The sequence below is a fragment of the Peromyscus maniculatus genome, chromosome 6, assembly GCF_049852395.1.
Source record: "Peromyscus maniculatus bairdii isolate BWxNUB_F1_BW_parent chromosome 6, HU_Pman_BW_mat_3.1, whole genome shotgun sequence".
NCBI classification, from domain to species: Eukaryota; Metazoa; Chordata; class Mammalia; order Rodentia; family Cricetidae; genus Peromyscus; species Peromyscus maniculatus.
This window is the reverse complement of record NC_134857.1, coordinates 40,753,175-40,825,263: the sequence shown is the minus strand read 5'-3', so window position 1 is coordinate 40,825,263 and position 72,089 is coordinate 40,753,175. Positions and strand designations below refer to the sequence as shown.

The 72,089-nt window shown below is 40.9% G+C and overlaps 1 long non-coding RNA gene across 2 annotated transcripts; it reads right to left on the bottom strand.

Annotated features, from left to right (window-relative positions):
- Positions 1 to 56,862: 56,862 nt before the first annotated feature.
- Positions 56,863 to 69,992, bottom strand: LOC121830148 (uncharacterized). Of its 2 annotated transcripts, none has more exons than XR_013052068.1 (3): positions 69,822 to 69,992; positions 57,453 to 57,554; positions 56,863 to 57,331 (listed from the first exon to the last, which is right to left on the bottom strand). It is a non-coding gene; the product is annotated as an uncharacterized LOC121830148 (long non-coding RNA). The 2 variants fall into 2 exon arrangements; XR_013052069.1 differs by lacking the exon at positions 69,822 to 69,992 and adding an exon at positions 58,480 to 58,826.
- Between the last annotated feature and the right edge of the window lie 2,097 nt (positions 69,993 to 72,089).

Here is a 72,089-nt window from a genome sequence, read left to right as displayed (position 1 = left end):
GGGGGGGGGGAGAAGAAATGGAATGGATAGGTATAAGATACCATGGTAGATTATTGTATATACTAGTAAACAAATTTAGTAAAATAGCAGCCTTAGATAACTTGCACTGTTATGGATTCTTTTTTTTTTTTTTCTGGTTTTTCGAGACAGGGTTTCTCTGTGTAGCTTTGTGCCTTTCGTGGGACTCACTTGGTAGTCCAGGCTGGCCTCGAACTCACAGAGATCCACCTGGCTCTGCCTCCCGAGTGCTGGGATTAAAGGCGTGCGCCACCACTGCCCGGCACTGTTATGGATTCTTATATGTTGATACAAATGTAAACTATTTTTATATTCCTGTTCAAGATAATTTGTATATTGTTACAAATACAGAACTATATTTGTTATAATGTACATATATTTCTACTCTTATTTGAAATATTTGTATATTGATACAAATGTAAATTTATATCTGTCATACTTTATGTATGTTCTACTTCTGTTTAGGATATTTGGTATATTGATATATATTTAAGATCATTGTCATATTGCATATCGCACTATATATTCCTACCTCTGTTTTAAATGTTGTGTATTGTCACAATTTTGAAGTCATTGTTCTTTACCATACATTTGCTTATAGACTGTTTACCTTGTCTACATAAAGCCTTAGTTCTTAGGTTATTTTGGTAGATAAGACTTACAGATTTATAGTCACCTATGCTTGTCATCTCCATACTTATGTTAGTTAGGTTATCCAGATTTACAGATACATAGGTCAGATGGACAGGTAATCTTCAAACACTTCATAGACCTAGAGAATATGGCATTTAAATAACTTAAAATTCTGTTGACGTGAGTCACAATTGCTCCTGGCAGCACCAATTTGGTCTAGAGAGAATGTTGGGTTTCTAAGACATTTCCAGTTGGAAGTTTGTCTTCTTGGCACAAAATGGCCTACTGGACAAGGAACTGCCCTTGCCTCGACTGCTGACAGTATGAATGCAATGCTGTCCTTTCTGGACAAGTGGGACATGAGGAAAGCGACCACTGTACTCTGCCAAGACAGGGTAAGATGGTCTTTCAGAATTCCTACTTCTGAAAATGGTCTGTCAGATACTCTAGGCCTGTAGCCAATTTGAATGCACCAACAATGCTGAAAAACATTAGGTGACTGTCCAGGCTGCCAGCTGTCTCGGTCTACTCTTGCAAGATTCCGAACGTTGCTTGCATCCATCTTCCATTTCTCAGGTACCATTATATTCCTTCTCAGGTCTTTGATGGGATTAAAGACTAACAGTTCTGCCGGGCAGTGGTGGCACATGCCTTTAATCCCAGCACTCGGGAGGCAGAGGCTCCCGAGTTAAAACCTTTTTATTTAGACAAAAAGGGGGAGATGTAGTGGGTAGCCATTTCAGCTTTGATCTGGAAGTTCCAACCCCCATTGAGGCTTCGGCAACTGTCACACCTACAAGGCAGGGCCAAGAGAGGACCCTGGAGACCCAAGATCTGGATAGGCCAGCTCTCTCTCTGTTCCTGGACCTAGAACAGTGGAGGTGGACCGAGCAGAGCTCCAGAGAACACCACTGGACTATGATACACCTTCCCCAGACCCTGTGACCTACCTATCCCTTCATTTGTAAGTTACCCACTAAATAAATCTTCCTTTTAACTACGTGGAGTGTCCTTAATAATTTCACCAATGGTCTACAGAGCAAGTTCTAGGACAGCCTGGGTTACCCTGTCTCAAAAAACTCAATATGTGTGTATGTGTGTGTGTGTGTGTGTGTGTGTGTGTGTGTGTGTGTATGTGTGTATGTGTGTGTGTCCTAGGAATATCAGAAGTAATATACACATATACAAATATATACATTATATATATTTATATATCTGGACATTAACCCTCTGTCAGATATATAACTGGCAAAGATTCTTTCCCATTCTGTGGGTTTCTTCTTCATTTGGTTGATTGTTTCTTTAGCTGTGCAGAAGCATTTCAGTTTTAAGAAGTTTCATTTGTCGGTTGTTGGCTTTAATTCTTGATCAAATCTAGAGTCCTTTCCTAACCGTTATCATCTAGAGTAAAGCCTATGTCAGTGTTTCAAATTTCATGTTTTAGATCATTGATCTATTTGGAGTTGGCTTTGTGAAAGGTGCCAGAAAGGGTCTGGTTTCATTCTTTTGCATGAGGACATCCAGTTTTTTCAGCATCAGTTGTTGAAGATGCTTTATTTTATCCAGTGTATATTTCCGGCATCTTTGTCAAATATTAAATGGCTAGAGTTACATGTACTATGTCTGGATCCTTGATTTAGTTCAATTGATTTTATATGTCTGTTTTTTTTTAAATCAAATATCATGTTGTTTTTATTACTATGGTTCTCTAATATATCTTAAAATCTGAAATGGTAATCCATCTGGCATTGTTCTTTTTTTATTAGAATTGTTTTGACTGAGCATTTTTTTTTCTGTTTCTATGAAGAATGAGATGGGGGTTTTGAGTGGGATTGTATTGAATCTGTGAATAACTTTTGGTAGCATGGTCATTTTCACAATATTGATTCTATCCATCCATGAGCTTCAGATGTCTTTCCATTTTCTAGTCTTTATCTCTTTCTTAGAAGCTTAAAGTTTTAATTGTGAAGGTCCTTCACTTCCTTGATTAGGTTTATTCCTAGACATTTTATTTTCTTTGAGTCTATTGTGAATGCAAGTGTGTCCATGATCTCTTTTTCTGGATGTTTGATGCTGATACTGGTGTATAGGAAGGTTATTGATTTGTGCAAGTTGATTCTGTATTCTGAATTTGTTTGTCATATCTAGAAGCTTTCTGGTAGAATTTTTGGAGTCTCTACCACATAATGTCATCTGCAGGTAGGGGTAGTTTGACTTCTTCAGTCTCTGTTTGTATCCCTTGAATTTGCTTCTCTTGCCTTATTACTTCAGCTAGTAGTTTGAGTACAATGTTGAAAAAGAGTGGGGGTAGCAGACATCCCTGTCTCATTCTGGACTTCAGTGGGAGTGCATCAAATTATTCTCAATTTAGGATGATATTGGCTTTGGGTTCCTTATAGATAGCTTTTATTTTGTCGGGGTATGTTTCCTCTAGTTCTACATTCTCTAGGACTTCTCTCATGAAGGCATTTTGGACTTTGTCAACGGCCTTTTCTGTATCTATTGAGATGATCAAATGATTTTTGTCTAAGTCCGTTTATGTGGTTCATTATGTTTGTTGTGTATGTTAACCATCCCTGCATTTCAGGGATAAATCCAACTTGGTCCTGTTGTATAATCTTTTTGATGTGTATCTGTGTTCTGTTTGCAAGTATTTTACTGAGAATTTTTGAATCTATTTTCATCAGAATATTGACCTGTAGTTTTCTTCTTGTGTTGTGTCTTTACCTGGCGTTGGTATTGGAGTGAGACTGGCTTCATTTAATTGGATGGCTTATAGTTCAGAGGTTTAGTCCATTATCATTGTGGTGGGACATGGTAGTGTGCAGGCAGACATGGTGCTGGAGAAGGAGCTGAGAGTTTTAACATCTTGCAGGCAATAGGAAGTGAACTGAGACACTGGGTATAACTTGAGCATATATGAGACCTCAAAGTCCACCCCTGCAGTGACAGACTCACTCCAACAAAGTTACACTTACTCCAACAAAGCCGTACCTCCAAATAGTGCCATTCCCTTTGGGGGCCATTTTCTTTCAAATCACCACATATATTTATAAGTTTTAAATTACCATATTTTTATTTTTAACTTTTATTTCTGTGTATGTGTGTGCATCTGTGTATATGCCATATATACACAGGTGTACAAGAAGAACAGAAGAGGGTGTTGGGTCTCCTGGGGCTAGAGTTACAGGCTATTGGTGAGCCACCTGATATGAATTACCATTTTTAAGAATTAAGATATTTTCATGGCCCCACAAAGAAACCATGGAAACATTATTTTTCATTCTTAATACCTGATACCACTGAACCACTTATTTAGGAGTGGATTTGACTGTTGTGGACATTTCCTTAATATGGGCCCACAATTTGTAACCTTTTGTATCTGGCTTCTCAGTGTAATGTTTCAAGATGCATTTCCCTTCTTGAATGTGCCAGTATTTCATTTCATTTTTTTGAAGCCAAATAATATTCTTTCTTTATGAGTAAAATAAATTTTACTCACCTGTTTACTAGTTGACGAACTTATGAATTGTTTCTATGTTTGGGCTCTTAGGAATGCCATTATGAACCACCATTTAAAAATTGTATGAAAACATGTTTTCATTTGTCTTGGCTGTATACTGCTAGGAAGGACTACTGGCTTGTATGGTAGCTGTATTTCAGCCTTTTAAGAAAATTCCACATTTTGCTCCTCAATTCTGAAGTGTTTTTTAAAGACAAGGTAGCCTTTATTGGCCTCATATTTGTAATGTAGCTGAGAATGACCTTGAATTCTCAGTCCTTCTTCCTCTAACCACAAATTGGAAAAGCAAATTTTAAAATTAATTTGTGCTTTAATTGCTTTGAAGGAATGCTTAAATCCATGTTGATTCATGGAGATTGTTGAAAATTGATGTAATTATTATAATTCCACCTCTGGGCACAGAGTTACTTTTAGTGGCTAAAAACTCAGCTACATCCAATGTTATTGAAATTCTGCAAATAGAGGCATCTAGACTCTGGTCCCAATTTCCATATATATGTGAGTGTGGTGTTTGTGCCTGCACACAGACAAACTTAAAATTACCCAGAATATTAACAAATAGCATTCCTCACATTGCATGTTAGTGTTATTAGCAGGGTAGCTGGTCAATCTATGAAACTCTCCAAATATCTTGCTAATGATGGGTTTATCCTCTGACAGCAGCATTTGAGGAGCACAGAAATATGGGCACATTCAGACAGCAAGCTAGTGACAGGCTCAGTGCAGAACAGAGCACTTCTTTGTCCACAGAGTTCTGGGCACCAGGATGAACACATATGCTCTGTGTGCTTCATATTTTATGTGACTCAGTATAAATGTACACATTCATAACCTCATGAGTGCATATCTGTAAGTAAGAGGTTCCAACAGTTCTTTGGCATATTTAATAATTCCTCTACTATTCTTGGATAGGAAGTACTAAATTTCTGAGGCTTTACCAAGTATCACATTTTTCTGAAACACTGTAGAGATTATTTCAGTATAAATACTAGGGAAATGTTTTAACTTCCATTTTGTATAACCTTTATCACTTTTTTCTTTGACAACTTCATACCTGTACTAATACATCCTGATTACTCTCACTCCCACTCCCTTATCTTATCCTCATCCTGGCCACCTCGTCTCTTCTTGTTTTCCACATTCATGACTTTTTGTTTTGCTTTGTAGACTTGCTGGGTTTAACCAAGGCCAACTTGTTGAGCAGGAGTTTGGAACTATTTATTGGAGCCTGGTGACCTCATCAGTGGGCACACAACTAACTGACGATAAAGACTGCTTCATCCCCAGAATCCATCAGTAGCCAATAGTTCAGTAGGGAAGGCGAGGCCCCCTGTGAGCCCTCCTGCATGCATGAGTGGCTTCTGATAGACCCAGTCCTGTGCATTCCCAGGGCAGGTAGCTTAGCTGCATGTGAGATCATGGTGCAATGGCTGTCATGCCCACAAGACAGAATGTCTCAGCCCTTTTCCCTGTCTTCTGACTCTTACATTCTTTCTACCTCTCTTCTGCAATGGTCCCTGGGCCTTAGGAGGAGTCGTACAAAGGTCTTGTTTAGGGCTGAACACTGAACTGTCACTTACACGCTATGTTCATCACTATTCACTGCAAAAAGAAACTTTCTGGATGAAGACTGACAGTAGAATTTGTTTATGGGAACAAGCATACATATTTACAAGACACTTCAGTGCTCCATCAATTTAGCTAAACAGGAGTAGTTAAGTTTTCCTCTAGAGCCTAAAACTCCCTCAGTCATGTGTTTTTGACTTGGTTTACCTTACCAGCCATGAATTCCCTCTTGTGAAGCAGGTCTCAAATCCAATCAGAGAGCAGTTGGTTACTCCCCTAATAGTTGTGTCGCTATTATACCCTTGAGCACACATTGCCTGGCATGTTGGTATTGTAGGATGCAGAGTTCACCACTGATGGCTTTTTCCCTCCTGTGCCTATATAGCGCCTTCCAGCACTATGAAAATGAACTTGTTTGATCTTGATTTCACTATAACTTGCTACATGGTGTATGATGTACTGAGCAACAATGTCTTATCAACTAGTCTGGTGGGCATCCAAGAGGAATAGCCAGAGATTGCATTGTTTTGTGGTCTCTGGAGACTCCCTGACTGACAACTCTTAAGGAGGTATCCCACATCTGGTCCTTGAAATTTTGCTTAGTAATAACAATTTTTTTTTAGGAGCAGCTGTTTAGCCATGCAATATACATTCCTTACAACTATATTTTTAACTTACATTTTTCAATTGGCTTACAAAGTAGTAGGTTTCTGCATGGCTTTTTTATAGATCCTTCATTTTGGTTTATCTTCCCCTCCTGTTCCTTCATCGCTCCCATCCCTTCAACCTTCTTTCTGTGTAAGCCTTTCTACCCTCAATGCTCTCATATTATCTGCATTCTGCTATCCTCCCTGGAGGAATTACCTCTACCCTCCCCAATGGCCTCTGATAAGTTTACAGAAACTCCAAGTTGAGCACACAGAATTAGAGATTTCGAGCCAAGATCCACTCATGAAGGAGAACATATGATGTTTGTCACTCAGTATAACTTTTTACAGTTCCATCCAATTTCCTGCATATTTCATAATTTCATTTTTTTTGTAGCTATGTAACGTTCTATTGTATATTTGATGTTTTAGTTGTGACCTTAACCTTTAATGGCTGGACCATCTCTCCAGCCCTCCATTGTATATTTGTACCACATTTTCATTGTCCCTTTATCAGTTGATAAACATCTGGTTTGTTTCCATGTCTTAGTCATTGTTCTACTGCTGTGAAGAGACACTATGACCACAGCAACTCTTATAAAGGAAAGCATTTAATTGGGTCTCAGTCCATTGCAGCATGTCAGGAAGCATGGCAGGATGTAGGCCGGCACTGTGCTAAAGAAGCTGAGTTTTACATCCAGAATTACAGGAAGGAGAGAAAGGCACTGGGCCAGGCTTGGGCTTCTAAAACCCCAAAGCCCACCCTCAATAACATACTTCCTCTATAAGCCACACCTTCTCCAACAAGGACACACCTCCTAATCCTAAGTAGTGTCACTCTCTGACGAATAAGCATTCAAATATGTGAGCATATGGGAGCCATTATTATTCAAACAACCACTTTCCAGTTCCCAGCAGTTGAGAACAGAGCAGCAAGAAATGTGGATCAGTGCCTATTTCTGTAATGGGATACTGAGTGCCTTGGGAATATGTCCAGGAGTAGAATAGTTGGATCAGCTGATCGTTAGATTTCTAGCTTTTTGATGATTCTTCACACTGATTTCCGTACTGGCTATACCAGCTTACCCTGTAAACCAACAGTAGTGAGGATTCCTTTTCCTTCATATCCTTACCAGCATTTACTATGGTTGGCATTGTGGCCCACCCCTTGGGGCCCTGCCCTGCATCCTGACTTAAAGTCCCCTTTAAAAAGAAAACTCTTCCTCCCTTCTCCCCTTCTTTCTCACTATTCCCACTAGGTATGCACCTCTCTCTGTCTCTGTCTCTCTCTCTCCCTCTTTCCCCGTCTCTCTCTTTCCCTTCCCCCTCTTCCCCCCACCAAATAAAACTCTTCACTGAGTGTGCTGTCTGCATGGAGTCTGTCTCTCACCCCTGTCGGGCACCTTGGCTCCACCCATCCAGGCCTTCCGCGTGCTGTATCATAGCAACTATTATTTGATTTCTTGATAATAGCCATTCTGACTGAGGGGAGGTGAAATCTCAAAGTAGTTTTAATTTGTACTTCCCTGATGGCTAAGGATATTGAACACTTAAGAAAATGCTTATGAACCTTTTACATTTATTCTTTTCAGAATTCTCTTTTCAGATCTATAGGCCACTTTTATTTTTTTTAATTCTTGTTTTTAAAAAAATTCTTTGTGTATTCTTGATATTGATCATCTGTTGGACACACAGCTGACAAAGATTCTCCTCCATCCTGTAGGCTACCTCTTTCCTCCACTGATACTTTCCTTTGTTGCCAGAAGCTCTTTACTTTCAGGGGGTCCCACCTGTCAGTTATGGGTCTTGTTTCCTGAATGATCCCAGTCGAGTTCAGGAAGTGCTTACCCACTCCTGTATCTTAAGGTGCACTCCCCACTTCTTCTCCAGCAGTGTCAGAGCTCCAGGTCTTCCACTGATCCATTTAGAGTTGAGTTTCATATGGTGTAAGAGCAAGGCTCTAGCTTCCTGCTTCTGCATGGACACATCCAGTTTTCCCAGCACTGTGTGCTGACATGCTGTTCTTCCTCTGGTGTTTATTCATAACTTTTTTTTTTTTTTTTATCAAAATTCAACCATTCACATCATCTTGCATCTGGGTTCTCTGTTCTAGTCCATTGGTCTACATGTTTGGCTTTGTGATAATATCATGCTGTTTTTATTACTATGGCTCTATAGTATAACTTGAAATTAGGTGTAGTGTACTTGTAGGAATCTTCTTTTTGCTCAGGATTTTTGTGGCTATCTGGAGTATTTTGTGCTTATATATGAATTTTAAGATTTTTTTTCTATTTCTGTGTAAAATGGTATGGGAATTTGGCATTGCATTGAATCTATGTTTTGCTTTAGATAGAATGGTCATTTTCACAATATTAATTCTACTAATCTATCAGCATATGCCTTTCCATTTTCTAGTGCCTTCCTCAGTTTCTTTCTTCAGAATTTTAGTGTTTTAATTGTAGAGGTCTCTCACCCCTTTCATTAGGTTTACTCCACATTATAATTTTGAGGCTATTATGAATGGGATTGTTCCCCCAAATCTTTCTTGGTATGTTTGTTATTGGCATATGGGGAGGCTATATGATTTTTATGTTAATTTTGTAACCTGTTGAAATTGTTATCTATTTTGATGGAGTCTTTAGAGTCTCTCATGTATAGAACCAAATCATCAGCGAGTAGAGACACTTTGCCTTTTATTTTTGTTCTTGTGTTCCTTTTATATTGTCTCATTGCTCTAGCAAAGGCTTTGAGCAGTATCTTGAGTATGAGTGGGGGCAGTGACAGTCCTGATTTCATTGGGATTTTGGAAAAGGTTCTATGAGCTTCTGAGAAGAATGTGTATTCTTTTGTGTTAGTGGAGTATTCTGCAGATATCTATTAGGTCCATTTGATTTATGATGTTATTTAGTTCCAGAGTTTCTCTGCTTAGTTTCTTTCCAGATGGCCTGCTTATTGGTGAGAGTCAGGTATTGAAATCACCTTCTACCACTGTGTTGTAGTTAACATGTGGTTTTAAATTTAATAGTATTTCTTTTATGTAATTGTGTACTCCTGTATTTGGTACATACATACATGTTTAGGGTTATGTGAGCTCTTGGTGAATTTTTTTTCATTAATGAGCATAAAGTGCCCCTCCTTATCTCTTCTGAGTAGTTTTGGTTTAAAGCCTATTTGGTCAACTATCAGGATAACCATGCCTGCTTGTTCTTAGTTCCATTTGGTTGGAATAACTTTTTCCATCTTTTTACCCCAAGGTAATGTTTATTGTTGATGGTGAGGTGTGTTTTTTGGAAGCAGTAACAAAAAAAAAAAAAAAAAAAAGATTCTAACTCAATCTGTTGTTCTGTATTTCTTTATTGAGTTGAAACTGTTAATATTTTGAATTAGTATTGAATGATGTGTGCTAATTTCTGTCATTTTGTCTTTTGAGTTGTTTCTCTAGACCTCTTCTGGTTAAATGTTCAGGAATTTATTTACTTATTCCCCATGCCTTCTTAGATGTGGTTAACTTTCTCTTCAGACCTAGGTACTCATTCCCATGTCTTCTGTAGAGCTGTCTTGGTGATCATAAATTCCTTAAATCTGTTTTTATCCTGGGATATCCCCTGTGGACATTGATTACTTGTAGAACATCAATTGAAGCCATTTGAGTTTCAAAGTTTCCATTGAAAAGTCTTGTGTTGGAGACTGGAGAGATAGTTCTGTTATTAAAAGCACTTGCTGCTCTCGCAGAGGATTGGGGTTCAGTTCCCAGCATCTACACAGTACCTCACAATCATCTGTAACTCAAGTTCCAGGTGATCAGATACTGTCTCTGACCTCCCACATACATGTTGTACTGAGAACATACAAATAAAAATAAAATGAATGTTAAAAAAGGGAAAAGTCTGGCATTAGTCAGCTGGACCTGGTTTTACACATGACTTGGCTTTCTTACAGCTTTCAATATCTGCTCTTTGCTCTGTACATTTAATGTTTTGAATATTATATGATGTGAGGAGTTTCTTTTGTGGTTCTATTTGGTGTCCTGTGTGCTCCCTGTACCTTGATAAGCGTCTCTTTTCTTATCTACAGTTTTATTGAAAATATTTTTTCTGTCCTTTTGACCTGGGCTTCTTTTCCTTCTTCTTTACCTATGATTCATAAGTTTGCTCTTTTTAAAGCATCTTGGCATTCCTGAATGTTCTGTTCATTGGATTTTAGATAGTCAGTGTTTTCCTTGACTGAGTGACGCAGTTCCACTACTTTCTCTTCAAGACCTGACGCTTGCTCTTCACTTGACCCATCTATCAGTGAGGCTTTCTGCCGAGCTCTGATTTGATTTTCTGAATGTTTCATTTTGAGATTTATTTCATTTTAGCTTGTCTTCAGTGATTCTATCTCTTTATTAAAATTTATTTTAATATCTTGAATTATTTTCATTATTATACTATACAATATTACATATTATATTCAACTCTGTGTTTTGAGATCCTTACTCTGACATCTATTCATATCCTCGTTCCTTGAATGTATTTATTATTGTTATTTTGAAATCATTGTCTTATCTGTCATCTAAGTTGCTTTTCTTGGGAACAGTACTATGGAAGTACTAATTTTTGGAGGAGACATGTTGGCCTCATTATATTCATGTTGTTTGGACTTTTGCAACAGGACATAGGCATCTGAATTTAGGTTATTGGTAGTGTTTCTTCGTATGGATTTTGGTATCTCCTTTGTTTTCTGTTGCTACCCTCATGCTGGGTTGTAAAGCAGTTGAATGTGGTGTAGGGTTTGGTCTTGGGGCAGCTCAATGCTATTATTTGAATTCAGAAATGTTCTCGGCTCAGCTAGGTCTAGATGGAGCTTCTGAGCACAGGAGAAGGTCTTATGTGGGATTAGAAGATGCTCACAGCCAAGCCAGCAGAAGTTTAGGGGAGGTATGTAGAACTTGCTCTCAGGCAATGGGTATGCATTTATAGAGCTGAGCAGAGTGGTGGTCAGTGGAGTGGCAGAGTGAGTCTGGGGTCTCTACCTGGAGAGGAGAGGTGGGGGTCTGGGGGTCTGGTTCTCAAGTAGGTGGCCGGGGTGGGTGTACTAAGTGGTGGGAGTCTGAAGTCCTGATACCTTGTTTCCTAAGTGGTCCTTTCTGGTGTAAAGCGTCCACTGGGCATTTTCCTAGATGTCTGAAGCTTCTCACTTCCAGCTTGATTTCAGTTTTGGTTTTCTTAGTATTTTTATGCCTTTATTGAATTCAGTTTTCAAATTCTGAGTTGTTGTCATTCTACTTAGCCATTTGTCTTTTTTCTTTTCTCAGACTTCAAGTAGAAGTCTATTCCTGTCTTCTTTGAGTTCTTTCAGGTGTATACAAAATGCATGTTCATGAAGGAAGTACATAAAATACAGATAAATAAAAAGAGAAGTATAAAAATATATCATGCCAGATTGTACCACCTTGAGATAACAGGAACCATAGTTAATCTGTTATATACTTGTTCAGGCTTTTTATTATGCTAATTTTTCATAAATAGATTATCATACTGATGTCTAAAAACAACTTTAAAAGTTGTTGTACTGTGACTAGCACCCCATTTCCAGAATATTATTTAATGGCTGTAAGACAAGAAAGTGTAGTCACATAGGACCAAACCCCCATATTAAATTGAATAGTAAGTAGTTCAGGGACTGGGTCCAAAACTACATCATTGGGCATTAAAAGCTAAACAAAGGGCATCTGATTGGGATGATTACATATCCACATAAGTGTGTGTGCACACATGTGTGTGTACTGTGTATATGTGTGTGTGTGTGTGTGTGTGTGTGTGCTTTTGTGTGTGTGTGTGTGTGTGTGTGTGTGTGTGTGTGTGTATGATTTCACAGTGTAGCACTAAGCAGCAGAAGGGGTTAACTGTAGATTAAGACAAGAATGAAATGTCAGCATGGGTGATTGGATATCCCCACACTGTCAATGAGGATTCTAAATTCAAGTACAGGTGATTTTTGAAGCTGTATTTTTTAACACGAACAGGTAAAGTATATTTTATTTATAAGAGCTTGCTTTCTTGTAGAATTTATTTTCTTTTTACCTGTTTTTGTTCTTTTGAAACAGGCTCTCAGGAAGCCTAGGCAGGCCTCCAATCTGCTATACAACCAAGACCTCCCTTGAATTCTTGATCCCAGTGCCTCTGTCTCCCAAGAACTGAGACTATAGACAACATGCTACTATGCCCAGATTTTTTTTTTAATTTAATACATGGTGAGTGTGTTGTTTTTTATTTACATGCTGGTGGATTCCCAAAATACTAAGAAATGGTCTGGATATACATAGTAAATGTCCTTTAAGCTCCTGCAATGTATATTTTGTTTAGCATAATAATCACTTTTCTATGTGGATAAAAGGAGTAATTTAGAGGAGTGGTCATCTATTGACTGGTTAAGATTCATGCGGTGCTTGTTGAAGCTTTCTTACATACTACATGCGACTGGGTATTGTTGGGAGAGAGAGAAACACAGGTTAGTGCTTTGTAGAACCTACATCGCTGTGGAACCTCAGAGGTGTGAAATGATTCTCCACGGAGTAAGGAGTGCACCAAGCCAGTGTGAGTACGTCACAGAGGAGTGGAAAGAGCAAGGAGTGGACACGCGGTTGGTAAGGTCTCTGGATCCATTCCTTTACCTGGCTATCTGCAGCTTCACAGAAACTGCAAAGAACTCTACAGACCGTCTTCTTCTAGACAAATTGTAGAAGGCTTGCATGCAGTTTAACATTTCTAGGTTTTTCTTAACGAATTTACTCTTTGTGTCCCTTTGCCCTAAGGCACTGGTCTCAGGGAACTCCCACAGAAGCATACACAAACCACATCCAGCCACACAACCCTCCAAAAAGAAGAAAACAAAACTCCACATACACACATCTAACCAATCGGAAAGACATCTAACAGGGTCATGAATGGAAGGACTGTGGTGAACTGGTGAAGACAAATATGGCATTTGCAGGCGTGTAGTCGAATGTCCTGAGACAGTAAATAGCTAAAAGCATTAAAGTAAAACGTTGAGGTAAGAAATCTGAAGGAGGTGATGTTGAAGAGGAAGGTGAGGCCATCACCTGGAAGCCTTGAGGCCTGTGTCTCACGGAGTTTTACTTTGTAAGGAAGGGAAGCTGCTAAAGGGTTTGAAGCTAGGAGATGAGGATTGTGTTTGATACAGATGACTTCAGAAAGGGGTGGAGGACAGTGTGAAGGAGAGTGGTCCAGAGGAAAGGGAGCTACTGCTGAAGAGGCTGAAAGGTTGAAAGGCAAGTTCTGGATTCAGTCGCTGGAGTTGAAGGCTGCCCGCTTACACAAGCTCCTTGCTTTCTCTGATGACCTGGTTTCCTCATCTGTAGAATGTAAACAGCAATGGTGGAGATGAAAGGAAACAATACACATGCGTTGCATGTCATACAGAAAGTGCTCCACGCCTGCTAGCTATTATTATAAAAACAATAGTTATATTGTAGCTGCTTAAAAGAAAGGTAACAGTGGTCTGAACTAAGGCACATGCAGAATAAATTGTGAGGAGGGAACAAAGATGAGAAGTCGTGGATGAGATTTCACTTTTGGGTGATTAGAGTCGGGAACAAGGGAGAGGTTTTTAGCTAAAGTAATTGAGTAGATGGTGTTGGTTCCGCAAGAGTCTGGACATACACGAGCAAGAATGAGCTAACCGACAGAAGATAATGCATCCTGTTTCAGACATGATGAACTTTAGGCACGGTGAGTCACAAACGCAGAGATGTTCAGAAGGCAGATCAGTCTGTAGGGCTGAGGCTCAACAAAGAGAGGTGAAGGTCACATAAGCCAAATGTCAGAGGGAGAGACTGACTAGAAATGGCTGCCTTGATATAGGAAAGTTATTTTATCGATTTGGCCCCTGATGCACGACTTCTGTTAGAACATGGGACGGGGGCATTTTCATAGATAGCTACTTGTAGTCTCACACAGAAGCTTCCTGATCTACCTGTCTTTGCTTGGAGACCCTTCATTTTGGATTTCATACTTGTGTTCCTCCTCAAAGTTCAAATGCTGAAGACCAGCCTCCTAAGAGGAAGCCTTTGGAGGGCAAACTAGCTTTAAGTGAGGACTTGCGGTAGGGCCCTCCTCTGATGGGATGAATTCCTTAGAAGAAATGCCACTCTCTCCGGGTATACCTGCCAAGGAAAGGAGGTGTGAGGGATGTCCAGGGAGAAGGTGGCCCTCAGCGAGTAGGAAGAGAACCTTCACCAGAAGTCCACCCCGTAGAATCTTGGCTTTGGCTTTCTAGATGTCAGAACTATGAGAAAATAGATTTCTGCTTCTCCAAACTACTCATTTTGTGGCATTTCATAATGGTAGCCCCTGCCAGCCAATATGCCTGTAGAAAGGGTTCTTTGTATTTCTCCTTGCCTACTCTCTATGACGCAGGCACCTCGAGGCCAGGCCTGTCCTTGTCCACAGATTTCCCCATATTAGATATTCCACAAACATTTGATGTCTTGAAGCCAGTGCAGAAATACTAAAGGTAATGGAACAATGAGGAAGGTCACACGTCATGAACTCAGAACAGGATACTGGGAAATTCTGGGACATTCCTGCTTGAGCTTGGATAGACACAAACAGGCTGGTTTTGGCGTGAAATTTTGAAATGAACAGATAGGAAAGGGCAGAGGTTCCCAAAGAATAGTAGAAAGGGTAAAATGCCAAACAAGGCCCTATATAAAACAACTCATCCATGAAGTATATTGTACTATGCAGCCATTATGTGTGGCTTTGTCTAAAGCAAATGAAGTAAAGGTTAAAACCAACAGTGATACATGTTCCTAGTAGTTTGAGACAGTGTTAATAAACACGCACAAGCATACATACACACACTCCACCTCTAGTCCCTCTCCCCAAAGGGAGATAATCCAGAACTGTAGTCGAAAGATATCTTGTGTCCTGGCCTGTCGGCAGCAGTCGGAACAAATCTCTCCTGCTCGCATCCCCCAAGTAAACACACAGAGGCTTATATTAATTATAACTGCTTGGCCATGGCTCAAGCTTTTTGCTAGCTAGCTCTTATATCTTAAATTAGCCCATAACTATCAATCTATGTAGTGCCACATGTTCCGTGGCTTTAAAAATATGAAGGAACTCAGTATTTGCTTGTAATTATGTTGAAATAATATTCAAATATATTATACTAAATCAAGTATATTATGAAACAGTCTATTTCTTTTAAAATTTGTCAACTTAAAAATTTAAATATATATTATATTATATTATATTGTATTATATTATATGATAGTCTTGTTAGACACAGTTTAAGACTTTGCACCATCAAACAGGAGATGTACTTCTTAGTCTTAGAAGGAGGCAGTGTGCAGGAATCCATCCCTTCTCATGTGAATCATGCTTGACTGTGTGCAAATGCAGTTTTATTGTTTGCATAATAACCCTGTGCACATTCAAAGAGTCTTTCACTAGCAGGCATCAAACATTAATTCTCATGTAATAGCAGAGGAAGACTAGTGTTCTTAGTTCTATTGCATAGATGAGAACGTCAAGGCATGGGGAGATCACAATTGTGTGTGTAATGTGCTATAGGATAGGGTAGTACAGCTCAGGATAGAAACTGAGTCACTGTAATTAGTCACATATCTAAACAGCAAATATGTGTTGTGTGTGTGTGTCTCCTTCAAGGCAAGAATCATGCATTTTCCAAATAGTAAAATATTCATATATTATATAATATATAAATATGTGTGAGTTTTTTGTTTGTATTTTGAGACAGGATCTCACTATTTAGCCCTGGCTATCCTGGAACTCACTATGTAGAACAGGCTGGCCTCAGATTCACAGAGATCCACCTGCCTGTGCCTCCTGAGTGGTGTGGGCCACCATGCCTGGCTTTAATATGTATTAATAAGTAATATTGAGGAGACTGTTACGAAAGAATAATTACAATTGCTATTGTCATAACTTTTGGTATGAACTCTTATGTAAATTACAAAGATGATAAATTTTATTTCCTAATTAAAGGTTTGAAAAGGAGTTATCTATTTTGTTTTATGTGTATGAATGTGTTTGTCTGCATGCTTATATGTACACTAGGTGCATGTCTGGCTCCTACAGAGATCAGAAGAGGACACTGGATTTTCTGGGTGGTTATGAGTCACTATGTGGGTGCTGAGAATGGAACCCAGTTCCCCTGTAGGAGCAACAAATGTGCTAAACCTCTGAGTCTCCCTCCATTCCCCAAAATGACAAATTTTAATTGTGTACAATTTTTCATATACCTTATGAGAAGAGAATCATAATTTAATTTGGAATAGATAAACTCAACACTTTTTTGAGGACTTCATTTGTTTTTTTATCTTTGCTTATTGTTTTAAAGAGAGAACATTTTGAGTAAGGATGTAAGGACATTGTGAGCAGGGAAGTATGGGTCTGGAATTCAGTTCTCGACATTGTGAGTAGGCATGTATAGGTCTGGAATTCAGTTCTGGACATTGTAAGCAGGGATATATAGGTCTGGAATTCAGTTCTGGACATTGTAAGCAGGGATATATAGGTCTGGAATTCAGTTCTGGACATTGTAAGCAGGGATATATAGGTCTGGAATTCAGTTCTGGACATTGTGAGCAGGGATGTATAGGTTTGGAATTCAGTTCTGGACATTGTGAGCAGGGATGTGTAGGTCTGGAATTCAGTTCTGGACATTGTAAGCAGGGATATATAGGTATTGAATTCAGTTCTGGACATTGTAAGCAGGGATGTATAGGTCTGGAATTCAGTTCTGGACATTGTGAGCAGGGATGTATGGGTCTGGACTCCACTTCTGGCCTGGCAGAGGAAGAACACAGCTTTGGAACTCTATGGTGGCCCTACCAACAGTTTTGAGTCATTTTCTTCTGTGATAGAGGTCTCCTTTCTAAAGTATAAATATCAAATCATTTGGTGAGTGAGCTGTCTTAGAAAAACACATTTTTGTCCAACTTAAATAGGAAGAGAAGCCAACAGAAAGGCTTTCTGGGCAAAACCTCCAAGAATCAGTTTTTCTTCCTCCCCCACCTCTCGTCTTCATTTTATTTTTTCTTGTACCAAGAGAGGTACTTGCCATATATTCTGCAACAGCCTTGCAATTACAGTCTCACTGAGATTATCAGTGTTATTCTAAAATCCTGGGCTAGTTACATGCCTGAGTTCAAAAGTCGAAGTAGGGAAGGCATACAAATTATAGATTAATTTATGCATGATATGCATCATCTTGTGTTATATACTCAAAAATACTGAGTGTGAATCCAGGAGTCAAAGTTTCTATAGCTCTCCAGTTGTGTCTCTTACAAAAGAAATTTGAATAAAATGTAACATTTTCTGAGACTGTTTCAAGGATGTTCTTTTTCATTGCTGTATTTACATGTGTGTAAAGGGGAATGCATTCACGTTTATGTCCAGTCAATCTGGACCCATTCTCAACATGTTCTTGTGGGAGGACATATGACCAGAGTGCTGAAATGCTCTGACTTTCACACTTGTCTTGGAAAAGGTGGCGTACCAGGGCTCTGTTGTCTTCACGATGAAGCCTCATCTGTGCCTTGGCCCTAGATAGATCCCTTCGGTTATTTTGGTTTTTGCTTGAACTGGAAAGTGGCTTAGAGAAATCCATGCATCCTTCCTTGCTGTTCCTAGGCAGAATGTAAGGCTGGACTTGTGGAAGCATCTTGGGTACTCCAGGCTCAGCATGGAGAGCAAGTGGGTGGGTAGAAGAAACTGGAGGGACAGGCAGGAATAAGTCACTGACTTAGAATGATGTTGCTGCTTTATCGAAAGTCCTCTGTGTCTCATAGTTCCCAGGTTCCTGAAAATGATAGACTCTACTTTGGGGGTATAGTGAAGGGAAGACAAGGGTGAGGTAGGGGAGATGATTGTTACATCAAAAAACAAAAACAAGCAAAAAAGCAAAAAAACAAAACAAACAAAATAAAAACAAACAAACCCATTCCCTTCAGTGGCACTTGTTACCATTTCTTGCCACCTAATTTGCCCAGATGTGTCCACGTTTTGATTGTTGCAGTCACTTGACATTTTACCACCAGAACTGTGTGCTGCCCATTCTTGCACACCTCTGTCGGCAGAGAAATCAGAATGGCTTTAAAGAGCAATAATCATCTAACTTGGCAGCATAGTGGATGGTTTTGTTGGTCTTGTTGAGCTGTCTCTTTTATACAGACAAATCTGCTTGCTCTGAATTTGGGACAGTGAAAACATGGAGAGCCAAGTTTCTCTCCATACCTGGAAGAACAATGAGGCAGTCATATGATGGATTGATGTCAGGCCTAGAGAAAGGTCTACAAGAGCAGACTGTTTTCATTATATCAGCCACTGTGCTGTATCTACCCTGGCTAAACCTACAGGGAGGTGAATGCTTGACTGGAAATTGAGCAGACAGTGGGAACAATCATTTCCACCTTACACATTTATTTGGTAATGACTTATGCAAACTATAAATTTTTTCCAACATAATGTTTTTATTGATTTTTTGATTATTATTTATTTATTATATATTATTATTTATATATATTGATTAAATTATTTATTTCATACAATGCACCCCAATCACACTCATTTCTCATTCCTCCCAGGTCTACCCTTCCAACCTTGTGCCCTACCCCCTAAAGAAAAAGAGTACACCAAGTCCAATTTGTATTGCCCATATATTCATTGGCGCATGGTCAAACTCCCAGCGGCAAGCCCCTTAAAGAGAACTGAAAACTCCCCTGATCCCCGACCAAAGTCATCAACTCTCAAGAGCTGCATTTCAGCATCTCTATCACATTTTTAAAGGACTCTCTTCAATGACTTCTTGTCTAGACTGTTTCTTTTTTGGGGAGTGGGGATAGGGAGATGTCGCAAAAGCTTTCAATGTCTCTCATTCTTAAGATGAGCCTGCAAGGGCTAGAGAGATGGCTCAGGGGTTAGGAACACTGGCTGTTCTTCCAGAGGACCTGGGTTCAATTCTCAGGGGTTAGGAACACTGGCTGTTCTTCCAGAGGACCTGGGTTCAATTCCCAGCACCCACATGGCAGCTCACAACAGTCTGTAACTCCAGTTCCAAGAGATCTGACATCTTCACACGAGTGTACAGCCATGTGTACTTTAAATAAAGTTAAATATATTATTATTATTATTTTTTTAAAGATGAGCCTGCAGTCATCAATACCACTGCAAGAGAAGTTTCCTTGCCCATAACAGCCAGTGGTAGCACGGACCACAGACATCCACAGACATCCACACAGCCTTGGGCAGCGGCCTCGGGCACCAACACAGCCTCGGGTGGCAGCACAGACCATGGACACCAGCATGGCCTCCGGCTGCCTAGACCATGGTGTTCTTTTGAGGAAGCTTAACTCAGAAAATGACTGTTCATCTCAGATGCCTTGCTGTTGCTCAGAGCCGGGTGATCATGGGGTAGATCAGAGGTGGAGCCTGTGTGAGCTCCAGGCTGCTGCACATCAGCCTGTTGGCCTTACTTACCCAGCAACTGTATGTCCTTCCGTGCTCCCCCTAGCAGCTGCACTTTCCCTTTCTTTGTGGTGCATGACTTCAAGTGTTGCTCTGTTCTGCCTTCTTTCCATCATGTAGTCATCCATCAAAGTGGCATTTCACATTGCTGTGTGTCACACTATGTGTGTGTGTGTGTATAATTTTGCCCAAACAGCTTTACATGCAAATACTTTACAGGCAAAGTCATTGGCCTGGTTCAAGGCAGCTGGTTTCTGAAGCACCATAAATACCGGATTTTCACTGAGACTCATCTAGGATATCCGGATGATGCCCAGAGTCAAGACAACTTTGCGACGGCTGGGCAACAGGTCTAGGGGCCTGATCCTTTAGAGCTCCAGGCTGCTTGCTGAATACCTCCTGCCCTCAGCCCGGCTGCCCTGCTATGACCACCAGGCTTGCAGCCTTCGACCCAAGCTCTGGCTTGTGCTCTCCTAACCCCAGGAAGGCAAGCTGCATGAGCTGCCGCAGTAGCGGCTCCAAGCAAAGGGCTCGAGCCCCTGGGCGGAGCCTCCAGGCAGGTTGAAGCCCTGCCCTACTCAGCAAAGACATTCTCCTCTGTCCACTGCTGCCAATACTGCATCTCTAGTTTTGCTTCTCCTTCGCCATCTTGTTTTTTTCTTCCTAATTTCATGAGACCACTTTTTAAAAACATCTTCTCATAAGACCTGCCTTTTTAGTTGTTCCGGAGATACTGTGTGTTCTGCAGACTCATCCCCCATTGCTGCATATATCCTCAAAGCCTCTGTGGGCATCTCAGGCTTTTTGGGTGTTTGTTTCTTTGTTGGTTTTTTTTTTTCTCTTCTCTTCTCTTCTCTTCTCTTCTCTTCTCTTCTCTTCTCTTCTCTTCTCTTCTCTTCTCTTCTCTTCTCTTCTCTTCTCTTCTCTTCCTCCCTCCCTCCCTTCCTTCCTTTTTTCTTTCCTTCTTTCCTTTCTTTCTTTTCTTTCTTTCTCTTTCTTTTTGAGACAGGGTTTCTTTGTGTGTTCCAGGACAGGCTAGCTCTGTAGACCAGGCTGGCCTTGAACTCATCTTAAATCAAGCACAAACTATAAATTTTTGTCACAACAGATTGAAGTAGTGACAATGTGATCATATTTGAATAGAATTAATGAACATTAATTAATTAATTAATGTCATTTCACACTAGAAAAAATAGGAAGTAACAAAGTGTGCTTGCAGAATTTTAGAGTGTTGTTGATTTAGTAAACAAATGTTTTCCTTTTCTGATGGACTTTTTGGGGATAATTTATTGGAATGTGGCCCACAGTTCTGTATGAAAACAATTCCTTCCTTTCCCCAGCAGCGTCAAGACATCACAAGGATACCAGGGTGGCACCTTCTGCCCAGGATTTAGTTCCTAGTTACTGGATGGCAATGTGTTCTCAGTGTCCCAATCACAGTACATGTCCTCTAAGATGTCACTCATGCTGGTTCTGTGAACACTCCCAGCCCTTGTTTCGGACCCTTGGCACTGTTGGCTTGGGGAGGGTAGGGAGAATCCCATGCTTCCATGTTTGGAAAAGCCGTGGCCCAATGGGGCATAAAATGGTTTTAGCAAAACAACCACTACAAGGAGCTGGAGGGCAGCTTTCACTTCTTGACAAAATTTCTGAATATTTAAGAATTTGGGGATTGTGGCTTGAAAAGTCTGTTTCCTGCCTTCTTCCTCTCTCAATTAAAAGTCCAAAATGAATTCTTTGGGTATGGCAAGCCTGATAGGACGGCCATGTTAAACATCCCAAAGAGTCAGACCCAACAAATTCCTCAGCACCTTTGGGGCAAACATCAGACTTCCCTGGTTGAGTGAAAAGTAATGCTGACTGGGTGATTGAGGATTGTGCTACATAAGCAACGACAGAGAAAATACTGGAAGCTGCAGGGGTTTTGCTAATCTTTACCTGTAAGAACAAGAAGCAATATGTCGAAAGCATCACTCTTAGACTATATCCATTCTTGCAGGAAACAAAATATTCTTTAAAATATATATATATATATATATAATTTTTTATTAATTCTTTGAGATTTTCACATCTATAGGAAATGTATTTTGTTTATGTTCACCCCCCTCTAATCTTCCCCCAACTCCTCCCTGATACCCTCACTCCAAACCCCTTGTAATTTCATGTCCTCCTAATTTGTGCTGTCTGTACACTCATGGGTGTCGGGCCATCATTGGCACATGGGAGACCTTTTGGAGGCCACAGTCTTAAAAAAAAACCCGACTCTCTTTCCCCTAGAAGTCATCAACTGTCAACAGACCTCAGCTAAGGGTGGGGGCTCATGACCTGTCCGCTTTGTGCTGGGATGCTGACTGACTGGATGTTGTGTAGGTGTTGTACAGGCAAGCATAGCTGTTGTGAGTTCATGAGTACCGTAGTCCAAGGCCAGAGGACGCCGCTTTACTCTGGTCCTCCCTAACCTCTGCCTCTTACAATCTTTCCAAAATGATTCCTAAGCCTTGACAGAAGGAGCTGTTCTACAGATGTACCATTTATGCCTGAGCACTCCACTAACACTTATTCTCTGTATTAGCCACCATCCACTGTACAGAGAGGCTTGTCTGACGAGGTCTGAGCGCAGCACTCATCTACAGGGAGAAAGACATAAATTTTGAGCTCATTTCGTCACTGTGTGTACTGAGCTTCCCAGCCCTGGGTTCTTGACCAGATTTGCAGTATCAGGCGTGTGTTTCTTCCCACAGAGTGGACCTTAAATCTAACCACAATGCAGTTAGGTCCCCCTGTGTTCTTCATTCCATGGCTGCACCCGTGGGCATGTCCCGCCATTCTAAGTCATTGTAGCTCCCAAGATCGACAGCTGGATTTGAGTGTAGAGGTCTCTCCTCCACCAACTCTCAGCCCACATAGCACCTTTTGGTATTATGACACTTAGCCAGCAAGGAGGAAGCTTCCTGCTCAGTACTTGATTTCTCCATAACCCATGATCCAAGTACATTGTATATTCAGGAACAGAGTGTTAACTATTAAATTTTGGAGAGCAGCCAAGATCAGTGGCAGTAGCCTGTACTGTTTTGAGAGTCTGCAAAATACCCCTAACCCACAAGGCAAGGAGGTGGCAGGGGGTGGAGGGTAACTTCTACTTGGCTGTGGGTTTTTTATTTGGCAACCTAGACTTCTGGGTGGAGTTAATACCCTTGTGGGAACAAGAGGTCCTTGGAGCTATGGTACAGCTGTACATTATAGATAACCTGAAAAACTTGCCTCAGGCAAAGACTGGATTTAATATTTCTTTCTTATAATCTACAGTAAAATTTTCTAAAATTCAGTTTATTTTTAACTGATAAAATGTATCCATACTTAGAGTGATGTGATATTTTGGTGTATGTATTCATTGTGCATAGTTTAAATCAGGTTAACTGTGTCTATCTCCATAAATATTTGGCCTTTATTTTTAAAAGGATTTTTCTTTTCTGTTGATGGGTATTTTACCTGCATATATATGTATATATGTATGTGTGTATGTATACCGTGTTCAGGCCTGTTATCCAAGGAGGCCAGAAGAGGACATTTGATTCCCTGAAACTGTTGTGACCTATCATGTGGGTGCTGGGAATCCATTCCTGGTCCTCTAGAAGAGCAGCCAGTGCTCTTAAGGACCGAGGCATCGCTCCAGCCCCATTTGCCATTTTTTTTATGGTACAAACATTCACAATCCTTTCCTGGAGCCTTTTCAGGCATATGGTTCATAATTAAAGTCCTACTGTGCTTGTCAAACTCTTACTCCTCTCCAACTGCAACTTAGGACCCACCAACCTCCTTTCTCCCCCCTTCCCATGTTCAGGGATTTAAACATGTTTTTTCCTCTTTCAAGACATATTTTTATTTATGTGTTTATCCGTGTGTGTATGTGTAGCATGTGTGTCAGTGCTTGTGATGACCAGAAGGAGCTGTCAGATCCCCTGGATCTGGATTTATAGGTAGTTGTGATTTCTAGGCACTTGGTGTCGGTCTGTGCTGGGAACCTGAGGTGGATTCTCGGGAAGGGAGGGAAGTCCTCTTAACTGCTAAGCCATCTCTTCAGTCCCTTCCCCAGGAATTTAAAATACGTGTATTAACGAAGCCTAATGACAGCCTTGTCAGGCATGAAGTGTTGTCCTCGGTGATGTACGCCTATGGAGGTCTACCTGGCTGCTTCACCAGTGCTCCTAGCCACGGTACTAACTGCTCTCCCCAGGCTAGGAGGGTACAAAAGTAGGACCATGAAATAAATGGATTTTCCCCTGAAGAATTACCACTCTCTTTGCTCTCATATAGCTTTATCTTAAGGAAGTACTGACTAAAAAGCAGAATATCTAATATTGAGAAAAGTGATGAACACTCATTTCTGTTGAGTGAGTTGACTGGATCAGGGAAGCCTAGCCATGTGACAGCTCTTCGTCTCTTCCTTTGCCAAGAATACTTGAACAGACTGAGTCAGTAGAAGGTCGATGTTGCTTTGACCTCGTGCACAACTTGACGTGAGTCACTAGGGAGGATTTGCAATGCAAAGTCTCTGAAAGCCACTCGTCTTATTGAGTACAGCTAAAACCCCCAGGAATCAGTTTTTATGCCCCTGAAAGTGGATCATTCATTCATGTACTTGCTCATTCAACAAAAATCCATCCTAACCTACTCATGTAAATGAATCTGATAGGTAAGAGTTCAAATGGTAAAAAAATAACGATTTGTAAAGAGCAAATTGCCCAATTTCTCTTCATAAAGATATCTGTTAGATGTTTCATGGAGTTGATTCTCTTCTAGGAATAAAATGACCTTTTCCTGGATTTTCTGAGGAAAAAAATCCTTTCAGTAGCCTGGGCACTGATTTATATAATGTGATGAACAAACTAATTTTCAATGTGTGAATAACAACTGCATTCATGTAGTGGTGGTCTGCATGGAGCAGCATCATAAAAGCTTCTTCATGGAGCAGTGAAGTGATTGCAAATATACTTATGATGATGATGATGATGGCGATGATTGGTGTGTGTGTGTGTGTGTGTGTGTGTGTGTGTGTGTGTGTGTGTGCGCGCGCGCGCGCGCGCGCGCGCGCGCGCGCGCGCGCAAGCACACGCATGCCGTGATGCTTATGTGGAGGTCAGAGGGTGACTTTGGGGACTCAGTCTCTCCTTCCACCATGAGTTTCAGCAATCCAACTCAGGTAGCCAGACTTGCCCCACAAGCCCTTTACACCAGCTCATGTCACTGGCCCACATGATACTTTTCTAAAACATACTGGTACTTGTTCTTGCAACAACCATGTTCATTTGCCTCCTAATCTGCTTTCTGTGAAAGATAAAGTGAAAACTGTACTGGGCCCTGGGCAGGCCTAGGGTGATACTCTTAGGAATACAATTTGGTACACACGATAGGGAAAGGGGTTGGGTATTTCTGATGTTCAAGATGCAAGGGGGTTTAGTTCATTCACTTTCCTAAATAGTAGACGTTTCCAATTCAGTTGAGATACTGGCTTTCTAGCTGCCTAGTTGTAAACATATCTACACTTACAGTATGACAGACATCAGGAAGTGGTAGAGCCGCCATCTGGGTTGAATACAGCTCTGGACAGTAGTTTATGCACGGTCAGGCAGATAACGATTTGCAGGTTTAAGAGCAGCTGAATGTGATGCATGTGGATACAAGCTACGGGTCGAAGCTGAGAGCATATCCTTTCAATGCTGTTTGAATTTATGGGAGCATCAGGAGCCTGTGGGCTTTGAAGATGGGTATATTTCGATGATTTGGTTCATAAGGAGTTTGTGTTGATTTTGGTTCACCTGGAGTCTCATCCGTATTGAGTTCTAGTTCCAGTATGCTTGTAAGCCTACTCTTGACTCAGATACAATCTCTGCTCCATGTCTGATTGGGAATAAAAGAAGGAACATTAAAAAAAATCAGCATAAATAGGTTTCATATGATCTTCAATCCAGGCTACAAGCTCTGGCTCCTCCTCTTACCCACGGGCAGAGAAAGCTTGCAAATTTCAGTGACCCTCGTAGAATGCCTGGTCTACAATTCTGCCTTCAGGAGCAAACCAGAACAGGTTAGATAAACCCTGCTTTGGTTTCTATGGTAGCATCTGTAGCCAGCCTTGCAGAGTATTTGGCTCAAGCACAATCACTGCTGCTCAATCTCCCAAATGTGCCCTCTAAGGGGCAAGATTCAAGGTTATTATGACACATGGAGCAAAAATGCATGTTGGAATGAAGCACAGCTGAATTGCTGAGGGCAGGAGTGTGAAACAGTCTCTCTCAAGGAATTCCTTCCCTGGGAGCCCAAGTGGCATACTTCTGACAGCAGGGGCTTCAGGCTGGCTTGTTTTTATATCATATCAAAAAACAATGTATACAATACTTTTATTTAAAAAAATCTGTAACCATAGTTTTCTAAAAAAAAAAAAAAAACAAACCAAAATGCTACTATCTTACAACCACCCCCCCAATACAACAACTGTAAATGAGATGGCATAGTGCAGGGTTTGAGAGCATCCTTCCTGCCTGCCCTCTCTTTCCCTCCTTTTCTTTTTTAATCCTTAAACATAATATGAAACAGAAGTAGATCTGAGTGCAATCTTGCTTTTTTTCCTTAGCTGAATGATATGAAGCAACAAAGCAGTGCATTTCTCAAATACCTTATGAAGTATTGTCAATTAATTTCTTCTTCTTACTTTGAAAACCCCCAGAGACAAAATGACTCCCCTCAGCTCCTGCAGGAAGGCAGCCAAGGTTTTTATTAAAAACACTGTCCTTCACACTCGTGCGTATTCCCTTTCCCTCAAGTGTGGGAGAATATCAAGTGTAGAAGAAATGCAAGCGTACCGTAGTGTCCTTTCATCTCTGCTCAGTTCTAAACCTGCCGGCCCCCATCTTATTTTTCTTTATTACACTTTAAAACCCAGCAACTGAAAGGCGAGAGGACATTGGTGAGGGGCTCATTGTATTGTATCGCTTATTAATTCTCAAAAGAGTAAGTGAGAATCTTGTCTTACTTGTGCTGGGGCTGGCAAAACACTTTTGTCCATAGGGAATATATTAAAAATGCCTAGTTTCTAATAAAACTCTGAATTCTAGAGGGCCACGTGCTTGATGCAAATCCTTTAATTTTTGAGAACAAAAGATAAAGAATGTCATTAGTGCCTTGTTGAAAAATAAACTTTAAAATAATTCTAGAGCCTGGGGCTGGGGTTCATTGGTAGCGTCTTTGCCTAGTACATGCAAAGGCCGAAGGTTCAGTCCCCAGCAGCTCAAACACAATAAAAACAACCAAAACTAACGCAAATTTTAGAATTTCCCCTTAAATGGACACAATGTATACTATAATGTTGTCTGGATGAGTGATACTGTGAAATACTTATGAAAAATAATTTTATGATAAAATATGATTTAAGAAAATGTCTTGTGATCTGGATCCCCCTCCCTTTATTCTCCCCTCCCCCTCCTTTTTTTTTTTTAATTCCTAGCCTAATTTTGTTTGCTAAAACCTGTCCCTGTCAGGAGTCATCTCTAATAGCCATTAGAGAGACTATACAGCAAAACGAGAGGACAGTGTTTTTGATGGCAGGCTCAGTAAGTGAGGAGAAAATAATTTAAAATTTTAACAATCTTTTAAACAGCTTCTTTTTTTATATTTAATTTATTTATTTTTAATTTATGTGCATTGGTGTTTTGACTGCATGTATGTATGTCTGGGTGAGGTGTCAGATCTTGGAGTTACAGACAGTTGTGAGCTGCCGTGTGGGTGCTGGGAATTGAACCCAGGTCCTGTGGACGAGCAGTCAGAGCTCTTAACCACTGAGCCATCTCTCCAGCCCCCTTATCTATTTTTTTTTTTAAACACTAAAAGAAAGTGTGTCAAAACCAGGGAGAAACTAGCCTAGAACTGTCATATTTCTTATTTTTTTATTTTTCCTGCTCTCATTCTGTAGTTTGGAAAAATCACTTTCCTAGCACTGATAACAAACAAAAGAGTTAACCACAGTTCCTTTGATTTTTTTTTTTTTAACTAGGTCTGGTTTGTCTTGCAGTACTCTCTACTTCTAGTAGACCTCTGACTTCTAAAAAAAAGAAACATATATCTTAAACTCAGAAAGTTTATCAGAAATCTGATGAAATATCTTTCCTAAAACATCCTGGAGCAATGCTGAGGATAAACATTTTTTTTTTTTTTTTTTTTTTTTTTTTTTTGGTTTTTTTTTTTTTGAGACAGGGTTTCTCTGTGTAGCTTTGCGCCTTTCCTGGAGCTCACTTGGTAGCCCAGGCTGGCCTCGAACTCACAGAGATCCGCCTGGCTCTGCCTCCCGAGTGCTGGGATTAAAGGCGTGCGCCACCAACGCCCGGCATTGAGGATAAACATTTTTAAACCTGGTGAATAATCAATTTAGTAATTCAGAGGTGAGCAAGCCTGAGTTTGGGGAAATGTTACCTAATAGCATATGGTGAAATCTTGGATCCACAGAGCATGCCTCATCTCCGCTAACCTCGCCAGAACCAGCATTTAGTCCAGGTAAGGCAGGGTGGGGTGAATCAGGGCCAAGCCCATGATCCTGTCAGACCAGCCTGTGTTTCTTTCCTCTCAGGCATTCTTCAGCCAAGAAGGTTCATCCTTCCTGCGTATTTTAACACCCTTTGGGAACGCAGCCAAAGTCCTGGACTTTGACGCCTTATTTTATTTATCCAGAGATGGAGAAAAGACTGGCTCTGAGGGTCTAGATTATCAAATGCAAGGCCTTGTATCATCAGTAAGTTAAATGCCCCACCTCGCAGAAACGAGAGCCCCTTTGAACTTGTGTGCAAGTCTAGCTGCAAGAGCTAGACTTCTCCTGAGAGAAGTGCTACTTAAGAAATTAAAGAGCTTGTAGGTAGCTGTCTGACGGACGTGTTTCATGTTTGCACTAAGGGAGTGAGTAAATACGGAGATAGTTATGGGATCGGATTGAAAAGAGATTGCCCAGAGGAGAAGCTGGGGAAATTCTTTTCCTTTAGTATTGTGGACCATAATTTAAAATATCAGTTTAGCCAACAAAAGTGGCACATGCCTTTAATCCCAGCACTCAGGAGGCAGAGGCAGGTGGATCTCTGTGAGTTCGAGGCCAGCCTGGCACAGAGTGAGTTCTGGGAAAGCCAGAGCTACACAGAGAAATCTTGAAAAACCAATCGGCCAACCAACCAACCAACCAACCACCAACCAATCATCAACCAACCACCAACCAACCAACCAACCAACCAAGTAGGTAAATAAATAACAATAAATAAATAAAGTCAATCCAATAAATGTGTAAAGCCACACAGCTTTGATGTTTTATCTGGATTTTTTTTTTTTTTACCTCAGTCAATTCTAGTCATTAAAATTGGACCGAATGGAAACATTCTGTGTGCTTTGTAACTACACAGTTTTTACATTGACTCTGCGAGCTTCTTTTTCCTTGTGGGGGAATCTGTGAACAGTATTAGAGAATGATTCAAAGTCTTGGGGAGAAGGATGATATATTTTTTTTAAAATCAATTTCAATCTAGCTAAAATAGGGAAGAAAATCACAAAGGGGTTTGTTTTATTTTTGGCCACAAAACACCAATTGGTGAGGTTCCCTCCCCAAATAAAACACTTCATTTTTCTATACAGTTCTTCCCGAATAGAAAAACAAATAAACAACAAACAAACAAACAAAAATTTTCTGGAGTTTTCCAGGAAATGAAAACATTTTTAAAAGCCAGACATTAGGGACTCAGTAGAGAGATCAATAGGTGGAGTATATAGCCATCATACACCAAGTCGTGGCTTCATGCCCCATTTTATACAAACTGGTTGTGGTGGTACCAGCCTGTAATCTCAGCACTCTGGAAGTGGAGGCAGGAGGCTCAGAAGTTCTGTTAATCCCAGTGGTGGGAGGACAAAGACCACAGACCCAAGTCATCAAGGCCAAATTAATTAAAACAAGCAATTCATTAAAGTAAGCTTTTTTTTTTTAAATTCATGTACACAGGCTGCCTCCCCCTAAGGTGGGGTTTTAGAGGTCAGCCTTGGATGTGAGGAAGACAAGGTTTCATAGTGAGGGGTTTCCAAATGGGGGATGTGGTGGGCAAAATAAGCAGGGTTACAGGAGCAGAACATAAACATAACAAGTTAGTTATATTGACCCCCTGACACAGGCATGACTGCAAGGTGGTAGTAACAACAGGTAGTCATAACAAGGTAGCCATGACAGCTCTTTTGAAACAAAGCTAGGGTTGCAAGATGGTTATTAAAATTTTGAAACAAAGATGTGGCTGCCATTCCCAGAATAGGCCGAACAGAACCATGTTAGTTAAGGTTACAGGTTGGGCATAGCCCAGTCCTTGAGAAACAGGTGTAATAGTACACAGGAATGAGCCTAGCTTGTCTTTCTTTACTATAAGATTTGCTTTGAAGCCTATGATGGAGGCAGGCTGGTTCTTCAGTTCGAGGTCATCTTTGGCTACACATCAAGTTCCCAGCCTGTCTGGGATACTTGAGACCTTGTCTCAGAAATATAAAGAGGGCCAGTGAAGGAGTTCAGCAAGCAGAGATTTGTCACGAAAGGCTGGTAACATGAGCTCAGTGCCCAGAACCCAAATAAAATACATGAAAAGAAATAATAGTGATACTGGATATGGTGGTGCATGCTTTTGATCCCAGCACTTGGGAGGCAGAAGTGGGTGGATCTCTGTGAGTTCTAGGCCAGCCTGGTCTACAAAGTGAGCTCCAGAACAGCCAGAGCTGTTACACAGAGAAACCCTGTCTCTAAAACACAAAAAAACAAAAACCAAAAAAAAAGAAAGAAATAATAGTAATAACAAAATAGCTACACATTGCACTTATAACTTGTGATATACTAAGCTTCCAAAAGGGCAGTTTCAGATTGTCAAAAATAACAAAAATAGAATTTAAATACTTAATTCCTTAATAGGCATAAATATTTGACTGACAATTACACATTTATTGCTTTTTGGACAGAAATTATTTTTTATGGATCCCATGATATTGATATGGATTTTTTAAAGGCGCTAAATGATCCCTATATCTGAATATTTATGGCATAGTTCCTTCCCGTATTGTATCAGGATTGATTGATTCATATGACAAAAGAGGCTAGACTGTAAAATTCACTGTGGATCTCTCTCTCTCTCTCTCTCTCTCTCTCTCTCTCTCTCTCTCTCTCTCTCTCTCTCTCTCTCTCTTTCTCTCTCTCTCTCTCTCCTGGTGGAAGCCAGCTGCTGTGTTGTGAGGTAGTCACATAAAAAGGTTCATGTGACTTGGAATTGTGGCCTCCTGCCAACAGCCCCATGATTGAGCCATCTTGGAAGCAGATCCTCTAGCCCAAGTCTTCAGGCTCCAGCCAGGAGCTCAACTTCAGCCTCATGACAGATCTTGAATCTGAAGCAGATCCTGAATTACTGAGCTAAGGCATGCCCTAACTCACAGAAGCTGTGTGAAATAATAAGTGTGTATTAAAGTAAGCTGTAAATTTTTCTAATAATTTGTGATGCAATGACAGATATCTACTAAGGGCCTTTTTGGAATTAAGACCCATTGATTCTGTGATTCTCAAACCACCGTGGCTATATCTACTATTTAGAATACACTTTGTGGGGTGCGGGAAGCTAGAAAATTTAGATCTCTAGGTCATTGCATGTAGCATGAATGCGTAAACTTCTCATGTATATGCATTTTAGAAAGTTAATGCAGTTTTTCTTAATTTTTTTTAAGTAAAAATTTTAAACTATGAATTTAATTTTCAAATGTATGTTTGTGTGCCTATATATATATATATATCCCACATGCATGGCAGGAGGCAGCAGAAGAAGGTAGTATATCCCTTGGAACTGGTGTTATAGACGATTGTAAGCTGACATGTGGGAGCTGGGGATTTTTAAAAAAAAATTTTTTTATTAACATTTTTTCCTTAATTTTACATACTGACCACAGTTTCCCCTCCCTCCTCTCCTCCCATTCCCTCCCCTCCCTGACTCCTATCTACCCGCCTCCCCCATCCACTCTTCCTCTGTCTCATTCAGAAAGGGACAGGCTTGAACATAGCATGGCACATTAAGTTGAGGCAGGACCCAGCTCCTCCCCCTGCATCAAGGCTAGGCGAAGTAATCCAGCATGGGGAACAGGTTCCCAAAAGCCAGCTAAGCACCAGGCACAGGTCCTGATCCCACGCTAGGAGCCTTACAAACAGACCAAGCCACACAACTGTCACCCACATGCAGAGGGCCTAGGTCGGTCCTGTGAAGGAGAACTGGGAATTGAACCTGGGTCTTCTACAAGAGCAGTAAGTGCTCTTAACTCCTGAGTCATCTCTCCAGCACCCTTAAATAAAAACTTTAAGTAATCATACAAAGTTCTGACACTTCCCTACATGCCAAGTTCTTATTCCTTGCGTTTCCACACTGCCCTCCCCTTCCTTGTCCCCTCCCTCCCTGCAAGTAGTGGCCCGGTGTGCTTCCATGTCACATGTACTCTGTTGTTCTCGCATTCATTTTCATTTCCCCCACCTTAAGATGTCTTCTTTCCTTCTCACGGTCCCCTTTCTAGTTGCAAGAATCGCACACACACACACACACACACACACACACACACACACGCACGCACGCACGCACGCACGCACGCACGTGCACACTGAAAACTAGATTCCCCACATACAATGTAGCACTAGTCTTTCTGAGTCTAGCTTATTTTCCTTAACAGTGATTTCTAGTTCCATCTGTTTTCCTCAAAGTATTATTATTTTACTTTCCTTTATGGATGAATGACATTTCTTTGTGCTTATGCGCTGTGTTTTCTTTGTTCTCTAATTATTCATCTGCTGACAAGCACCTGAGCTAGTTCTTCTGCCTGGCTATTGTGGAGAGTACAGTAATAAACATGGATGTGGAAATACTTCTGTGGTATGTCCTTTGGGTATATCTCCAAAAGTGTTGTAGCTCGGTCATATGGCAGTTCTGTTGTTCTGTTTTCAGTGTTTTGAGGAACCTCCACACTGATTTCCATAATGGTTGTACCAGGTCACATTCCTCTTCTTTATTTTCTTCTTCTTCTTCTTCTTCTTCTTCTTCTTCTTCTTCTTCTTCTTCTTCTTCTTCTTCTTCTTCTTCTTCTTCTTCTTCCTCCTCCTCCTCCTCCTCCTCCTCCTCCTCCTCCTCCTCCTCCTTCTCCTTCTTCCTCCTCCTTCTTCTTTTCTTCTTCTTCTTCCTCCTCCTTCTTCTCCTTCTTCTTCCTCCTCCTCCTTCTTCTTCTCTTCTTCTTCTTCTTCTTCTTCTTCTTCTTCTTCTTCTTCTTCTTCTTCTTCTTCTTCTTCTTCTTCTTCTTCTTGTTATTATTATTGTCAATTATTATTTTAGTTTTTTGTGGGTTTTTTTGTGTATGATTGTTTTAACTGCATTTACACATGTATACCACATGCCTGCCTCCTGTCCAAGGAGGTCAGAAGAGGGCATCAGACACTCTGGAACTGGAGCTACAGATGGTTGTGAGACACTACGTAGGTGCTAGAAACAATCCAGGTCCCCTGCAAGAGCAGTGAACGTTCTTGACTGCTGAGCCAGCTCTCCAGCCCTACTAGTTCACATGCAGGGGACCCAGAAATGTGTCCAAAGTTGGAGCCAGGCTCTGACAGGGGCTGACTAATGCCTGGCATGCTGGATGTGAGGAAGGGGATTTGTTCAGAAGAGCTACTGCAGCCTATGTGTGCTCTTTTTTTTTTTTTTTTTTCAGTACTAATATGTATGGCAGGGCCCAAGCCCTGAGTTCCCTAAACTCTTATTGTATCTAAAAACTTCATGAGGGAATTTGTATTTTTAAAATATCTTCTGTGCCTCCTCTAATAAGATTGAGGTGGCTGAGGTGGTGTGGAGGCTGCACAGTATGAGAAGTGATGTACTATTGGTCACATGCTGTGCATTTGTGGGAAACTGACAGAAGCGATGTCTTTAGTTGGCTCAGGCTGTCTTCTCTGCCATCCCCAGGACACACATTGTTCTTTATACATGGCTTTTGTGAGGTCCTATAATGTCATTTTGTTTGCAGAGTTTTACATTCTGCTTTTGTTGGTTTTTGGTGTCAGGGAGTAGACCTAGAGCCTTGCCCATGCTAAGCACAAGCCAATGAGATACACACCTACCTTAAAAAACTGGAAGTTGCCGGGCGGTGGTGGCGCACGCCTTTAATCCCAGCACTCGGGAGGCAGAGCCAGGTGGATCTCTGTGAGTTCGAGGCCAGCCTGGGCTACCAAGTGAGCTCCAGGAAAGGCGCAAAGCTACGCAGAGAAACCCTGTCTCGAAAAACCAAAAAAAAAAAAAAAAAAAAAAAAAAAAACTGGAAGTTTCAGGATCCAAAAACCTGGAAATACCTCTTTGGCTCCAAATTGTGAAGAAAAGCAATTTTTTTAGTAGCTTTTCAGTTTCTCCAAGTACTGTATATTGTGAACGTTGTTTTTATTCTCTTCTCTTACAGAGCTAGTGGGAATTTCAAAAACATTGAGAGGTATAGAGTTAGAGGATTTCTAGAGAGTTCTTTGTGTTCCAAATGATTGCATGGAATTTCCAGGGCTGTTGGATCAGGATCCATCTGTTTGGTAGAGGTCATGCTCCTTGTATTCACATATAAATTCCCACTTACTCATTCTATGGAAACTTGAAAAAGAAAAAAGAAAAAAAAAAAAAGAAAGTGACTGCCTCTCTTTCTCTCTCTCTCTCTTTTTTTTATTTTATTATTTGTCTTTTTTTTTCTGATTCCTAAGTTAGGAAAGAGCCAAATACATTTAAACTACCAAACTCAACATTTTTGAACAAAAAAGAAACTATAAAACTATGCACCTGAAGTATTTGTTCATCTCACTCACCTGTTGAACAGGGGAACGTATTCATTTTAAAATTAAACCAATACCTTCCACAGCAGTCGTGGAGATGTCCCTTTAAGAGGTTCTGCTGTGGATATGCAGCAGAGTGACAACCCCAGCTTCTGCTCCTTTGGACCCAGTGTGGCATGTCCTCTAAGTCACATCCTTCTGGGCTGTTCCCAGCCAATACTGTAGTGGTCCGGGACACCAGTGCTCGCCCAGGCTTTAGATCCGTCAGCTCAGGGGTAACTTTTAGGAGGGCACTCCCCGTCTGTCAGTCTGGCAATTCCTCGAGCTCCTCTGGGTTCTGAGGCTCTCTCTTCTCAGTCAACCTTTCCTTTTCTCCTTCAGAGAGCTCAGTCTGGCTTCTCGTCCCGTCCACTTCTGCACCCATCTTCCCTGTTGATTTCCAGGTTTTATGCCTGTGCATTTCCTTCATAGCAGCTGCTCCCCTGAGCATCTGAATCCACACATGCACACATTGTTGAAAACAAATTTATCCAAAAAAGCTTACACCAAGACGACCCCACCCCCTGCCCCCTCCCGGCCTTTGCCTCTCTACCGTTTTCTCACGTGGGAAACTATTTTCAACAATTTCCTTTTACTTAGCTCTAAATGTTTATACTTCCAAAATAATACAACTATGCCATATTGTTTATTTGTTACATATTCTGCTAGCCATTTGCATATGTGTGTAAATATATGTACAATATCTGTTATTTGTTATGTTACCATAATGGTTGTTATATTTTTCATTAAGACATATTTGATCTACAATAAACTGCTTATATTTAAAGCAAACAGCTTGATAAGTTTAGGCAATATGTATACGTACACTACAAAACTATCATGCCACCCAAGATAATGAGCACTACTGATTTCTCTGCTGCTGGATATGAATTTATCTCACCTTTGGTTTTCTAAGCTTTCTTTTCTATTCTCAATAAATAAAATACATGTGTAGTCTTATTTCAATTTTATCAAACTTTTTAAAACAGACTTTCACTATGTTACCCACGTTGGCCTTGAACTTGTTGCAATCCTCCTGCCTCAGCCGCCCAAGTGTAGGAATTGAAGGACTGAGCCATCATGCTTGCCTTCTCCATCAACTGTTGATACAATCTCTATTCGTACTCCGTGAGGTACAAGTGTGAGTGTGCTTGCATTTTTTCCATCTTTCTGCTCATCCCTGTCCCAAACGATACTCAGTTTATTCCATTAACAAAGAACATGTGAACTCTGTTCTACAACTAGACCTAAGCATTTTGCCTGACCTGTAGTTTGGCACCAAGAACTGAAACTGACCAACAGATCTTACAAAATTATGACCATGTAAAGATACAACACTGTCTTATTATATAGAAGCATATGATTACATTTTTATAGCCTCATGTCTTTCTTGTTATTTCTGATTGCCCCTCCTTTCCATTTCAATCTCTTGTGTTGCCTTTTTCTCTCTCTACAGCATGATATTTTAGCTTTTAAAGGTAACATCAAATTTGTGGGATTTTTCTGTTTGTACATTATCTTCTCAGACACCTACATTTTAAAGCTCTTGTTCTACATATTTCAAATGAGACCTATGCTCTCCATGTATATTGAAAGGTTATCCACATGGGTCATGTTTCTTTTATCTCCCAATTAGTTTGCTTCTTGAACCCTATGTTTTTTTCTTTTTTAGTTTACTGTCTTAATTTCATGGAATCCATCCTTGAATGACTCTATAGGAAGAATATGTGAAAGATAAATTTACAGAGTATTCATGATTGAGAATAATGTGTGTGTGTGCATCATTTGTTTTGGACAGTTTACTCTATTTACAAGTATTTTGTCTGCATGGATGTTTGTGTACCATGTGTGTGCCTCATGTCTGTGGAAGTCAGAAGAGGATGTCCTATCCCCTGGAGCTGAGGTTAGGGATGGTGAGTGTCCCCGTTGGGTGCTGGGAACTAAAACCGGCTCCCCTCCAAGAACCACAAGCACTCTTTAGCTGTTGAGCTGTTTCTCTAAGACCCCCCCCCCCCGGGCAGCTTAAATGGTTTATGTCTTCACAGTTTAATTTTGAAAAATCATGTTAGTTTAGAAGTTTATTCATTTTTTTTTCTGAAACTATCCTCTCATGATCTGGATTCTATACGAGTCTATTGTAGCGACTACCTTTTCATCTCTAATATTGGAGATGAAATTATTACTTGGGTCTTTTCTCTCTGTTACATTGGCTAGAGATTTGTCAGTATTGTAGCTAGAGTTTTCTGCCTTGCCCACAGTCAGGACAAATCTCTGTCACCCGCCAGTCCCACAGCCGCTGAGACCCAACCAAGTAAACACAGAGACTTATATTGCTTACAAACTGTATGGCCGTGGCAGGCTTCTTGCTAACTGTGCTTATAGCTTAAATTAGTCCATTTCCATAAATCTATACCTTGCCACGTGGCTGGTGGCCCACCGGCATCATCTATCCTATTTTGGTAAATCCAAGATGTATCTAATGCACTTTCTATCCTAATTAATTTTCAACTATAAGTAACTAATCTTCAACCATAACTAACTAATCTTCAACTCCCTCAGAGACCCAAGAAGGAAATAATATTAGCTAACAAAAATAAAAAACAGGAAGTGCATGCAAGCAACTTCCAAAAAATTTGTGAGTTGACAGAAACAGCCAGCTGCCTGGGCAGTCACCTGAGGTTTCTCCGCAGTGTTGGGGCATCATCTTCAGCCTATAGGCTTAGTGTATCTGACAGACTCATTTGTGAAGTAGGATGTACACAAGGTCAACAGTTCAATCTCACATTAGGTGAGAGCAGTCCATGTACCAGAAACACCTGAATTCCACTAGTGTCCTGTCATGATTCAGGATTTTAAATTCTGGAAATTGTTGACAGTTTTTAAATTCAGCTGTCCATTCTTCTTGGCTGTGTATATATGGCTTCATCTCAGCATCCCCTTCTTCTCCACATCCCTTTATTAAATGCCAGTCTACTTTTGAGAGGCATGAGCTTTCAGCTGCTGTTCCATTGTACAACAGAATCCATCGGCCCTCTGCCTGTTAAGCTGCCTTCGAAGAAAAGGGCACCGTACCTTTTCCGGATGCGAAGGCCACTTCAGGGATGGGGCCATATTGTCCTGGCCTCAGAAGATGCCTTTTGATAAAGCCATAACCACACTTGTTTTGGCAAGAATCAGTAGTCCCTTATTTCGTGATCTGTCTGTCCATTTTGTCCTGTTGATTCGAGGATACTTTGTTGTCCAGTGGCTAACTTTTGCCAAAATGAAAGTTGACTCCATATGCAGTTTCTTCAATGCCCATATTTTCTCTAAAGTAGATTGGTACTGCCAGGAGCCGACATGTCTCAAAAAAGAAAAATGTTCTAAGTTATTAAAGCATTTTAAATGCCATATTCTGTAGATCTCTGAAGGGTTTGAAGATGACCTGTCTAAAACATCTCTGCTCAATTTTTAAAACATATCTAATATGACTACAAGTTCTATTGTAATGTCTAACTACTAACTTTCATTTCTTTATATCCTAGTAGTTGGTAATAATAACATTCAAGGATCAGAAATTTGTATTACATTGTTAAATGAATGGTATAAATACAATTAGAAATATACATATAACATTTTCTAACAATATCAGTTTCAAATTTGTATACAATATAAAACAATTCAATCCAATGTCAAGTATTAGTAATTGTCTTTTTCTTTTCTTTCTTTCTTTCTCTCTTTTTTTTTAACAAGAACCTTAAATCTAATCTCCTTTGCTTAGCCTTTTTCTTAACCCTTGACAATAACTTGTAACCAGCCCCCCTAAATACTGAAAATTATCCCAGACCCAAAACCCATTAAAAAGACCAAAAAACCACCCACCCCATACCACCTCTTTGGGAATGTGGGCGACGTAGTCTTAAAATTGCTTCCTGCTGGGTATGGGCGAAGTTTTCTTTATCATGAAAGAATGCTCTGAGCACCTTGTAGTTCAAAGCTGATCTGTGGATGATGTTTGTCAGCTTAATGATATCATTATTGTCCACGTGGAATTGTTGTTGTTGTGGGGCCCCATCTTCTTTCTGGAGACTTCAGTTGATGTTAGGCCTGGCCATGATTTCCTGCAGAAAACTGATAAGAGACTCGAACACAAAAACATATATATGCAGTTAGCCTTTTTTCTAGAATTAGTTAGTACTCTATGTGACCATTCATATCTTAACAAAGTTTAAAATGTATATATATCTATATATCTTTATATGTTAATCTTGTAAATTTTGATATAAAATTCATACTTTAAGAAAAGTTTAAAGAATCAGAATAGAATCAAAGAGTTGAGATTAGTAATAGAATAGTCCCTTAATTAATTTTGCTTTTGTCCTGTACCATAGCAGAAGATGGCTCTTATTCTGGCATGATACAGGGAGTTTGCATTTTCCTTTTAACAACATGCTTGATTTTAAAGAAGGAGAGAGCCATTCTCCAACTCCAAAGTCAGCTTTAAATTTTAATTGAACTGGGACTATTAGAAAACCAATAGTGTTAAATCTTTAGAGAAAAGCAGAAACAAACATTTAGGAAGACATAAAAATTTTTTAGATAATATATACCCATACACCGTTTCATTCTGTTTCTTGGGATAGATGATTTTTCCCTTTTCTTCAGTTGTCTCATTTGTCCAGTGTTCTTCAGATTCCTTAACCTTCATTCTCCTAAAAGACAAAAACAAAAACCTTCCCCCAAGACTAATTTTGGGGATGTTTCCTTTTGACAAGTTATTATCTGATTAATGAAAAGGCATGTGTTATTGATACCAGTTAGTTTAAATTGGATGTTCATGCTGGTTGATGAACTATCACCTCCTCTAATTAAGAGGTCTCTCTTGTTCAAATCGAACCTTTATCAATTTTGATGGTACCCACAGCTTATCTTCTCCTGTAGAAACAAAAGCAAAACCTCATCCCCAATGTAATACATACCCTGGTTTCCATTCTGAGGTCAGCACATCCTTAAAGTATATAGGCTGATTTAATTCTGTAGTTTTTTCTATTATCCAATGTCTCTCTGCAGCTGTTGTTCCTTTCTCATTGGCATTCAGAAAATTCAAAGTTAGAAGAGCATTATGCAGTCTATTTCTGGGGGTTTTTGTTACCCATTTCTGTTTATTTAGCATATCCTTTAGAGTTCTGTTTGATCTTTCTATAACTGCTTGACCTGTAGGATTATGTGGTATGCCTGTAATATGTTTTATATTGTAATAAGCAAAAAACCAACTCTTTTAGTCATTATTTAATTAGTTTTTGCCCTAATCTTTGTTATTTCTTACTACCCATTAGAATTGCCCTTTTTTTTTTATTGTTCTATAGCCCCGAGTAGGTGTATCACAAAGTAATTTATCTGGGATTCTTCTGATTTTTGAATGTGAATGTTTGTAGCGATCAACTCTCCTCTATAGATGGCCTTGGCAGTGTGCAGAGGTCCTGTTTTGTTGTGCGCTGACGTTTTCATTTGATTCTAGGAATTGATTCTAGGAACCTTCCTGATTTCTTCAGTAATGCTCTGTGCATTCAGAAATGTATTGTCTCCACGTGACTGGGCAGTTTACGGGGATCATTCTCACTGCTGATTTCTAGGTTTATTCCACCATGTTCTGATAAGATCCAGGAAATTATTTAAAACATTTTCACGTTAACAAAAGAGTTGCTGTGTGGTTTTTGGGTTTTTTGGTTTTTCGAGACAGGGTTTCTCTGTGTAGCTTTGCGCCTTTCCTGGAGCTCACTTGGTAGCCCAGGCTGGCCTCGAACTCACAGAGATCCGCCTGGCTCTGCCTCCCGAGTGCTGGGATTAAAGGCGTGCGCCACCACCGCCCGGCTGCTGTGTGGTTTTTAACATGATGTTTTAGAGAGGTTCCATGAGCCATTGGGAAACATGCATCTTCTGTCTGTCCAATGATGTAAGTGGTATTGGCCTTAAAATCACTATATGGTCCAGGCCAACCTTGAGTTCATAGCAGTTCTTGTGTGTCAGCCTCAAGTGCTGGGGTTTCAGGCATGTGCCACCATGCTTCACACTGAACTAGGATTGTAGGAAGCATAGTAATTCCATTTGTGTTTTTGTGCTTGCAGCGTGCTATCCTCATTGAGATCTGTGATCCAGTGATACTGTTACTGCCTCACTTGTGTCCCCACCCATGAGCAAAAGAGATATGTGGGTGGCCGGATCCCCCAATAGCTCAGGATGTCCTTATTTGGACAAAGAGTCCTTTCAGAAGTGATCAATTTAAAATAAGGTCATTGAGCTGACCCTAACCCAAATCACTGGTATCCTCAAACAAAACAAAACAAAAATGTGTGTGTGAGAGGATTCTACTTAAAAATAAATGGGTGTAGAAAGAAGGTGACATGAGGCTATGAAAGGAGATGCCATCTATGGATGGAAGAGAGGGGCATGGAACAGATTCTGCCGAAGGAACCCTCAGAAGGAAGTAACTCTGCTGGCACCCCTTTCGGATGGCTAGTCTCCAGAACTGTGAGATGATTTTTCTGAGAAGTCATCTGGTTTGTGTAACATATTTCAGCCACATTTCCAAGACAACACAGCAGTGCTGTTACATTGAAAGAAACGAAGGCAGGAAGGTTAAATAACTTGCTCAGTGTTGGACAGGCAATAAGTGGAACATGAACATGGGTAGCCTGGCTCCAGAGTCGCTCCAAATGGCTAAGATATTTGACCTGTCTTAAGTCAGTTATTTTAGGCAATACGTCATGCTCCAACCCTCCTGCCAATCTTTTTCCACACAGTGCAGGCATATGATGAACAACAACAAACTCTTGTAAAAACAACATCACCAATACGTAAGGTGAACCCTTCAACCGGGCACTTCTCATGAACCAGGTATCACATCACAACTGATGCTACAGAGGAGAAAGTGATCTGGTCTCTGTCTAAGAGTTTACCCCTTAGGAAAGGAACATGTACCTTTAGCAGCTCAAAGGGCTCTGTTTGCATGTATAGAGGGCAGATGAGTCCAGTTTTCTTTGGAGAGGCAAAGATCTGTATGGAAGGTCCCACAAAGAAGGTAATTTTTGAGTTGGGCATAGATACTTGGGAGGAATTTAGTAGGTAACTCAGTAGGGAAAGCTTTAGAAGTAGTTTTGTTTTGATGAACATGGTTCGCATGTAGACAGCGACAGCTCTAACTTTTAAGAATCTAGGGATGAAAGATAAACACCGAAACTTCAGGCAAATGCTTGGCAATACTACTTCATTAAATAAGAGAATGGCTGTAAATAATACGTGTTTTCTGCTTTTCACAGTTATTCTACAAAAGACATTGGCTTAAAGTTTAATAGGCATGCTTGACCTGCCAGGAGAAAGTCTTGGAAACTTTCACTGGATTCAGGGTTAATTGATTCTGTACTGGTTGAATCTGGGTGCAGTGAGGAGGCTGATTAAAATCTAAGCATTGAGGTAACATTGGGGAAGAAGTAGGTGGCAAAACTGTAGCCCTTGGGTGTAGATCTGGACCATGGCTATGTTTTGTTTGAACATAGCCAACACTCAAATACAGGAGCTTTATCGTAGCACTCAGAACCTTTGCCTTTTACTTAAAAGATGTCAAGCAGCAGTCTGGTAATGCTGGGTCTGTATTATTCCAGGAGGTTCTTTTGTGCATTTGTCTGGATGGGCTATCCTTTGCTAACAATAGACCCAAGCATCTAAAGAATCAATGAAGAGAAATTTGGTTGTAATTCAGGCATCCATTCTCCATAAAGTGCATAGCTAGAGAGATGGTTCAGTCAATAAAGTGCTTGATATGCAAATATAACAACTGAGTTTAATCGCTAGCACTCATATAAAAAGCCAGGTGCAGTGGTATGCATGAAATCTCAGTACCAAAGAGACAGAGATACTAGGATCCTGGGGTTTGTTGGTCAACCAATGTAGGCAATCGTAACCGCCAGTCTAGTGAGAGATCTTGTCACAAAAAGATGGGAAGCAACCAAACAAGACACCCGACATTAAACTAAAACCTCTACACACGTGTGTGCACCCTCTGTGAGTACACACACACACACACACACACACACACACACACGACTGTAAAAGATAATAGAACTCCAAGACACACGAAAACACAGTTGCTTAAATTAAAGTTTGTTTCTCCCTCCCATAAACATTGAAGTTCATAGGATTCAGGGAAGCGCTAAGCCATGAGATCATCCAGGAACCCAAGCTCCTTCTATCTGCTGGCATGATGTCCTTGAGTAGTTACCCTGGTCCACATGATTGGAGATGATTCACCATTACCAACAGTAGGGTGAAGGAAAGAGGAAATAGAAGACAGGATCAAGACGTCAACCACACCCCTTCCTTCTACTTCTACCCCATTAGCCCAAATGTAATCATATGACCCCTAAAGCTCCTGGAGCTCTGGAAAAGGTGAACTTTGGGGGACAGCTATGTGTCAGCTATAACCTGGAAAAGTCAATTGCTAAGAGAATAGGAGGGACAATTAATTATCAGTGGGCTACAGCCACTTATTTTTTGTGTAGCTTTGGAAAAATACTTAATGTCTCTGCACTCTTGTTTTGTTTTATGAACAACTTATAATAATACCTTCAATTATGTGTTAGGAAAGGGTTTGGCTATAAATAACTGAAAACCTACCTGCAGTGGACTAAGTAAACAGGCATTCAGCTTTCTTCTATAACCAGAGCTCTGAAGGCAGATTGCTGTTTATCAAGTTGATGACATTTGGGAAAATATTTTCATGAACTGGTTTTGGCAATCATTTAGCTTAACCATTGTATCCAAATTCAGTTATCTTTTACCTTTATCAGGAAAAAAGTATCTTCCAAGCTTATGGTCTTTCAGATATAAATCTATATAATCCCAGGAATTATGGAATCATTCGGATAACCCTGCATTCAGAGGCTGAAGCAGGAGGGTTTTGAGTTGGAGGCCATCCTGGGCTATAAGTGAGAACTTGTCTTAAAAAAAAAAATTCCCCCAAACCCAGCCAAACAAAAATGGATTTTTGTTCATCCATTTGTTCATCCAATGATTTGTTCAATCATTCTAGACCTCAGTTTCCTCCTCTTTTATATGGGATGCTACTATTTAGATTTTGGAATGTTCCAGAATTGATGAAATTAGTCAGTAAAGTGCACAACCCCACATAGCAGCAACTTAAAAGGTTACAGGACTTATTCAAGGAAGAAGGATTTGGGAGAGTTCTGTGTTTGAATCCTGGTTCAAATCCATGTGATTTTTATGAGTTGGTTTCCTCTCTGAATGTGTTTCCTCATCTTGAAAGGCAAGGATCATAGTGCTTTCTTGACAAGGCTACTGTGCAAATCAAGTGAAATGAACTACTTGCAGAGGGAGAAATTCTTTCAATGTTTGTGTCAGATCCACCTTGTACTGACTTGGAGTGAGGAGGGAAGAACAGCAGATGTTGGGTCTGTACTGCTGAGACAACGTCTTCCAGAACACTTCAGAAGGATGGGCCTATCCTATGCTGAGTAGAGCAGATACGTAGGCAGGACAGGAAAGCCACACACAGGACAGCCAGTAAAGGAAGTGTAAGTGCCAGCTGACCCTTCTTCTCTGCCCTAGGCAGTCAACTGGGAAAGAACAGGCCTTTGAGTACCTACCCAAAGGACACCAGTTTTTACCAGTTGTGAAGCAGTGGTGAGCTAATGGACTGAGGTGACAGTGGCCTCTGACCAGGCCATCTGAGTGACTATCCCAATAGTCAGTTCCTGTGGCAACAGAGGATCCAGAACTTGTCTCTGCAGGATAGCTCTTTCAGTACATAGCCAAGCAGCTGTAATGGCATAGGAAGATGAGTCACTTGGATATGGTAGACAGCTTCATGAATTACAAGGACACTGGAGGTCATGATTAGCTGTAAAATATTTAGTTCCTAGGAGTAAATATGGCCAAATAGAGGGAGAGAGCCATCCTTCCCCATAAGTACTGGGGAAAAAAGATATTGAAGTATACATTTAAATCATTCAATGTTTATTCCAACAAGTCCACTCCGTGTTCTTTTTGTCTTTCTCTAAATCCCGCCTCCCTTCCTCCCTTTACATCGTTCTTTCCCTAATAAATTTTGCATTTTACAATAACTTTATTAAGATATGATTTATGCATCATATCAAACTGACAAGTTTTGAAAAAAATTTAAGACAAAGTCTCATTATGTAGCTTAAGCTGACCTAGAACTTAAAATCTTCATTCTTCATACTCCCAAGTGCTAGAATGACAGACATATGTCAGCATGTACAGCTTGACTTATATATTACAAAATATCCATACTGAATGTCCATTCAACAGCAATACCATCCTAGGCATGCCTGGGATCATCTGAAACACATAATTCAGTGAATTTTAGTATGTTACCCAAATGTACAATCATCACCAATATATAATTTTAGAATATTTCATCACCCACCCCAAAATAAAACTTGTGCCTGACCAGTCATTGCCTTCTATCACCCCAGACATCCATCAATCTACTTTCTGACTCTTTAGATTTGCCTATTCATGATATTTCATATAAATGGACTCATATAGTACATGGCACACTTTATTCACAAAGTTTATTTTCAGAGTTCATCTACATTGTAGCATGCATCAGCACTCCATTAATTTTTATAGTTGGATGATTTATTCTTGCTGGTCATACCACACTGTGTTCATCAGTTTGTTAATGGATAAATAGTTGAGCTTTTTCCATCCTTTGACTATTATGAATAACATTGGTTGAAAATTAATGCATATATATTGGTGTGAATATGTTTTTTTTCTTTATTCTATTGTAAATTATATAGTAACTCTGTGTTTAGCCTTTTAACAAACTGGAAAACTCCTTTGCACAGTGGTTGTACCATTTTATGTTCTCATCACTATGAATGGGTTTTTTCCCCACTCCAACCTTCACCTCCTAGGGCTCTATTTGCAACCATTGTGACACATTTCTTCACCTCATTAGATGGATAAAAGATGGAATTTGTGCTTAGTTATTGAGAGGACAAAGAAGCATTGGGAAGGCCTGTTCTGAGATCCCTAATAACCATGGCCTCCTTTCTTGCTTTAAAGCAATTTTCATCATCTTTCCCAAATACTGAAGGATAGAGGCTCCAGCTAGAGGTGGACAGTTGCTCAAAAGAGTGATTTGTTAGAACAGGCAAATGTCCAGTAGTATTAAGTTACTCTATTTGACCATTGAAAACAAAGTTTGTGAACAAGGCTCTCAAATGCCTTAGGCAGGAAAGGACCTAGCCTGGAGTCATCTGGTTCCAAGCCACTTGCTGAGGTTTCTTTTTCTTCTAGCATGGGCCAGTAGTTAAAAACCCTAAATTGCTGGAGGTGAATGAGCAAAGACATGGCCATCTTCCTGGAACTAAAGGAAGCTGCTCCCTCCTCTTGTACATAGACACTGACGCCATAAAGAGGTGGCAGAGACACTAAAATCATAAAGAGGCTGCCTGAAGTCCTGGGGAGGGTGAGGAAATGAGTTATGCATTTAACTTGTGTGCTCTATTTTATGTATTTATTTATGTATTTATTTATGTATTTATTTATGTATTTATTTATGTATTTATTTATGTATTTATTTATGTATTTATTTATTTATTTATTTATTTATTTATTTATTTAGTACCACGCTCATCTTGACCTCCTCCTTAACAAGCCCAACCATGATACAATGGTGATATGGAGTCTTAGGAAAGTTTGCCTCAAGTTCTCTAGATAAGAATTTTTTCCTGGGTCAATTCAGGGAAGTTAAAAAAAATTCCTCCTTTGGCATGAATGATAAAGGTGAGGATAATGGGAACGCCTCGGCCTTGGATTTCCAGTGTGGAGGAACTTCCCAGGAAAAAGTAATTACTCTGCAGTTGCCCTTGGAAGTGGGAGAAACTGGTGTTCTCTGAAAAGCTACCTTTTCTAACTTGGGCATGAGTCCGATGGATGGAAATGAGTTTGTAAGGTGAAAACCAGCTGCCTGACATTCTGATTCTATTTAGTTTCTGGCACTGTATTCCAAAGAAACTAAGTGGAAATCTTGCTTACAGGTATTTTGGAAACTTCTCCAGGTTTCTAACAAATTTCCTAGACTGTGAAAATCACTCACATACTTACAAAATAGTAACCTGTAACAATGCACCTGTTCTGCTTGCTCCGGGGGGAAAGGGAGCTGGCCACAGTTGTTACTTTCTGGTTGAGGATTGTGGACAGGGTGTTTTAAAAGTCGGGGAGAGACTGATGCCAAAGCTACTTATTTTTCTAGAATCAAGAATTCAGTGTCGCTGGGCGGTGGTGGCGCAAACCTTTAATCCCAGCACTTGGAAGGCAGAGCCAGGCAGATCTCTGTGAGTTTGAGGCCAGCCTGATCTACAGAGTGAGTTCTAGGACAGGCTCCAAAACTACACGGAGAAACCCTGTCTCAAAAAACAAAACAAAACAACAACAAAGTAAAAACAAACAAACAAAAAAAGAATTCAGTGTCAATCTAACATTTAAAAACATTTTTCCCCTCTCCTAATGTTGATGACTATCTATTGTCACAAAGAGTTAACCCTTAACTCTTCTCCTAGGGGAGGATGAGGGCTGAAAGGGGAGGGGAAGGTGGTAGTTGAAAAAGTTACAGCCAGGGTGAAGTTCTGGGGCAGTCCCGAATCCAGGAATCGGACATCCCTGGTCATCACTCCACTATGTATAATCCCTTTGGAGCTTGAGAAGTATGAAGACAATTTACATTAAAAGCTTTTTCATCATCAAAACCACATTGTTAATCTACTTGTTGGAGGGAGGCCATAGATTCACCAAAAGGTAATGAGTTCGTAGATAGAAAATAGTAACACGCATAAAATATTTGTAGCATATAGCAGAAGTATGTGAGATATAGAATGCTGTAACTATATTGATTATTTAAAAAGAAAACATTTTAGACGTCAAAGTGGATATAAAAGCATTTCTTTGCCTGATAAGCAACTAAACACATAAAACCCTGAAAGAGATTGTATAGTCTTGTTTGGTAAATAGTTGTCTTGCCAAGGATAGAGACATTAATGGCCGTATTCTGTCTTCCATTGAAATCTAAGACATTTAATTTTGCAAGTGAGATTGGAAATCTATATAAATTTGCATAATTGCCAATCTCACTGAAACAAACACAGCAGAGGCTGGGAAAGTTTCCCAGATGGTAGAGGGCTCGCCTGGCACGCATCAAGCCCTAGGTTTGATACCCTGCACTGCATAAACAAGGTGTGATGACACACACCTGTAATCCCACAAATGGGGAACAGGGACAGCAGTGGGAGGTGAGGACCAGAGGCAGGAGGATCAGGAGAAATTAGAGGTCATCCTAAGCTACAGAGCTAGTCAGACATCACCCTGAGCTATAAAATACCCTGCCTCAAAGATAAAGAAGTTAATTACAACGTATATTGCTTGTATGTAGCCATCCTAAATACAGTCACTGATCACAGTATTAAAACTAAAATCAGGATGCATAGTCTACCAGTCTGCCATTTATTTTGCATGCATTTCTTGAATGCCTACTGTGTGCTAGGTACTGAACTGTTTCTGGTTTATGACAATGAGGTAACAGAATCACACTTGAAGATCATAGATAATCCATATTAAAAATGGAAGTTGACTCAGAAAATCTGGATTATCTGATTGTAGTCTTATAAATCATGACTAGTTGAATCTCACTATATTTATGTCTTTTGATTGGATTTAATTGGGAAGTTCCTTGTGGCAAAATGTCAGTATTGGTACATAACAAAGGTTTCTAGAAGGTATAAAATAGTGTGCACAGCTGTGGTTTATGGGTTTTCCTCCAAGTTAAGTCCCTAAAACCTACAGTTTAGAACTGGCTTACATTCCAAAAGTTTGTTTACAAATTACTTGTTAAGTGGTTTGTTTTCAAAGCCAAACATCAAAAATCCATTTAACCTGCAAAGTAGGCGAAACAAAGCCCTGACATTATAATTAAAAGGAGACTCAAGGTTGAACAGTGTTTGTGAGGCTGAGGGCATCCAGAGTTCACTGTGGAGTTGCAGGGTACATTTCCCCTTGAAAGGAGCACATGCCCACAACTCAGAGATAACCAGGAAGCCCATCACCTAAATAGGAACAGGTCCAGGTTGTATAGTGGCCTACGATTCTATTGTGTAAGGACCCCTCTGTAAGATGAATTCACAATCATAAATACAAAATAAGTTTTGAGACATTGAAAGAAAGCTGTGTGAGCTAGGATGCCTGAAATCTAAGCTTTATTAGCAGTCTAATAAAATCTGCCTCATACAATAGGGTCCTGCCAAGGGTAATGACTGATGGATGGGAGACTGAACCAGGAGATGAAAAATAGCTTGGAGCAATTAGGGAGCATGAGAGGTAAACACTAAGCCAGTGTAGGGGAATGGGACAGTTTACAGCTGAGTTGGTTGTTCCTGTACCTGGAACAGTGAGTGTCACCTTGATCCAGTCAGGGTTAATGGCAGGTTGTTTGTATCAGACTTTCAGGAGCAGCAGTTGGGACCATGCATATGATTAGAATCTGTGAATGGACGCATGGCGCTTGTTCAAAGGCTGACGTGGGATGGGAATGGAGACAAATTCTGGAGCTGAAGTAGGATGGAGTTCGGGTTAGCTCCATATTTGCTTCCATTAGGGAGTAAAAAAAATGTAGTCGGCAATAGAACAGAGGACTGTGAGGGAAGAAAGGTACATCCTCACAAACAACAGATGGGACAGAGAAGCTCCAGGTGTGTAAGCAAGGGTGGTGTTCCAGCCAGTCCAGAAGGACAGTAGGGTAAAGTAGGGTGAGGACATGTCAGAAGCCACGCATGAGACAGCCTGTAATTATGAAGAATGACAGCACTCAACCAGGTCAGAGTATGACGGACTAAAACAAGGCTAACAAACTCCAGGTGAACATATAATAGCAGGACTTAGGCCCAGTAGCTTGGTGGAGAATTGCCTTTCCTGAGAAATGAGTAAATGGGATTTTGACTTCTTACACTAGAGTAACTTGAAACAAAGCTAGCTAGGAGGTATGGAGTCTGTATTGGCATGTCACAAAAAGCCATTAGAATATGAACTCTTGCTGTCAGCCCAAGAGGCTCTGGACACCAGCCTTCTCCAGTAGCTCACACATGTGTGCTTCACGCATGCCCCAGCCCAGGATTCTGAGAAGTCTGACTGGAGCATTTCCTACTTAATAGTATAAATGTTCTGGTTCAGAAAGAAATGACGAAGTTCTTATAAAAATATAATGTCTTTGGCATCTGGCTCTGCTCTCACAGGTGTGTAGTATGTTGGGTTCCTTAGGGCCAACACCAGAGCAAGTGAGAACCAACTGGGCACTGGGTGACTCTGCGACTTGCTGACAAAACTCTACACTTGGCCCAAGGGAAGCTTAAGAAGCCGACAAAAAGCACATCATAATACACAATCTTTGTGGAAACAACATGCTGGGGGGAAGAAGAAGGAGGAGGAAGAAGAGGAGGAGGAGGAGAGGGAAGAAGAGGAAGAAGAGAAAGAAGAAGAGGAAGAAGAGGAGGAGGAGGAAGAGGAGGAGGAGGAGGAGGAGGAGGAGGAGGAGGAGGAGGAAGAAGAAGAAGAAGAAGAAGAAGAAGAAGAAGAAGAAGAAGAAGAAGAAGAAGAAGAAGAAGAAGAAGAAGCAGCAGCAGCGGCACTGGCCGCTTCAGCCAACTTCAGAATTTCCTAAATTGTGTTCAGAGAGGCAAAAGACCATGCCTGCTAAAGAAAAGGGAAAAATCATCTGCAAAGGCAGACAAAGTTTGTTATGAAAGAGAAATGAAAACCTACATCCTTCTCAAAGGAAACAGAAAGGAAGTTCCAGAGTTCCCATGCACCTTGCTTTGCCTCTTTTCTGAGGATCACCCCAAATTAAAGGAGAACATCCCGCCTAATCCATTGGTGATGTGGTAGAGACATGGGACCACACTGCTGGGAGTGACAAACAGGAATTTCTGCCTACAGAGCTAAGGACAAACTTCATGCAGCGAGAAGGGAGTCATCACATGCTGAGTCCTTGCTCGGCTCACAGGATTTGACCTGACTGGGCCACTGAGGGAATGAAACAGGGACAGAAACACAGACAGAAAAGATGGGAAGAGTTGGATCTCCGATGGAGAAGCCCAAAGCGCGCCGAAAGCTCAGCCTGTTTATTATATACAGTTGAACAGAGAGGTGGTGTTATTGCACACTGCTGAACAAGGAGGTGGGGTTATTACATACAGATAAACAGGGAGGCAAGGTTATATACCACTGAACAAGGAGGCAGGCTTAGCTAATCTCCACAGAAACAGTATGATGTCTTTATCACTGTTGAATATGCCTTTAGATAGCCCCATCCTACCAATAGTTAAATAGTCTGCTAAAGTGTGCAGGGAAATTTAAAGTGTTCATGCTGGTGCAGAGCCCAAATTAGTTGTGTCCGATGCAGCTTACATACAACGACCGCTGTTCTGTCCTCTGATCTTACTCTGTAGTTGCACAAAACACCTGCAGCTGTTCTGCTGATGTTCTGAATGCTCCTAAGTAAATATAATTTTTTTAATTAAAAAAGAGTATCAGTTAAAATGCCATTTACAGTTAGGTGTGATGGCTTAAACTTTTAATCTCAGCACTTGGAAGGCAGAGGCAGGCAGATCTCTGAGTTTGAGGCCATCCCAGGCTACTTAGAGAGTCTCTTTCTCTCTCTCTCTCTCTCTCTCTCTCTCTCTCTCTCTCTCTCTCACACACACACACACACACACACACACACACACACATAGAGTCATCTAAAACATTGAATAATGATAAAAAAATATGGGCATGGTGGAACACACTCATAATATCTGTACTTGGGATGCTAAAGCAGCAATATTGTCACAAGTTCAAAGCTAGCCTAGGATATATAGTGAGTTTAAGGCCAGCATAGGCTATAAAGTGAGACCTTACCTCAAAAAAAAAAAAAAAAAAAAAAAAAAAAGTGGAAGAAAGAAAAAGTAATATGGGTTTAGAGTGCAAAAAACCTGACCAGCCAGTGTGCTGGAAATCCTGCATCCTGAATCTATGTTCGCACGCTTGTGAAGGAGCCCTGAAATGCCTTTCTTGCTTGTGGGCAAGGAAGAATATTTCAAATAAGAAACAGAAAATGTAGTTTCTCGGTCATTCTCTCAGGCCAGAAAAACAGAAGCCACTTCAAGTTTCCTGACAGAAAATTTGGTATAAAGACTTGGTTCTTTCAAAATGGAAGAACTCACAGCCAAACGTGTACCCCAGAGACGAGCAACAACAGGAAGCCGTCTGACAGATTTGACAGACAGGAGGAGGAAACTGCGCTATCACAGCCTGGGACCAGGCTCCACCATAGGAACACGGCAGTGGAGCCTTTCTGGTTGGTGCGGAGACAGACATGGCTAGTGTTAGACAGGGGACATGGACAGCAGACATGCCCTGACTTCTTCCTGCCCTCTTACTCTTCACCCTATTGTGAGGGCGTTCCTTGGGGTGCATCTTAGCTAGATGCAAAGCAACCTGGGAAGTGTAGTTCTAGGCAACCAACTAGGGTCCTGGCTTGAGTAAGTGCATAGCAACTAGACTCCACATGACAGAATAAACAAATAAATTTTGTATAATATGCAACGTTACTAAACCACCTCGAAACTGGTAGCTCTTTCTATAATCAATATTGCATTATTTTCATAAGGTGATTAGAAAATATTGCTGTATTATCAAAGTGGTAGCGGTGGCACTCGCCGTTAATCCCAGCACTAGGGAGGCAGAGGCAAACTCTGTGAGTCTGAGGCCAGCCTGATCTACATACATACTGAGTTCCAGGCTAACCAAGGGCTACATAGTGAGAATCTGTCTATAAATAGATCAATCAATAAATAGCTAGCAAGAAAATACTGCTGTACCATCAGTGACATCTGTGAACTTCAATTTCACTATTTCAGTGCCCCGCGTGGTGGTCCTGGGTCCCACTCTGGAAGCTGCTGCTCTCGTTTTGCTTCTCGGAATTAACATGACTGTCAAACCGCCTTCTTATTAACTCTGGTTATGACCACAGACTGGTGGGGCTGCTGCCTGCTTTGGTCAGAGAAGCTTCTTTTTGCAATGCTAAGCAGTGACTACACAGACTCCTAAGCGGCCAGAGTACTTAGAATTCATGGCTGTTGAGCACTCAGACATAAATGAGACATTCATATCACCCCCTTGAAGGCACAGGGAACACTGTAGAAGAAGAGGGAGAAAGAATGTAAGGGCGGAAGGATGGAGGGGGAGGGTGTGGAATGCTGATTTCCAGGCATGGCATGACTCAGAGCAGCTGTGATTGGCTGCATGAAACTGGGCCCATCAAGCTCTGTCATGCAATGGGGAAGGGCTCATGGGGCTCCCTCCCTCCCTCAGGGTTTGCATGTAGGTAAAGGTTAATTTGAGGGGTAGGAGAAGGAGAGAAATATTGTTTTCATTGATATAACCACTGACAGGGTGCCCATGATCCTGTAAACCACTCCAGAGAAACTCACTGAGTAACACTTGTACAAAAACATCGCAATAGAAGAGAGACAAATTGGGAAGAGAAATGGGGTGAGTGTGAGAGAGCCAAGGAAAGGTAAAGGTGTGTGTGCACCCATGAATACATTATGTACATGTGCAAAAATGGTAATAAAACCTATCACTATATATAATTGATGTATGCTAATAAGAAATTAACAAATCCAAAAATAAGCAAATAAAAATGGGAATTAATTTTCACTATAAAAACCATTTATGAAAAGATAGTCCAAACCCATTAAACAAAATTCAGAAGTTATAAAAGAATAAGCAGGGAAAATTCTTAGCCATACTCGACTGCCCTACATAAGTATTCTATTTTGTGTCTATATACATTCTGTATCTCCATACTGTAATCTGTAGCTTCACCTTTTCCTATACACAGGAAATCTACACACACACACACACACACACACACACACACACACACGCACACACGCACGCACGTACACACACCACACAATGTCTGCAGTATACGATACACTCTCCTCTAATGACCTAAACTTTAGAACCAATTTGGACCTACCAAAATATAATGCCAAGCATACTTCTTCTCTGTGGAAATGCAATGGGTATGCCCATTGGGTCAGACAGGCACTCAGATGACGAACGGCTATAAATCACAAGGCTTGAAGACATCCAGTATTCAACTAGCCATGCAAAGAATTCTCAAGGCAATAATTCAGCAGAAACTTTGTCAGGTCAGCCAGTATGATTCAAGCGTTTGGAATGACTCACTGGGGCTTGGGTTAAGTAGTCTTGGCTTAATCATATCACTTGGCACAAATGTAAGTCAGAGATTTGAATTCTGGTGCCTCAGTATCCCAGTGACTCACAAAAGCTGCCCCAGATACATTGTACTGTACACCAAGATATTGATCATATGGATTAAAGAGTATGTCTACACATGGATGTTTATGTATAAGTGCATGTGCATATTCCTATACATCTATTCATACAAGTTACGCATGCATGTACACACAGGGGAAAATACATTTGAATAGTTTTCAGGTCCCTGGAGCTAAAACACCAGCTGAAACTCAGAAGTAATACAAGAAATCACAAAAACAAATCAATTAGAATTTTAATGTGTTCTGCCCATAAAAACACAAGAACACAAAAATATGCAACATTAGGGGAATATTTTCCAAAAGTGTAACAGATAAAGGGATGACATCCTAACTGTATGGCACAGTCCCTGGAGGCCACACACCATGGTGAGTCACACCCGCACCCCTGTGTCAGACATCCTGTGGTATGGACAGACATAGTGTGCATGTCAGTTTCTCATCGTGGCAACAAAATACCCAAGATAAACAGCTTAAGGGTGGGAAGATTCACTTTGGTTCAAGGTCGCAGAGGATCTAGCCCGTGGTCTGTTGGCTGCTCCATTGTTGCAGGGCCTAATGAGGCAGAGGAAAACTGCTCACTTTATGATAGCCAGGAAGCAGAGGTAGCAGCAGGAAGGGGCCAGGGACAAGAAAAACCCTCCAAAGACATGTCCTTCAGTGAACTGCTTTCTCCAGGCAGGCTCCATCTCCTAATCATCCATTCAATACGACTCATCATCACTCTTCTAGAGAAGAATTTATTGGTCTCATGATCCTATTACCTTCTGGTTGTATTACTAGCTGGGACTAAGCCTTCGACATGTCTTTTGTGAGGAATATTTCATATTAAGACTACAGCAATCCTGGGTGGTGGTGGTGGCGGCGGCGGCGGCGGCGGCGGCGGCGGCGGCGGCGGCGCACGCCTTTTATCCCAGCACTGGGAGACAGAGGGCAGGCAGATCTCTGTGAGTTCAAGGCCAGCCTGGGCTACAGAGTGATTTCCAGGAAAGTCTCCAAAGCTACAAAGAGAAATTCTGTCTCAAAAAAACAAACAAAACAAAACAAAACAAGACTACAGCATGCTAGCCTTAGTTTCTTCGTCCATAAAATGGTGCCAGCAGTAATGTATTGGGATTTTGTGAGGTGGGGTGCAGAAATAAAGCATCTAGTCTTTTCCATGGCACTTGACACACAATAGGTGCTACTTACTAATGTTATTTTGTTAATTGTGAGTTTGAATAAATGGAAAGAGCCAACTGTGACTAATAAATTAGCATAAGATAAAAGTTCATATTTAACTACTACTTTTTTTCTGGAATAGTTAAAAATATTAAGGCCCAACACCACCGAGAATGGAGTAAAACCAGTATACCTTGCATGTCAGTAAGATTGGAACTAACCTTTTGGAAGGAAAACTGGGAATGTACGTTGTCATAAAATGTTTAGTTTTTTTTTTAAATTTAGAAATCATAGTATTTAATTTCTTCATTAAAAACATCTAAAGAGAGAACATGCTATAAATTTATTTTTTTGACGTCATCTCTTGAGAACTGGGTAAGTCCAAAAGTAGCCAAATATATATATACAGTACCTGTAAAAATGTGCTATTTTGTGATTTCATAACAATGTGTATGCAGCAGGATTAGGTGAGAATTCTCTGTTTATACAGGCTACATAAAAATAGAAGCCTCTGCTGGGGGTGTAGCTCTATGGGAGAGTGCTTGGTCAGAAAGCATGAGGCTCTGGGTTCAAGTGTATGTTCATTATTTTTAAAGCCATATTGTCCAAAGCTTTATTTAATAACACTTCATACCAATAAGAAAATTCTTTTAAAGAAAATTGTCAAAAGCAAAAGTCTTAACCAGGTGTTGTGGCACATGTCTGTAAGTCTCGGGACTTACGAGGTTGAGGCAAGAGGATCTTGAGGCCAACCTAGGCTACATAGCAAGATATTATTTTTTTTTAAAGCATCATCAACATCAGCAACAACAAAAAAAAAATCAAAAGTCCCATGGAACCGACATTCATTATAAATAAAAGTACCTAGACCCAATTGATTTCTACCCCACAAATAGGTGGTTTAATTCAGTTCACTTGCTCAAATATCTCCATGAATTTGTAGCTCATTGATATCTTACCCTTTTTCCCCCTTTCTAAAAAAATTGACAATACATGTGGTTATAATTAATTATCGAGATATGCATTTCTGGATGTGCTGGTTAGAGTACATCAAAGATGAATGACTTTCTAAATTCTGTTACATTTTGCACCCCATTCCAGGGCTGCTGAGCGTGCTTCAGGTTGGGCCTAAGTGGACATTGACATCTAGTCTGTACTCCACAAGTCTTGTGCCCTGGACACCACGGGGGAAGGCAGAGTGTGCCAGGAGAAAAATGCTTCCTTTCTGAATGTACACAAAGATGCTTTACAGGGTTTTGATCATTCATAATTTAAAGCTATGATCACTCCTAGTAACATTTTTAAAAACTGGTTCTTTATCAGTACAGCCTGTCATATTGTAAGAAGGATAAAAAACATCCCATTTGCCCTGGGATTTAAAGTCTAAGCATAGTTCAAACATAGTTGAGTATTTAGCCTAATGACAAAGTCTCGGTGAGTCAATAGGCCTGGTAAATAAAAGCCATAGCTGAAGAACCAGAGCTGAGAACAGAGAGACAGTTTGGTAATTTGTTTATTGCCTATAGACTTTGGAAAGTTATAAAAATTAACTCATGTATTCATTGTGAATTGAAATAATATAAGATTGATACATCTAGGTATAATTAATTACTAAAGCTGTTGGATATAGTTCTGCTGCTAAGCACTTTTAACTAAGTCCTAATTGAGATACTTTCAAGCAGATATTATTATTATCTATTATTTTTGTATAATACATGTTCAACAGGATGTGTTATCTTTAATGAGATACAGTTCCAACACTGAGCTGTGTAAGTTGTGGGTTATTACTAATTTAAGCAACATTACCAGTGTATGTCATTTTGTTGGAACAGGAATATACGTAAGTCTGTAAAAGGCAGTCAACAGTGACCACTTCAAGTGGGAAACAGTGAACTCAGAGTGAAGGGGCTGACGCTCTGTGCAAAGATCTAACAACATTCTTCGGATGGCTGAATTTCGTGGACCTGGATAACATAGAAAGGCCTAGGTTAGCAAGGAAGGATGGGAGGAAGGGAGGAAGGTGGGGGAGGAGGGAGGACAGAAAGGAGGACAAAGTTGGGCTTGATACACAGAAGGTGTGATTACCTGACATTTCCAGAATAATGACATCCTCTTTGGGGGACAACTATACGATCAGTACACACAAGTTTATAAAAGCAGGCTTTCCCTGTCTTCTTTCTTTTTTTTCTGGTAATGATAAGGAAGTAAAGTTTGAAGGATGAGAGACTCTTCATTAGGCATCCTAAGATTTCACTAAATAATTCATAACTGACATGGGTATTGAAGAAAGTAATGATCAATAATTTTTTTCAGGCACTAGGGATGGAACCCAGGGCCTCCCAGAGGCTGTGTGGTGCTTCCCCCGCCCCCGAGCTTAACTCAGCCCCAAGATGGTGATCAATGTTAAACATGGGATCTTTTCTTAAGAAACTTTGTCCTTTATGATTTTGGGTCCACTAAGAAGGGACTCAAGGATCAGGTGAGAGTGGACAGTGCTCAGGCCATAGCGTCTGCAAGGATCCCAATCCTAGAGAGATTGGTTTTACTCACCTGATGGTTCCAAGTCACAATGACACTGTATCCAGCCCTGGCCTGGCAGCTGAGTCTATGAAGGTCTCAGATGGAATGAGAACCAGTAAGACGGTACAGGCCAGCTGTAACCATTCCCAGATCATACGAGGTAGGGGCTGCCATTCTCAGTTTAGTGCTGAGGGGTGTGTATGTGTGTGTGTGTGTGTGTGTGTGTGTGTGTGTGTGTGTGTGCGCGCGCGCGCGCGCGCGCGCGCGCGCAAGTACCTGTGTGTGCATGTGTGCGTGCATGTGTGTGTGTATGTGTATTTTTGTGATCAGAAATGGGGCTAGTGAAGCAGATCTACTCTGGTTTCTAAGTTTTATTTAAGCTTCAGAATTACACATCTGATTTGTTAAATTTCTTTCTTTCTGCCCCCCCCATATAAATACATTTTTAAATAATATTTTTATTGGTTATTTAGGAATGTCACCTTATGAATCCCAAACACACTCAATTCCCAGTCCTCCCAGGTCCTCCTCTAAAAAAAGAAGAAGAAAAAGAAAGAAAAAAAGCATCAATTTGTGTTGCCCATATACTCACTGGAGCATGGTCAGATTCCTGGTGGCCAGCCCCTTAAGGAAAACTGAGTTCTTCCTCACCTGGACCACTTCCAGAAGCCATCATTTGTGCAGAGCTACACTTCAGCATCCTTATCGAAAATTTTAAGAGTTATCTTTGATGGCTTTCTGTCTAGGCTGTTACTTTTTGTTGGGGTAGGTTGGGGTGGGGGGTAGCAGTTGTCACAGAAGCCTTTTATGTCTTTCTTCCTCAACGGAGTCTATTTATATTCACACAGAACAGAGCATGCATATTGTATTGTGGTAAACTCACAAAAGAAAAGAAGGGAAAATTTCAAAATGTTTGTCAATTTTTTAAATTGAAAATAGATTCTCCTCTCATACATCTGGACCACAGTTTTCCCTCCCTCCACTCCTCCCAGCTGCCCCCACCTCTCCTCTTCCCCAGATCCTCTCCCCTCCATTTCCTTTTCAGAAAAGAGCAAGCCTCCAAGAGATGACAGCCAGACAGAACAAAACAGGTACAATAAGACAAAGCAAAAGCCCTCATATTGAGGCTCGACAAGGCAAATCAACAGGAGGAAAAGAGTCCCAAGAGCAGGCAAATGAGTCAGAGATGCACCTGCTTCCCCTGTTAGGAGTCCCAGAAAAACACCAAGCTAACAGCCACAACCCATACACAGAGTACCAGGTGCAGACTTGTGCAGGCTCCTAACAGCACACCTGAAAGCTCTAGAGGAAAAAAAGTAAGCATACTCAAGAGGTGTAAACAGCAAGAAATTATCAAATTCGGGTTTGAAATCAATAAAATAGAAACAAAGAGAACAATACAAAGAATCAGTGGGACAAAGAGTTGGTTCTTTGAGAAAATCAACAAGATAGACAAACCTTTATCCAAACCAAAAACACAGAGAGAATATCCAAATTAATAAAATCGGAAACAAAAGGGGAACATAGCAACAGACATCAAGGAAATCCAGAGAATCATAATGAGTCATTATGAGAATCATAGTGGAGCCATTACTTCACCAAGTTGTTAGATTTCTAAACTGGGTCACTCTACAAATGACATTAGACAGGTCTCAACAACCTCATCAGTTCTTTCTCTTCCTTCTTCTCCTCTTTCCTTTCTTTCTCCTTTTCTTCCATCTGTCTGTCTGTCCCTCCCTCCCTTTTGCCTGCCTGCCTTTTCTTCTTCTGTCTCAGAGATAGATTTTTACTATGCAAAGAAGGTGTCCTTAAATCCACAATTTTCCTTCCTTAACCTCCTAAATGCTGGGATTGTTGGATGTGCTGTCATGTGTGGACATTCTTTTCTTTCTTTCTGAACAAAAGGACTTCCCATGACAGAAACGTATTTCTCCCTCTTTCATTTAGATTACTAAAAACTGGAATACAGTAGTTGTAAAATGCCTGTGTGGGTGATTGCTTGGCTGAGTGTATAGTAGTTGTACATGTCTGTGAGAATGATTGGTTGTCTGCTTGTGCAGTAACTTTGTCTATGAGGTGACTGCTTGACTGAGTGTAGTCTATGTGTTTTTATCTATAATATGTAGAACCTGGGGTCAAATGTGATATCCTGATAAGACATCCATTATTTACCATCGCACAAGACAGGGGACTCAGTATTAATGACAGTGAAATAGCTAACATCCATGAAAGTTCTGGTGAACCGGGCACCACGCCACACATCACAGGATTCAGTCTTGACACCGTCCACTTTTAAATTCACAAAGACTTACATTACTGTCCTTTTTATTTTATTTTTAATTTTAAAAATAATTTTTATATTTTATATGTATGAGTGTTTTGCCTGCTATGTGTGCCACATATGTGCCTAGTGCCCATGGAAGAGAGAAGAGGGCATTGGATCTCCTAGGACTGGAGTTATAGATGGTCATGGGTTGCTATGTGGATTCTCTGGAAGAAAAGCAAGTGCTCTTAACCACTGAGCCACCTTTCTAGTCCTTTTGTCTTTTTTATACAGTTGAGGATATAAGCAATAAACACATACACACACACACACACACACACACACACACACACACACATATATCAAGGAACTTGCCCACAGTAATAAAACAGTAAAAGAGAACTTTTGAAATACCCTCACAAATATTATACTACATTCTTAAACCCAAGGAAACCCCAAACCTTAATATACTCTTTATATCTATTGTAGCTACATTCTGGCAGTTTTATCTATGAAGATAAGCTGTTTCTGGTTGGTAAAGGATGCCTCTGAGCTATACCTCCCTCGTACATGAATTATCTCATTGAACTATAAACCTAAGGAAGACTGAACCCAGATGACTCCTTAGCATAATGCAGTCTTGAAGCCCCTTTAGGATCCTCTAGGCAGATTTAGCGTCCACAAGAACGAGCTGCTTTCCCTCAATCAGAGTTCAGTTGAAACTGTGAGTATGTAGTCCTGGACGCCCACTAGGGAAGGAAACCAGTATTTATCTATGGGGCTCAGCCTCAGAGATAAGGGGCGGTACAGGTTGGGCTTTTCTTTCCTAATGGTTGGCAGAAGTCCAATCAAGTTGCTGCCAGCATTCATAGCCGGAGGTTTAAATAAACTTCTGGGGAGGGGGACTGAGTCACAGAGCAGGTGGAATTCAATAAGTAAAAGACCACACACCCTTCTGCTCTGCCCAGTGTCCACAGCCTGATGGCAGCAGTCCCTCTGGCTGGGGTTAGAATTGACCTCTCTTGGCTTGCCATTTCTGGGAGGAACAAAAGGTGTTAATATAGTATAATAACAGTTCAGTTTGGACTGCTTCATCCTCCTCCCCCTCCACACTCTGATATGCCCATGAGTCAGCATCGAGATACAGTTAGATCTGAGTTAGCCAAAGAGAGAGTATCCTGCAGCTAGTTAGGGGTCTGGAAAGTGTTCATGACACCTTGTGAAGTGAACACAGCTGCTCATAAAACAGTGTCCACTTGAAATACACATGGTAAAGGACGAAGTTCAATGACACCAAGTTAACCACAGTTACTTTGGAATGGTGGGCAGATAGGAGATTCCTCTTAAAAATAAAAAAGACTTTATTGTTTACTTGAATATCATCTGCTGAGTGGCCACTATGATTGAGGCATAAGTTCTCAGTAAGTATTCTGCCTTTTAAAACACATACGAGCTTGACCATGGTGGCACCCACCTGTAATCCTAGTACTTGAGAGGCAGGGAGGGGTAGGAGGTTCCCCATAAGTTCAAGTTTACTTGGTGAGTTCCAGGGCAGCCAGGACTATGGAGTGAGACTCTTGTCTCTGAATATGCAAAATAGAAATAAGTGAATACACTTCCTATGACATATGACTGTTTCTATTATAATAAAAATAATCTATTTTTTCAGACTACCTTATAACTCTTAGGAATTTACCTCCCCAGAAGAAAATTTAATTTGCATGAAAATTCTAAATTTAAGTACAGTGTGGTGTGATCAATGTATAGACAGATTAACTACCACAGTGCATTTATAGAATACTGTCTTCTAATCAACATTTTATTTAATCTTCAATAATTTGCCTTAATAATGAGAGAAATGCAAATTCAGACTTTGTCAGTTGGGATTAAAATCCTTCATGCCTTTTGTTTAGCTTTTAAATCCAAACAGGAACCGGTAAATGAGATGAGTAGATTGCACTGATGAAATGTTCCTGCCTACAGAATACAGATGTGCTTGTAGCCCCTGCCTCCGAATACAGCCCTTCTGTTCCTCCTAAGCCCTGACACCTGTCTCACTGGTAGGCACGTTGGCTGCAATGGTGGGGAAATGCACTGTGGGGTACATGTATGCTAATGCTAGTGCTCAAAGAATGGAAGGAAATAGACCTCACTATATAGACAGGATGAACTGAGGATGAAGCCGGATGTCAACAGGAATTTTACATTGTCTGTTAGGCAGGTGGCATTGGATATGGGGAGAAGAGAACTGTTGCTGAGAACCTTGTGAGGATGGAAATGGTAAGGGTTGGGAGACAGATGTGTTCTCTTAGAAACCAAGACTGGTGAACCTGGGAGAGTGTCCTGTGTATCTCTTCAAACATGTCCTACTGAGCTTCTGTCGTATGCCAGACTACAAACCAGCATCAGAGGTACAAATGTCTTTCAAGTGGCTTTGGTGGTCAAGCAAGAGTAGCCTTTCGTAGACACAGACACACCGTACTTAACAACAGGAATGTGTTCCGAGAAATGCATCCTTGTCATCTCGGTGACAAAATACCTGAAAAGACCAACTTAAAGGAGAAAAGATCTAATTTGATTTTGGTTTCACAAGAGTCACATGTTCACTGGGGTTTGTGGTTTCTGTGCCCGGGGGAGAACCAGGATGTGGTGGCTGGGGAGTGCCGTTATGAAACAGAGCTGCTTACCTTGTGCGTGTGTGCATATTCTAGACTTTGTGTATGAATGGGATTGCACAATATACATACAGCCTTTTGTGTCTACATCTTTTACTTAGCTGGTTTCCAAGGTTTATCTATGTTGCAGCATATATCACAACTTCTTCTTGGGATCAAAATCATGTTTTACATTATGAATATATGTAGCACATTTTATTGATGCATTCATCATTTGATGGACAATTCAGGTTTTTTTTTTTGCCATGGTGAATACTGGTGCTATGAATATTAAATTATTTTTGAACAACCACTTGTCTTATTTCTTTTTGTTATTTTGAGACCTGGCCTTGCTATTCCAGGCTAGCCTGGAATTTGTGGTCATCCTACTTTATGGGATGACGGGCACAACTATCCCATCTGACTCTAGCTGCTCATATTCAATTAATACATAAGAGCACCTGCTAAGAGCTTGAAGTTCTAAATATTTCCGTCTCTACCAAAGAACTTGGAGCTCTCACTGTGCCATCTCTTTAGGGCTGTCCTCAAAAATCCAGGTAAGCTTTTTGAAGACCATCTTGCTTCATCTACAGGCTCTGGAGTGGACCCATTTCTGAATCCCAACCTCATAGCTTTGTGGTCTGAGAATACTTCTTCATCCTCTCTAAAATAGTGCTTACACGGTATATGCTATGATGGGTGGTGGTTGCTTTACAATATTATCTTAGTACCCATGGGTGCTCTGCTCTGGTGTTCTGGACTGTCTTGAAAGGGAGAAAATTTCTGTCTTGACACAATGAGAAGAGATAATCTCAAACTCTGGGCAATTTTCAATAGTTATCAGTTAATTGGAAAGTTGCCTAAACTGTCTTTTAAAGGAAGGAAGCATTCAAAGTGGTTGTTTAAAAAGAGCTGATACAGAATATTTGAAACTGTATTTTTGCTCTTTTAGGTTTTGTTTTGGAATGCATCCTCTTCTCCCTGTGCCCTTCTCAATACTTCTCAATAGACTCTCCTCTCAGAATCCCATTGATAACAAACAGCCTCTTTGTCGTTGTTTCGGGCAAGGTCTTACACGCAAGCCTAGGCTAGCCTGAAAGTCACTGCAATGGAGCCCAGGTTGGCATTGAACTCATGGCAATCCTTCTGCACTGGTCTCCCAAGCACTGAGATTCAGGTGTGAGTCACTGTACCAGTTAGTCTATCTTAAAATTCTCTTCCCTAAACTATACTTTTTGATTGCCTCATCCCTTAAACCTATCCAAAGTCCAACAGTCTCTTTCCTTCTAATACTCGGTCTGCAGTCTCCCTGAAACCAAAGACTGTGACATTCTGTTGTTCATTAGAGTGAGCACTGCTGTAGGGAGGAGGACCCCAGGATGCTAGGACCTTTCAGGGTGTAGGAATGCCAACAGGAGATGGCAATCTTGAGATCCTGATTTCAGCCCCTGCATTGGAATAGCCTCAGATCAGGAGCCTCCCCTTGGTTGAACGTTCACCTTTCTCATTGACTTGTACTAAGCACTTGGCTCACAGGAGGTGCTCAGTAATAATACTTGTTGACTGGATTAAGTGATTGGGTCAAGGCAAGGTGACCTTTGAGGTCTTTGTAGCTCTATGTAAAACTCTAACGTCTCTGACAATCAGAGGCGAAATGCTGAACAGAACATTGTAAGTTTAAAGATCTCACACATTACTTTCATCTTATTCTTTACTTTGCTTGTCAGAGGAAAAAAAAGTTTTGTTTTTTGAAAAAGGGTTTCTACTATGTATCCCAGACTGGAACTCAATGTGTATTCCACGCTGGCCTCAAACTCAGAGAAACCCTTCTGGCTCAGCCTCCTAACTGCTGGGGATTGCTGGCATGAGCCATCATACTAGCCTAAAATATTTTTTTGGAAGGGGAAAAACTGGAATTCTCATGAAAGGAGATACAATATAGTTACTCCTTTGGACTCCAGACTCCTTGATGGTCTGTCTGTCAGTAGGCTGCTAATGAAAACTATTCACGGGCCAACTGTGCTGATTGGAAAATCCACAGATGTGACCTAGGGTACAGGATATCCAATAAGGATTTTCCAAAATATTCAGAAAGCAGTAATGAAGGTGAAATAACACACTAATAAATATTTGTTGATTGATTAAAGGACATGAAATACTGGATATACCTCTGATAAAAAATATCTCATAGTGCTAAGCTTATGTATCAGGAACCAAATGGGTATCTTGATTCAATTAATGAGTAACCTCTCTTCAAAAATCCTAAAAGAAAAAGTTGTGATATAAAGTGAGTCACAGATCAATACTAAAAAATAGTGAAATAAAACTATGTAACTTTTAGATGTAAGAGAAAATCTTCATGACCTTGGGCTAGGCAAGGAGTTTTTACATAAAATATCAAATGCATGAGCCACTAAAAAGGTAGTATATTGATCTTCTTCCACATTTACTTTGTAGAAGACACTCTAAAGAGAATGAAAAGACAATCGTAGTGGAATGTGGTGGCACAAACCTATAATCCCAGCATTTAGGGGGCTGTGGTCGGAGGACTGTTTGGATTTGAGGTCAACTTGGGCTTCATATCAAGTTCTAAGCCAGACTGGACTACAGAGTGAGATCCTGTCTGGAACAACAAATAAAGTAATTTAACATAAAAGATAAACAGCCCAGTAAAGTTAAACAAAAGTACATTTGTTGGCATGAGTAAAGAAAAGAAACAGACAAACAAACAGACAGACAGACAGTTATGTCTAAATGCTGGCAAGGATGCAGAGCAACTGTACTGTCACACATTCCTGCTAAGAATGTAGTTAGAGTCATTTTGGAAAATAGAGGCAGTTTCCTAGGACTCAGCCATCTCCTCTTAGCTATTTACCCGGAGATATCAAAATTCTCCTCACCCAGACATTTATGTCTGTTATATGTAACTATCAACAACTGGGATCTTCCAAAGTGTCCTTTTGTGGGTGGATAGGTGAATAAGCGAGTCCACCCACACAATGGTCTATTCATCAATACATAAGAAGGCATTATTGAACACACAATGGTATGACTTTCAAATACTTAATGCTAAATGAGAGAAGTCAAACTCAAAAGCTGGGTGTGGTGGCATAGGCCTGTAATCTTAGCACTAGGGCCTGGAAAGCAGAGGAGAAGTTCAGGGTCATCCTCGACAGCATATGGAGCTGGAAGTCAGTCTCTGGGCTGGGTAAGACTCTGTCTCCAAAAACACCAAACAAAGGTTGGAGAAAGAGGAAACTGCTGTGTGGAGTTGAAGGTGAGGGTGAGGGTCAGCTGGGAGGTTTCACTCCAGAGAGTAGAACATCAATGATGGCGTTCAGCTGGTAAAGGAGCTTACCCTGCTGAGTTCAAGATCTGGTACTCATCCAAAGGTGGAGAGACCTGACACCACAGGGCTGTCCTCTGACTTCTACACATGCATTGTGACATGGCCGGGGTGTACGCACACGTGAATGCCCCGTCCCCACAACAAGAAATGCATGAAGAAAAGGAAGAATCAAGTATAGGGATAAGAGATTGCCCTCTATTCTGATTGTCATGAGCTATGTAATTTTTCACATTTGTAAAATGTACAGAGTTGTATGCACGCATAAAACAGTCAATACATTGTGTGTGAGCTAAAAATACTTTTGCAAATAATTGAAACAAACAAACAAACAAAAAAAAACCGCTAAGTCATCAAAGACCTACTCTTGGTTAGTCATGAAGCTTTGATTTTTACCAAGGGATAATCTTGCTTAGTTAACGAGCACAATACATATAAATGAACATTCAACCCATATCATATTTGCAAAGTAGAGTGACCCTTAAAGACATTCCAAAGATGAAACATCTCTATCCCTGGCCTTTTCTAATCAAACCACCTGACACTCAAGAGCCTATGATTGCAGAACCGCCCAGCCAAACAGTTGGTAACACCACCCTCTGCACTTCTCACCTAAGCAATATCGTCGAGACCTCAGGCACGTCATCCCTCTGGGTGAGCTTCACCTTTGACAAGCTGGAGTTAGTGTTCATTTCTTTCCAGTTCAAATCCCATCCATAACCTCATGGTCACTTATTGTTTAGGAATTAAAGGTCTCCTTAAGAGTCTTTTGCATCTTTGCCAACCTCCTGTCTCGGTTCTTGCTACTGCTTGTCCCTGTGCCACCCCAAGGCTTCCTCCAAAGACGTAGGAAAGTGAAGTGAGAACTTCGAAGCTGGCATTCCACATGCAGCTTCTTCCTCTCTGTTCTTAAAATACCACTCACCTGAAACTTCTCAGAGCCTCTGAGATAGTCACGGAGACTCTGGCCCAAGAAGGAGAAGTTTTTTTTGTTTTGTTTTAAATGTCTGTGGGTGACTTCCAAAGTTTATCATATGGAGTATTCATTAGCATGCTGCTGGAGTTTGTTGCCTGGGTAAGGAGTCGGTTTCAGAAGCCTAACGGAAGTCCCAGTCAAACTTTCAGGCTAGTGGATCTTTGTTCCTCCCTCCCTCCCTCCCTCCCTCTCTCCCTCCCTCCCTCCCTCCCTCTCTCCCTCTCTCCCTCCCTCCCTCCCCACCCCCACCTACTGCCACTGTGGATAGTAAGGCTTGCTATGCCAAACTTGCTTTTCTGCAGAAATTACCCCAGAAATGGAGCTGAGATTCCAGGGCTCGTCCTTGAGGGGAGTCTCATCCAGGAAGACAAGCGGAACCAAGAGGCCCAGGAAGACTACCATTTGGAAGGATGGAATTCACAGCAGATTTGGAGGAGAAACAGAAAGTAGTTCAGCAGATTGTGGACACTGTCTCTCTAGTACTTTAGAGAAGAGGACTGGGAACTGAAGCAAAAGATTTAGTGCTGAACACTGGAAATAGCCATGAAGAAGAGGGCTGTCCTACCCCAGATTGGAGAGATTTCCTCCATCATTCAAGTCCTAATAACACCAAGACTCCCCCACCCCCCCCTTTTTTTAAACATAGTGTATTTTACAAGTATAGTGGTTTGCACCTGCAATTTCAATACATGTGACGCCCAGGCTGGAAGATGACTGTGAATTCAAAGCCAGTTTGAGCTACATAGTAAGCTTCAGGCCAGCATGCTGCTACACACAACTCCTTTCTGCTGTTTTCATCAGCTTGCCTCCTAAAACATCAGTTACCTTGGAAAGCCTCTGCCACAGCTAAGGGAAAACTAAAATAAAGGTGGTCAGGAGGGAGGCAGGACCAGGCCTTCTGAAGTCGGACGTATTCCTTCTTAAGATGGTCATTCACTGATTCTCAAACCTTAGCATTTCAGCGGAAATGTCAGCCTTCTGTGTCGCCTCATTTACACTCCCCCTAAGAAAGCCCTCTTTCCGTAAGAGCCATGTCAAGTCCAAGCAGCCTTCTTGATACACACGTGTCTTTTCACGAGCCTCTCGAGTTCAGTTTCCAAAGTCAGAAGTAATATTTTCTGATTCTAAATAGAAAATCTAACTAAACATGAAATCGAGGTAAACACAGTTTAGTCCTGAATTGCCAGCTAATGCCTACTCACACAGAAGAGCATTTTAGAAACACTCATCTGCCCCAAGTCAATGATGTATGGTAACAGTTCTGCTCTGACCCTCAGCAGAAAGCCTCGCATTGGTATTCCAAATTCCCTGGGTCACTTCAGTGACTGGCCTCAAACAATGCTGAAGACACGGGTCTGGGGCCAGACTCCTTGTGTGCAAATGTCATCTCTATCTGCCAAGCTCGTCATAAATACTGATTTGAAGCAGGCAGAACGCTTGCCACAGCTCAAGCACAGACCCTGCTCAGTGCCATTAGCTGTGACTCAGGCCATGCCATGTGCTCTGGGGCCTGACACATAAAATGGTCCCTGTGCTGCAGCCAGTTAGCAAGAGGCACTTACACACAGAAGAACATCGTTGGGGTAATTGTACAGCTAATTTCAATGATATGATCTGTTTGCCTTTCAATGTCCCTGATAAACATCACACTTTTGAGCTGGGCATAGTGACTCGTGCCAGTAATCTCAGCACTCCAGAAGCTGATGCAGGAGGATTGTCATAAGTTTGAGGCCAATCTAGGCCATACAATTAGCTGGTTAGTCTGGGTTACAGAATGAAACTCCATCTCCAATGAAAAACAAAATAAAAAAAAAAAACAGAAAAGAAAATATGTTTTTGTTAAATTCTTAGATCACTTAAAACTCTTAGAAAACCAGAACCCGGTCTTTAAGTTAAAATATGATAAATACAGACAAATTTCTGGTTGTTATTTACTTGGTTTTCAGGTTCTGTGAGACAGGAGCTTGCTATGTAGCCCAGGCTAGGCCCAGATGTACCATCCTCCTGCCTTAGCCTTCTGGGCACTAGACATGAGTCACCATGTCTGGCCACTGGTTTTTAATTCTTATTTTATTCTTTGTTTCAGCTGCCTTGTCAATGCTTATGTTTAATTGGGTAGCAACTAAGGAATAACACTCATTTACAGAATCAGAAGAAAACCAATTTTGACAGTGTTGCTGTATGGTAATTGTACTAGTTCCAAAATGGGGCTAGAGAGACAGCAATAGGATTGCCAGTAAATACACCTGACATTAATTTAAGGATCGTTTTGGCTGGGCGGGGGTCATGCATGCCTTTAATCCCAGCACTTGGGAGGCAGAGGTAGGCAGATCTCTTTGAGTCTGAGGCCAATCTGGTCTACAAAAGCCAGTTCCAGGACAACGAGGGCTACACAGAGAAGCTCTGTCTCAAAACAAACAAACAAACAAAAAACCAAACAAACCAAAAAACCCACAAAGAAAAGGGTCACTTTGAGTCACTTGCTTTATTTCTGCTTGACTCTGACCTGTTCAGGGTCTTTCTGTTACAAACTGGAGGAGAGCACAGCATCATGTTACGGAAGCAGCTGTTAAAATCGCACTGCCACGTTCCAGTCACACTCTATAGAATTACATTGCAGTGAGTATGCACAGCACACATGTTGGCCTTGCCGAGCATTCCCCAAGCCTGGCAGGCACCAAGTGCTACCACTGACCTTTTATTTCTGTGTCTTGTGCTGCACTATGCATCGTACAGCTAAGGCCTCTTCAGAAAGCTGATGAGTCCATACTTCCTTTTTCACATGCCCTGGAATGGTTAGGTATCCATAAATGACTAGCACAGGCTTCCCAGGCCAGAGGGCCACCAAGGAAAGACCAGCTTGTAGTTCTACATGAACTGTGGACTTTGTCATGCGTCATCATGACTTTGTTATTAGCATCAGGTTTTGCTTTTGTTTTTTACAGCGCTGGGATCAAGGTCTTGTGCATGCTAGGAAAGCACTCTTCTGCTGTGACACATTCCCAGGCCCAGAACAGGGATATGGTAGAGAATGAAAGAGTATATCTAATTGTGTTAAGTGTTAGAAATAGATCCTGGATACATTAGCATGTGGGATCAGCACACATAACAGAATGAACTCAATATAAATCCACTGTTATGGTTTCTGGGGCCCTGGGGAGGACTTTGAAGCAAAATATTTCAGCATCTCTCTTTCCTCACTGCTGACTTAAATTTCATCATCATTGATTCATTCCTTTGGATTACAACTTCTCAGTCAGGCATAATTTGTGGCCAGAGGATGTTTGCTACCGTCTGATGATATTTTTCATTGTTATGCCTGGGCTGTGATAGGCATCTAATCAATCTGGGGTTGGGATTCTTCTAAATGCTGTAGGACCACGCATTTTTCATAACGCATAGGACCATTTCTCTAAGAAGAGGGATTTTCCAGCTCGGTGGCTCAGTGATGTGGAGGCTGGGGATCCCTTCTTGGACTGAACACTTTCTCTCTTTTGGTTTACGTGTGATGGCACCATCAGAGCTAAGGGAATGAGAAGACAAGCCACAGACTGGGAGGAAGTATTTGCAGAAGGCACGTCTTAGGAAGCCTAAGGCATTTATCCGAAGTCTACAAAGAACTCTTGATGCTCAGCAGTAGGAAAGATCCCTGAGTGCTGACAAACCCTCCTCGAGTACAGGACTTTGACAGCAGGGCAGCTGTGCTCAAGTGGGCTGTGGGACTGCTGTATGTTCTGCTAAATCTTGATACAAACTGACACTGACTTTAGAAAATTCAGTCGTCCCAGGCATGATGGTACATGTCTACAGTCCCAGCACTTGGAAGGCTGAGGTAAAGTTGTCATGTGTTAGAGGTCAGTCTGGGAAAGGAGGAGAAGTCCAGGCTAACCAGGGCCATAGAGTGAGAGCCTGTCTCAAGAAACAGGTGAACAAAACTTAAGTTGACTTATAAAAAGATACAGAATGGGTAACAAGTCCATTATACTTCTTATTGAAGGATTTTCTCAAATGGTTAAAAAAAATGTGACCCAGAGGGTACTCAGGTGAAGATATTGCCACCTTTGGGACATGGTCTGCACTCACTTTACCATTGTTGATTAGGAAGTGGTCAGGAGTTGCAAAAGGTTGACTACAACCCCCTAATGTACTGGAACAAGTTAGGGAAGTCATTCATTCATTCATTATTTCACCAACAAAATATTATGATGATCCTACTGCTGGCTAAAGTCTTCTGGATTTGCATGAGCTTAATGCTTAAATAGAAATTGGTTCGGAGCTCTATCCACAATTTGGCTATTCTCCTGTTTTCAGGAGTCAACACATAGGTAGCATATTGTCCCAGATAGTTTTATATCAAATTGAGACAAGTCAGAGTCATTTGGGAAGAGGCGTTCTCAATTGAGAAAACATATCCATAGGTTTTGCCTATAGGCAAGACTGTAGTGCGTTTTCTAATTAGTGATTTGTCTGGGCCCACAAAAGGCCCAGCCCCATTGTGGGTAGTGCCATCCCCGAACAGGTAACTCTGGGATGTACAAAAAAGCATGCTGAGCAAGTCCTGGGGATAAAGCCAGTAAGCAGCACCCCTCCATGGCCTCTGCATCAGCTCCTGTCTCCCAGTTCCTGTCCTGACTTCCTTCAGTGCAGGACTGTTGCCTGGAAGTGTAAGATGAAATAAGCCCTTTCTTTCCTGAAGGTCATGGTGTCTTATCATAGGAATAGAAACCCTAACTAAAACGTGTGCTACGAGTTGTGTGCCTATAATCCTAGCACTTCTAAGGTGGAGCCAGGAGGATCAAGATAACAGAGGGAGTTCAAGGCCAGTCTGTGCTGCTTGACACCCGATCTCCACACAAAAAAGACAAAACAAGTCAAAACAAACCTGAGAGTATGTGTCTTACCTTCAGGCTTCCGCTTCTGTAGCTAGGACTCGATGGGACTCCACAGTGCTTATGTGATGCCA